The following is a 72,089-nucleotide window of genomic DNA, read 5'->3' on the forward strand; positions in this document are numbered from 1 at the left end:
TTTTTTTTTTTTTTTTTAACATCTTTATTGGGGTATAATTGCTTTACAATGGTGTGTTAGTTTCTGCTTTATAACAAAGTGAATCAGTCATACATAAACATATGTTCCCATATGTCTTCCCTCTTGCGTCTCCCTCCCTCCCACCCTCCCTATCCCACCCCTCCAGGCTGTCACAAAGCACCGAGCCAATATCCCTGTGCCATGCGGCTGCTTCCCACTAGCTATCTACCTTACTACGTTTGTTAGGGTGTATATGCCCATGACTCTCTCTCACCCTGTCACAGCTCACCCTTCCCCCTCCCCATAACCTCAAGTCCGTTCTCTAGGAGGTCTGCGTCTTTATTCCTGCTTTACCCCTAGGTTCTTCATGACATTTTTTTTCTTAAATTCCATATATATGTGTTAGCATACGGTATTTGTCTTTTTCTTTCTGACTTACTTCACTCTGTATGACAGACTCTAGGTCTATCCACCTCATTACAAATAGCTCAATTTCGTTTCTTTTTATGGCTGAGTAATATTCCATTGTATATATGTGCCACATCTTCTTTATCCATTCATCCGATGATGGGCACTTAGGTTGTTTCCATCTCTGGGCTATTGTAAATAGAGCTGCAATGAACATTTTGGTACATGACTCTTTTTGAATTTTAGACCCTACCTCTTGATGCAAAGTGGCAAAGTCACATTGGAAAGGGGCAAGGATACAGGGAGAGGCAATGACTTGCAGTTATTTTGCACAATCTTCCACATCTACTGCACGGTGCCACTATGCATATTGAAGGACTAAATATTTGCAAAGCATTTAAGAGTAGTGTCTGCACAGAATAAATGCTCAAGAATGTGAGCTAGTATTACTGTTTCTAAAATAGATGCCATAATGCATGGACGGCCTCCTTAATGCCACTCTGCCCCTTACTCTTAGGAACTGATAACTGACAATTCTCACAAACCCATGGTTCACTCTGGCAGCACACACAGGAACTGGAGTGAGAGAAAATGCAATCAAACCACATAGTGCGTGTTAATATACCCCTAACCATCTTCCTTTCCTTAATGGAAGCACCCCATTTGATAAGTCTCCCCACCTCACCCCACCCCCAAAAAAAGTATACATTGTCTCTTCTCTTCAGACATTGACCAAAGGTTTCAATGGTAAAGATGACTCATACCTTAAAGAACGGGAAGAATTTCGTTTATTGCTTCTCAATCCATTGTCTCGCCCTCATGAAATTGCTGAATGACACCAGAGAATATAAAACCTGCCGAAGAAATAAGCACTGCATGACATGTGGCAGGGTTTCCAACTCATCAGGAAAAACCTCAGATCAACTTGTTTCTCTGGAGACAGCACACATCCGGGGCTGTCCCGGTACCCCAGGACTCATAAAGCTCCTATCTCCAGGGCACAGGTGAGGCCTTCACATTCTTTGAGAACAACAGCCTGTTCATTTCCTCCATGGCTATAAAGTGGCTTTATTGGACTTCAGTATCTAAAGGAAACAGAGCTCTGGGTCAGAGGGCGCTTTTAGCGAGTCACTGGCCCCATTTAGAGCCCAAACCTCAGGGATGTGGGGTTGGGAGGTGCTCTTGAACTCTTTGAAATGTAAGTCAATTTAAAGTTCAAAGGAAGCTTCCTGGCTTGATCATTGTTGTTGGGGGGAGATGCATTTATATAGTTAAAAATGCTTAGAAGATTTAGCCGTTATAGCATCAGCTATTACTAAGCAATGTTTCCCTGTGATTTGGCAACACAGACTGTACTACTCTAGAGGGAAAAGCAATTCAGATATTGAGGGAAACCCTTTGCCAACTACAGAGGGATTCACTATTTGGAAAGCCCAAGGATGGGTTGTCTTCAACATCCTTTCCCATTAAGCATTAACTTCTATACAGATTAGGTGGGGGAGTCTCAATTCAAAGAGAAAAGCATCTGTTTATATGATCGGAGAAGTATATCTTCTGCTCAAAGTTTGATTCAACCTACTGATTAAATTCTACATCTGTGTTTCCTAAAGTGTAGTCTGTGGCACACATGTCTTGAGGCAGGCTCCAAAAACAAGTAGCTCTCTGTGCAAATAGGTTGGAGAAACACTGCATACTGTGTTTCACTCTTGTGCATTCACAGTGCACTTTGGTCTGTTGAAGTTTTAGAGAAGTCAGGCAATATAGAAACATGTTTTATACCAACCCAACGTTTCCAGAAGATGTATAACCTTTGTTTTCTATTTTAATTACGTGAACTTAAACGTCTTGAGAGAGATCAAGTAGACTTTGAGTGATCACCACTACAGTATGAGTAAATCAGATGACCATAACATACTTTGGAGCAAGCTGTTGTAGGTATTTCACACAATTCAGCGTCTTTGGAAAATGCTAGGCACAACAGTTAGATGACTTTCATAGTTTCAGACTCTTAGTTGTAAGTTGTTTTATAATGTGGGCCTTCTGTTTGAATCGGAATAAGTCTAAACAATGCATTGGAAATAAGTTTAAGGAAGAAATGTCTGAAACAAATTACTAATAAGATTAAGGTACGTATACCTAGGGTATAGCATTGCTACAATTGAAGGCAGGTAAATTCTGATACTGGGGCCACCAGTGGTTCTAGAAATATCTATGAAAGGGGATTCTTCCCTATGATCTCCCTTGTTCCTTATTCAACTTGTCTTATTATCTCTCTTACTGGACCTTTGCTGTTCCAGACATCTACTTTGTCATTCTGCAGCATGGGCATATGCAGTCGACCTGGACGGATTCAAAGTTAGTACTCAAATGCCTTTGCCATTCTTCCTGGTATTCCTTTGCCTTGTACTCCTAAGGTCCTCAAGACGGATTCTGCTTCTTGCTAAAGTTTTCAATTAAACAAACAAGCAAGCAGAAAAACCTAAAGGGGATCACACGTTTGTCTGTGATGTGGTTGAGGAGATTTCACTCAGGTTTCTTTGCTTTGGGCTGAAATATGATCATGTCATCTCATTTTGATTATAAGCACTGACTGGGATTTATATGTGTTATTTTTAAAATAAGGAAAATAGAAAAATTAATAGGCAAAAGTTCTTTTTCAAAAACATGGGATCGATGTTGGTGATGGGGATTTGGCGATAACGGAGCAGTCTTCGGATGGTCAAAGGTTAGTAAACAACACTCCCCCACCTTTCTCTTTCACCTGATCCCCTCTATAGTATATTTTAACCCTCGGCTTCCCAATACAGTATATAAAGAACAATGTAGCCCTATATGTTGCCCGCTAAAGACTCTGTTGACCTAAATTTTATTTCACCTGACTCTGGCATTTATTTTCTAGAACAAAAGTCAGGCTCTGTATCTGGTTACTCTTACATGGTGCTGTCAACACTGAGACCAACTCAGCAATGGAAACAATGCCCTATTTATTTATTTTATACATCTTTATTGAAGTATAATTGCTTCACAATGCTGTTTTAGTTTATGCTGTACAACAAATGAATCAGCCATATGCATACATATATCCCCATATCCCCTCCCTCTTGAGCCTCCCTCCCACCCCTCTAGGTGGTCACAAAGCACCGAGCTGATCTCCCTGTGCTATGTGGCTGCTTCCCACTAGCTAGCTATTTTACATTTGGTAGTGTATATATGCCCATGCCACTCTCTCATTTCGTCCCAGCTTCCCCTCAGCCCCCTGTGTCCTCAAGTACATTCTCTATGTCTGCGTCTTTATTCTTGCCCTGCCACTAGGTTCATCAGTACCATTTTATTTTTTTTAGATTCCATATGTATGCGTTACCATACAATATTTCTTTTTCGCTTTCTGACTTACTTCATTCTGTATGATAGATTCTAGGTCCATCCACCTCACTACAAAAAACTCAATTTCATTTATTTTTATGGCTGAGTAATATTCCATTGTGTATATATATATATATATATATATATATGCCACATCTTCTTTTTCCATTCATCTGTCGATGGGCATTTAGGTTGCTTCCATGTCCTGGCTATTGTAAATAGTCCTGCAATGAACATTATGGTACATGTCTCTTTTTGAATTCCAGTTTCTCAGGGTATATACCCAGTAGTGGGATTGCTGGGTCATATGGTAGTTCTATTTTTAGTTTTTTAAGGAACCTCCATAGTGGCTGTATCAATCTACATTCCCACCAACGGTGCAGGAGGGTTCCCTTTTCACCACGCTCTCTCCAGCATTTACTGTTTCTAGATTTTTTGTTAATGGCCATTCAGACCTGTATAAGGTGATACCTCACTGTAGTGTTGATTTCCATTTCTCTAATAATTAGTGATGTTGAGCATCTTTTCATGTGCCTCTTGGCCATCTGTATGTCTTCTTTGGTGAAATGTCTATTTAGGTCTTTGGCCCATTTTTGGATTGGGTTTTTTGTTTTTCTGATATTGAGCTCCATGAGCTGTTTGTATATTTTAGAGATTAATCCTTTGTCCATTGTTTCATTTGCAAATAATTTCTCCCATTCTGAGACTTGTCTTTTCGTCTTGTTTATGGTTTCCTTTGCTGAGCAAAAGCTTTTAGGTTTAATTAGGTCCCATTTGTTTAGTTATGTTTTTATTTTCATTAATCTAGGTGGGTCAAAAAAGATCTTGCAGTGGTTTATATCAAAGAGTGTTTTTCCTGTAAGAGTTTTAAAGTGTCTGCTCTTACATTTAGGTCTTTAATCCATTTGGAGTTTATTTTTGTGTATGGTGTTAGGCAGTGTTCTAATTTTATTCTTTTACATGTAGTTGTCCAGTTTTCCCAGCAACACTTATTGAAGAGGCTGTCTTTTCTCCATTGTATGTTCTTGCCTCCTTTGTCATAAATTAGGTGACCATATGTGTGGGTTTATCTCTGGGCATTCTATCCTGTACCATTGATCTATATTTCTGTTTTTGTGCCAGTACCATACTGTCTTGATTACTGTAGCTTTGTAGTATAGTTTGAAGTTGGGGAGCCTGATTCCTCCAGCTCCATTTTTCTTTCTCAAGATTGCTTTGGCTATTCGGGGTCTTCTGTGTTTCCATACAATTTGTAAAATGTTTTGTTCTAATTCTGTGATGAATGCCATTGGTGGTTTGATAAGGATTGCGTTGAATCTGTAGATTGCTTTGGGTAGTATAGTCATTTTTACCATATTGATTCTTCCAATCCAAGTACATGGTATATTTCTCCATCTGTTTATGTCATCTTTGATTTCTTTCATCAGTGTTTTATAGTTGTCTGAGTACAAATCTTTCGCCTCCTTAGGTAGGTTTATTCCTAGGTACTTTATTCTTTTTGTTGTGATGCTAAATGGGATTGTTTCCTTAATTTCTCTTTCTGATTTTTCGTTGTTAGTATATAGGAATGCTAGAGACTTCTGTGCACTAATTTTGTATCCTGCAACCTTACCAAATTCATTGATTAGTTCTAGTAGTTTTATGGGGGCATATTTAGGATTTTCTATGTATCATGACATCTGCAAACAGTGACAATTTTATGTCTTCTTTTACAATTTGGGTTCCTTTTATTTCTTTTTATTCTCTGATTGCTGTGGCTAGGACTTCCAAAACTATGTTGAATACGAATGGTGAGAGTGGACATCCTTGTCTTTTTCCTGATCTTAGTGGAAATGCTTTCAATTTTTCACCATTGAGTATGATGTTTGCTGTGGGTTTCTCATATATGGCCTTTATTATGTTGAGGTAGGTTCCCTCTATCCCCATTTTCTGGAGAGTTTTTATCATAAATTGCTGTTAAATTTTGTTGAAGTCTTTTTCTGCATCTATTGAGGTGATCACATGGTTTTTATTCCTTAATTTGTTAATATGGTGTATCACATTGATTGATTTGTGTATATTGAAGAATCCTTTCATTCCTGGGATAAATCCCACTTGATCATGGTGTGTGATCCTTTTAATATGTTGTTGGATTCTGTTTACTAGTATTTTGTTCAAGATTTTTGCATCTGTGTTCATCAGTGATATTGATCTATAGTTTTCTTATTTTGTGATATCTTTTTCTGGTTTTGGTATCAGGGTGATGATGGCTTTGTAGAAAGAATTTGGGAGTGTTCCTTCCTCAGCAATTTTTTGGAAGAGTTTGAGAAGGATCGGTGTTAGCTCGTCTCTAAATCTTTGATAGAATTCACCTATGAAGCCATCTGGTCCTGGACTTTGGTTTGTTGGAATATTTTAAATCACAGTTTCAACTTCATTACTTGTGATTGGCCTGTTCATATTTTCTTTCTTCCTGCTTCAGTCTTGGAAGGTTATACCTTTGTAAGGATTTGTCCATTTCTTCCAGGTTGTTCATTTTATTGGCATCGAGTTGCTTGTAGTAGTCTCTTAGGATGCCTTGTATTTCTGCAGTGTCTGCTGTAACTTCTCTTTTTTCATTTATAATTTTATTGATTTGAGTTCTCTCTCTCTTTGTCTTGATGAGTCTGGCTAATGGTTTATTAATTTTGTTTATCTTCTCAAAGAACCGACTTTTAATTTTATTGATCTTTGGTGTTGTTTTCTTTGTTTCTATTTCCTTTATTTCTGCTCTGATCTTTATGATTTATTTCCTTCTGCTAACTTTGGGTTTTGTTTGTTCTTCTTTCTCTAGTTCCTTTAGGTGTAAGGTTAGATTGTTTATTTGAGATTTTTCCTTTTTCTTGAGGTAGGCTTGTATAGCTATAAACTTCCCTCTTAGGACTGCTTTTGCTTTCTTCCATAGATTTTGGATTGTCATGTTTTCATTGTCATTTGTCTCTAGGTATTTTTTGATTTCCTCTTTGATTTCTTCAGTGATCTCTTGGTTATTTAGTAATGTATTTTTTAGCCTCCATGTGTTTGTTATGTTTTTTTTTCCCTGTAAATCATTTCTAATCTCGTAGTGTTGTGGTCAGAAAAGATGCTTGATATGATTTCAATTTTCTTAAATTTACTGAGGCTTGATTTGTGACCCAAGATGTGATCTATCCTGGAGAACGTTCTGTGCGCACTTCAGAAGAAAGTGTAATCTGCAGTTTTTGGATGGAATGTCCTATAAATATCAATTAAATCTATCTGGTCTATTGTGTCATTTAAAGCTTTTGTTTCCTTATTTATTTTCTGTTTGGATGATCTGTCCATTGGTGTAAGTGAGGTGTTAAGGTCCCCCACTATTATTGTGTTACTGTTGATTTCCTCTTTAATAGCTGTTAGCAGTTGCCTTATGTATTGAGGTGCTCCTATATTGGGTACATATATATTTATAATTGTTATATCTTCTTCTTGGATTGATCCCTTGATCATTATGTAGTGTCCTTCCTTGTCTCATGTAACATTCTTTATTTTTTGTATTATTTTATTTTTTTTTTTGCTGTAGGCAGGCCTCTCACTGTTGTGGCCTCTCCCGTTGTGGAGCACAGGCTCCGGACGTGCAGGCTCAGTGGCCATGGCTCATGGGCCCAGCCGCTCCGTGGCATGTGAGATCCTCCCAGACCGGGTCACAAACCCTGTCCCCTGCATCGGCAGGTGGACTCTCAACCACTGCGCCACCAGGGAAGCCCAACATTCTTTATTTTGAAGTCTATTTTATCTGATATGAATATTGCTACTCCAGCTTTGTTTTGATTTCCATTTGCATGCAATATCTTTTTCCATCACCTTACTTTCAGTCTCTGTGTGTTCCTAGGTCTGAAGTGGGTCTCTTGTAGACAGCATAAAGATGGGTCTTGTTTTTGTATCCATTCAGCAAGCCTGTGTCTTTTGGTTGGAGCATTTAATCCATTCACGTTTAAGGTAATTATCAATATGTATGTTCCTATGACCATTTTCTTCATTGTTTTGTGTTTGATTTTGTAGGTCCTTTTCTTCTCTTGTGTTTCCCACTTAGAGAAGTTCCTTTAGCATTTGTTGTAGAGCTTGTTTGGTGGTGCTGAATTCTCTTAGCTTTTGCTTGTCTGTAAAGCTTCTGATTTCTCCTCCATTGAATCTGAATGAGATCCTTGCCGGGTAGAGCAATCTTGGTTGTAGGTTCTTCCCTTTCATCACTTTAAGTATATCATGCCACTCCCTTCTGGCTTGTAGAGTTTCTGCTGAGAAATCAGCTGTTAACCTTATGGGAGTTCCCTTGTATGTTATTTGTCGTTTTTCCCTTGCTGCTTTCAGTAATTTTTCTTTGTCTTTAATTTTTACCATTTTGATTACTGTGTGTCTCAGCGTGTTTCTCCTTAGGTTTATCCTGTATGGGACTCGTTGCACTTCCTGGACTGGGGTGGCTATTTCCTTTCCCATGTGAGGGAAGTTTTCGAGTATAATCTCTTCATATGTTTTCTCTGGTCCTTTCTCTCTCTTTTCTCCTTTTGGGACCCCTATAATGCGAATGTTGTTGTGTTTAACGTTGTCCCAGAGGTCTCTTAGGCTGTCTTCATTTCTTTTCATTCTTTTTTCTTTAGTCTGTTCCACAGCAGTGAATTCCACCATTCTGTCTTCCAGGTCACTTATCCGTTCTTCTGCCTCAGTTATTCTGCTATTGATTCCTTCTAGTGTAGTTTTCATTTCAGTTAGTGTATTGTTCATCTCTCTTTGTGTGTTCTTTAATTGGTGGGGCTGGGTTCCCTCCCTGGGACTGCTGATTGGTGGGGCTGGGTTCCCTCCCTGTTGTTTGTTTGGCCTGAGGCAACCCAACACTGGAGCCTACCTGAGCTCTTTGTTGGGGCTAATGGCAGACTCTGGGAGGGCTCACGCCAAGGAGTACTTCCCAGAACTTTTGCTGCCAGTGTCCTTGTCCACACAGTGAGCCACAGCCACCCCCTGCCTCTGCAGGAGACCCTCCAACACTAGCAGGTAGGTCTGATTCAGGCTCCCCTGGGGTCACTGCTCCTTTCCCTGGTTCCTGATGCACACAGTACTTTGTGTGTGTCCTCCAAGAGTGGAGTCTCTGTTTCCCCCAGTCCTGTCAAAGTCGTGCAATCAAATCCCAGTAGCCTTCAAAGTCTGATTCTCTAGGAATTCCTCCTCCTGTTGCCGGACCCCTAGATTGGGAAGCCTGATATGGGGCTCAGAACCTTCACTCCAGTGGGTGGACTTCTGTGGTGTATGTGTTCTCCAGTCTGTGAGTCACCTACCCAGCAGTTGTGGGATTTGAAATTACTGTGATTGCACCCCTCCTACTGTCTCATTGTGGCTTCTCCTTTGTCTTTGGATGTGGGGTACCTTTTTTGGTGAGTTCCAGTGTCTTTCTTTCAATGCTTGTCCAGCAGCTAATTGTGATTCTGGTGTTCTCACAAGAGGGAGTGACAGCACGTACTTCTACTCCGCCATCTTGGTTCAGGGCCAGCTTTGCCTCTGTGTCTTTTTTTTGTATCCTTTCAGCCAGTCTGTGTCTTTTGGTTGGGGCATTTAATCCATTTACATTCAAGGTTATTATTGTTATGTATGTTCCTATTACCATTTTCTTAATTGTTTTGGGTTTGTTTTTGTGCATCTTTTTCTTCTCTGTGTTTCCCACCTAGAGAATTTTCTTTAGCATTTGTCGTAAAGCTGTTTTGGTGGTGCTGAATTCTCTTAGCTTTGGCTTGTCTGAAAAGATTTTGATTTCTCCATCAAATCCGAATGAGATCCTTGCTGGGTTGAGTAATCTTGGTTGTCGTTTTTTTTTCCTTTCAGCTCTTTAAGTGTATCCTGACAGTCCCTTCTGGCCTGCAGAGTTTCTCCTAAAAAATCAGCTGATAACCTTATGGGGATTTTTTTGTATGTTATTTTTTGCTTTTCCCTTGCTGCTTTTAATATTTTTCTTTGAATTTAATTTTTGATAGTTTAATTAATATGTGTCTTGGTATGTTTCTCCTAGGGTTTACCCTGTGTGGGACTCTCTGTGCCTCCTGGACTTGGGTGACTATTTCCTTTCCCATGTTAGGGAAGTTTTCCACTATAATCTCTTCAAATATTTTCTCAGACCCTTTCTTTTTCTCTTCTTCTTCTGGGACCCCTATAATTCAAATGTTGGTGCATTTAGTGTTGTCCCAGTGGTCTCTGAGATTGTCTTCTATTCTTTTCATTCTTTTTTCTTTATTCTGCTCCTCGGCAATTATTTCTACCGTTCTGTCTTCCAGTTACTTATTCATTCTTCTTCCTCAGTTATTTTGTTATTGACTCCTTCTAGTGTATTTTTCATTTCAGTTATTGTGTTGTTCATCTCTGTTTGTTCTTTAGTTCTTCTAGATCTTTGTTAAACATTTCTTGCGTTTTCTCAATCCATGCCTCCATTCTATTTCCAAGATTCTGGATCAACTTTACTATCATTACTTTGAATTCTTTTTCAGGTAGATCGCCTATTTCCTCTTCATTTATATGGTCTTGTAGGTTTTTACCTTGCTCCTTCACCTGTGACATATTTTTTTTGCCATCTCTCTTTTTTTTTTTTTTTTTGATGGGTGGGATTGTGTTCCTGTCTTACTGACTGTTTGGCCTGAGGCTTCTAGCACTGGAGTTTGTAGGCTGTTGGATAGAGCTGGGTCTTGGTGCCGTGATGAGGACCTCCCAGAGACCTCATTCCAATAAATATTCCTTGGAATCTGCAGTTCTCTGTTAGTCCTGCTGTTCGGACTTGGAGCTCCCACTGCAGGAGCTTTGGCCCAACCCCTGGCTCATGAACCAAGATCCCATAAGCCATGCAGTGTGGCAAAAAAAAAAGAAGAAAAGGAGAAGACCAATAACAAAGAGTAAAAAATAAAATTAGACGAGGAAACTAACAGATATGTTAGAAAGAATATAAATATTAAAATATAGATGAGATAACAACTGGAAGGTAAAACAGAACCACAATAGTAAAAAAGAGGAGAGAAAAAAAAAGGCGGAAAATGCCTTGGCTGTGTGGGGGGGGGCTTAGGCATGGGCGGGGTTTAGGTGGTGGGCAGGGCCTATGCTTAGGATCCACAGGGCTGGAAAAGGCCCTGGGGGTGTTGGTGGTGGGGCTTAGGCTCAATACAACAGAAAGGGCCCAGGCATACCTTTCGTCTCTGAGAGCTGGGGACCTGGCCTAGGAGCCCAGGAAGCCTGCAAATGCCCTCCGTTCCTCTCCTGCTCCTCTGGTCCTGGAGGGCCCCTCCCGCCTACCTCTCCTGTTCTCCCCTGGCCTCCATCCTATGCCCCCAGGACCAACATGGCCTGGAGGGGCCTTGGAGGGCAGGGGACCTGGCTTGGGAGCCCAGCAGGCTTCCTGGCCCAAGTGGTCAGGGCAAATGCCCTCTTCTCCTCTGTTCCTGGAGGGCCCCTCCCACCTACCTCTCCTGTTCTACCCCAGCCTCCCTGCTACATCCCCAGGACCAATATGGCCTGGAGGGGGCCTCTAAGGGCATAGGACCCGGGCCAAGAGCTGGGTAGCCTTCCTTGGCCCATAGGGCAGGGGAAATGCTAGGCGTACTCCCCCCTGATCTGAGCCCCCAAGGGTCCCTCCAGGTGTGGGAACCCCTCCCAGCCAGCCCTCATGGGCTCCTGTCTTGTCTGGCCTCCACTTCTCCTCCCTCCTCAGTCCCCCCCACATCCTACCAGGTCACTTGGGGGTTAATCCCATCTCCTTGGGCATCGAGGTCCCCCACCAGCATCTGGCAGGCACCCTAGTTGTGGGGAGACGGATACTCCATGTCTTCCAGTGCTGCCATCTTGACTCCGCCCAATGCTGTTTTTAAATAGCTGGCATTTCTAACTTTTTTTTACATTTAAAAAAATGTTTAATAGAAATATTCCTCAAATTTAGGACTGGACCGTAACTGGTTTCTCCCCTACACATCAAGGTGAATAAGCAAAGAGCCTATCATTAATTGCATACATGTATCTGATTTTCTGTTGGGTTAGTTAAATTGAGGCATTTAATTGTGCTGTAGAAATTGGCGAGACTTGTGTATGAAAAGTTTTCTTTTAAGTGAAAAAAAAAGAGTAGTAGTTGGAGGAGTGGTCTCATTCAGATTTTTTGAATTTTGTCTCCAGCAAGTTATAAACCCAGAATCATCTCTGCTCTGTATTGTGGGAAATCTCAACTTTCACCACAAATTTCTTTTTTTTTTTTAACTTTTTATCTTATATTGGAGCATAGCTGATTAACAATGTTGTGACAGTTTCAGGTGCACAGCAAAGAGACCCAGCCATACATATACGTGTATCCATTCTCCGCCAAACTCCCCTCCCATCCAGGCTGCCACATAACATTGAGCAGAGCAATTTCTTTTTTAAAGTGTTCTTCATAAATTGGTTTTTGTTGTTATTTTGTGTTCCTTCACTGCTCCATAAGTCCTTCCAATACAGGTGGACTCTGTAGAATGCTTTTTCCCTTTTAAATAATCCATTCTAAATGGCTCAGCGGTAAACACTTCAATCCAGTGTCGTCTCTGGCTCAATGAGAATCGCTTTCAATCCACTGCTGGATCCACTTACTGAGAAGATTAGCTTTAGAACTTGGGATAGAGGAGGGTCTGCATCTGCTCATCCAAATTGAGGGTGTTAAGATAAGGCCCAAGCTGACTCAACTCTTGGTGCGTGCGTGTGTGTGTGTGTGTGTGTGTGTGTGTGTGTGTGTGTGTGTGAGAGAGAGAGAGAGAGAGACAGAGACAGAGACAGAGACAGAGACAGAGAGAGACAGAGAGAGAGAAAGTGTTTTAATTTGCTTGATTTGCTTTTTAGCTGAAGCTGTTTAATTATGAAGGAACAAATTTAAAACTCAACTAATCAACTGGTTTAACATAGTTCTCTTGAGGCTAAACTTTAGGTCAGACTGAATTCTGCAGTATGTCCTCTGCCACAGACCTGTGGTCCTCAAAACTTGCTGATAATCACAAAACATGCGATTTGCCCGAGGAACTTTTCCAGGAAGCTGGGATGGGGGAGAAGGAGAACTTTTTAAATTACAGAAAATCAGGACTTCCCTGGCAATCCAGTAGTTAAAACTCTGAGCTTCCACTGCGGGGGGCGTGGGTTCCATCCCTGGTTGGGGAAGTAAGATCCTGCATGCCACGTGGTGCAGCCAAAAAAATAAATGAAGTGAAATAAAATCCTTGAGAATAATGTAAAGTAACTGAGTTTCCACCACCAGATTGATAATTCATTAAGCTACTCAAATGGTTAAGCAAACATTTACTGAGAAGCTGCTATGTGACAGACTCAATTGTAGGCAGCAGTAAAAGAAGCAAAATTCCAGCCATCCAGGACCTGATATACTGGTGGAGGAGATGGAAGAATATAGACAGCTGATGGACTTTATATATATGTATACACACACACACACATACACACACACACACACATATGACAAAGCAAGTTTAGGAGAGAAGAGAGATGGAGAAAAGGACTGTCCTATGTTAGAAAAAATGTTGAAGAAAACCATATCTGATAAGATCACATTTCAGGTGATGATTATTTGATGATTATTTTGTTATAGTCTCTTTTGAAGGTATTTTTAAAACTTAAATACATTAGTGTAGATATAGTGGAAACATTTTTACATATATACATATATATGTGAAGAATACATAATTTTTGTGTATATATTTTAAAATTTTATCTACATACACTCTATTGCTCATTGTACTGCATCTTGCTTTTTTCATTCCACTTTAGCTTTTCTATATCAGTGTGATCTACATTGCTGAATACTTCATTCATATTAACTGATGTATAGTATTCTATAGAATGATTGAATCATAATTCATTTCTCTCTTTCCCCATTGGTGGACCTCTGGGTGTTTTTACTTCTCACTGTCACAAGCAGTGCCTTAACAAGCTTCCTTGAGCCTGTCTCCTTGTGTACATGTGGAACATTTTCTCTGGGTATATATGTAGAGGTAGAATTACTAGGTTACAGGGAAGGGGAATTTTTTTTTTAATGCAGACTGCCAAATCCCATCCCAGATGTCCTGAATCACAATATCTGGCAGCAGGTCTTGGGCATCTGTATTTCTTAAAAAGCTCTTCGGGAAATTCAGATACAATCTTCCAAGGGACCCATGTTTTGGAACCCATTACTCTAGCCCACATGAATCCATCTCACACATGGATTAGTAAAGAATGAGAGATGAATACGCTCTTCCTGGCAATGAGAATAATCTTTGTGTGTCCCTCCATTGGGCCCCAGGAGAGGCTGCTGTTGGTGTCCTCCCAGATACGCTTTCCGGGCTTGTGTACCCATCGGCCAGCTGCTGGGAGTGTTGGCTTCTGAGGGCTCCCAGCTGCCCATCTCCAAAGAACTGCCTTCAGCAGGAATCATCAGCCTGAAGGTTGTGACCTCTTTGCCCCTCCTCCCTCCAGTAAGCTCAGCTTAAGACTGACTGAAACTGGAGTATAAAGAGCTGGTCCACCTGCCTCAATTCTGTGGTTCAATTCATGCTGCAGTGCTCCCCAGGGAATCAGGCTGAGGCTGGACTCAATCTCAGCCCAATCCCCCCGCCTTCCTGCTTCCCTCACTTCCCTTCTCCTGGGAGTCTGGCATCAAAATATCAACTGCACCTGATGCCCTGCTTTAAGCCATGCCTCTAGGGAACTTAAACCAAGTCCACTCTTTGCTCATTTTATCACTATTTTATCTTTTTCTCTACTTTCTGTTCTGTTACTTCTGTTTGCCCTTTTTCTTTTCTGCTGCTCATTACCTTATACTTACCTGTTGCACTTCATCTTTGAAGAAAACATAGAAAATAAAGCAGCAATTTCTGTTTTCATTTTTAACAAATGCACCAAGTTAGCTCATTCTGGGGATCAGACCTGCAGACATATCACCTTCGACTTCCACCCTGCTATCTGACCGCCTGGTGGACCGATGAAAGCCAGAGCCCTTGGTGCCATTAAGGGTAATATTGACCCCTTTCCCCAGCTCCTTGCGGCTTCCCCTGAACCCTCTGAATTGCAAGTTTGTCCTACATTCTCAGAATGTGTCGACATGGTAAACGTGCTGCCAGCAACCCTTTCCTACTAAACAAATGCACCACCTACCAGAAATGAGGAAATGTTGCTGCCCCTCAGGTGCCGTGGAAGCACTTCCTCAGTGGGATTGAATCCACCCCAATTGGGCTTGGGGCCCTGGGGCAAAGCCCACCCCACACCCTCACCTCCTGTGCAGGCATAACCTCCTGTTACATCCTCAGGCCAGTGAGTTTGCTGTCACAGGATGTTTAGAAACACGTGGCTGACTTGCCCTTATTTTATAACAATAAAATAAGACATGTAGGCTTTGGAGCTCTACATCAAGCATTCATCTATGCTTTGAAGTCACAGCCAGGAAAATCCTCAGGCCCTTTCAAACCAGCCGTGTTTCAAAGGGAGTGGCAGAAGGACTTGAAAGACGAGCCTCTTCCTCTCCAGCAGACTATGCTGTGGGGCACACTCACAACCGAGATCTTCCCCCCACAGTAAAAGCTGGTAATGTTCAAGGACATAGACTCCTGGGAGACCAAAGGTTTGGTTCCACCCTGGAGAGCTTTGCGTCCAATAGGAAATGTGACTTCTGGGCCTCAAGCTGTTCAAGAGGGAATTATCTGGTCTGCCTGGAAACTCAGAACTAATCCTACCGAGGCTGGATCCCCACAGTTGCAGCCTGGGCAACCTTCCCAAACTGACAGGCGCAGATGTGCTTTCACAGGTAGAAAGGGATTATCTCAGTCCCACTGTCTTTGTTCATATCTTCACTCAAAATTTTCCATCATGCAGGGTTTGACAGAAAGTTTGTTGCAATCCTGCCTCTAAATTCGTGCCTCTAGTTGGGGGAGGATTTATCTCAAACCCCCATTGTCTTTCCCACTACCATTAACTCCTGGGGCTCCGTGCGGGACAAAAATTTTGCAAAAATGGTTCATCTTCCACTAGAATCCAATTTGTGGTTACAAGTAAGTGCAGATCTTCTGAACCTCTGATCTTCTGGAATCTGGATTCTTAACTACTGAGCCAATTGAAAATAGGTCTATTTTTACTGGCCAAATTTTACCTCCCTGAATTTAATATTTACTTTCATGGTCCTTCAGGATTTGCTGGAAAATTCTGCATAATCAGATTCCTAGTTATAAACCTTCTGGGTCAAATTTGCTTTATAGCCACAAAACTGAATATAACATATTTGGAATGTGTCTTCTTTGCTCTGTTAAACCTTGAAATGGAAACATATTAGTACCTCTAAGAGAAGGTTTGGTGTCAAATTCTGGTTTTACTAAAGCATGACATTCTTGGGTAAATTAGCCACAAGTTTCCCATCAGCCTAAGTCCTCACCTTCCCACACAGGTGACCCTCCAGGCCCCTGGTGTCCTGTTCTTTCCCCACCCACCACCAATGCTCCCTCTCAAGAAGCAGTAGCCATCAGTCCTTCCCGACTTCTAGTGGACTTAAGTCTTTGCATGAACTCACCCAGAGGCAATACTTTTTGAAGCCCAGTGCTTACTGGGGAATGAAGGACATTGCTGGGGATTTCTATCAGGCATCAAGAAAAAGGTACAGAATACTTGTGAGAGTGGAGTGTTTCAAGAGCCTTTCTGAGCCCCTGATTTATATCTAGGATTTGCCTGGATGTAAATCAGACTGACTCTGAAAATAGAACTAAATGAGAAATCACCAAAACAGGTAAGATTAGAAGCACCAACACACCCTTGTCCCGTCGTTACTCATGTAGGTCGCTTCTAAACGTTAATGATGAGGTGTATCATTACCTCATATTATGGGAAACCATCATTTTTCAAACAACAATAAAAACAAAAGAATAATAATACTGTGATCATACAATTGAATATCTTCTTGGCTTTCCATGCACTTTTGATATTAATCTTCATGCCAACACTTTGTGCTACAGACATACATTATTTAAGATTTTCACCTTTTATATCTTAACATTGATGTTCAGAAACTCAGGGTAGCACATTTCGAGGAGCACAGCTGAGACAGACCCCTCCGTTCCCCAGAGTTATAGTTCAGGGCCCTCTCTGCTTTATCAGGCTGATTCTATTTAAACTAATCATTTATATCAAATTTTATTTGGAAGAGGATTATAAAATGTTCCCCTTCCTAAGAAACCTGTAATATACCAGAAAAAGGATTGATAGTAAGAAAAGCAGAATCTATGCCTGTCCTATGACTTGACTTATTTCTTTTCCTGCTAAATTTGCTCAGGGCCACCTGCCTAGCATGGCCACGGGGGCCAGTCTTCAGTCATACACTCCTTCCCACGGCCACTCCTCAAACTGACAAATGAAGTCAGAATGGACAAGGACAAATTATCTGATTTCTTATAGTCCAGCATCAGGATTCTGGAGAGAGACTGGAAGGTTTATATAAATTTATACTAATTTTAGAGATGGTAGGTTCATCCAATATAATTTCATTTGTCTGAGTTCCTGATTCTCTCCATGACTATCTCTGTCTTAAGATTCAGACAAATCCAGATATGGGGAAAGCTGTATTAACCAGTCAGTGCCTGTGGGGGTGAACCTCAATTTTTCCCCATCAGGTCTAGTTCTGCTTCTTAGGAACGTAACTACTGTCAAGGTCATCGCCACACCAGTAGCGATGCCATGTGTGCTGCTTTCATAGCTTGAATCCTGCCATGACTCTAATGTGTTCTGAAGTATAGACCAGAGTCAGTTGAAGAAGATGGAAAACATGTTTTTTTTTATTCAAACAACATGGAATATGGAATGTAAACATTTTTGAGCCAACATTAGCCCAAGTTAGGTAAAATCAGGTGAATGAGCAAGGCAATTCTCCAACCCCCTCCCCCTGTAATTTTTCATCATTAAAGTCACATCTTCAGTGCTGAGAGGTTGTTTTCCCCTGCTCTTCTGAGTCCAAACCCTCAGTCTTCTTGTCACACTTGAACTCTGCTCTTAAAAGCTTTTGCCGCTTGTACCTGTCCACACAGAGGAATAGATAAGTGTAAGTCATTTATAAATATATAAATGAATATAGTGACTTATTGGACACTGTAATACAAGGTCTTCTTTCTAGTAGACTATTTCAGTAGTTTAGATAGTTGAGCTCCAACTCATCATCCTGATAAAATGCTCAAATGTTTCTTTAGATTCTTCCAGAGCCCTAATTCTCTCTCTCTCTCTCTTTTTCTTTTTTTTTTTTGACCATGCCCTGAACAAGTAGAGTTTGCCTCTCCTGGGTCTGTGTGCCTTTGCATTCCCCAAAATTCATTTTATCATTTTCCTTTTCTTCTGTGAAAATTTTACAAGGAAAGTGGTATTTCTTTGTTCTTGAAATGCTGACCAGTGGTGAAATAAGCTGTATATTTTTTTTTAAATATGGATACCGTGTGAGAAGCCAGGGACAAACTAAAGGAACAAGGCAAATATTTCAGCTATTAGGTGGGCACTGGCTCCAGAGAAGCAAGCTGGGAAGCTGGCACAGCATGGCATATACCAGGGCAAAGGGTTTGAAAATGAGATTATTTGACTAAAGAAGCAGTAGGAGAAACACTTGCCAAAAAGGAATTTCAGAAGCTCTGCTTGAACATTAGTTTGAGGAAGTGAAAATACTTGAGATGAGATTTCTGTTACCATAGCTGACAATGAGCTGGCTAGCTCCCTGCTGGCAGATGGTGCCAGGGTGTTTCGATGGAAGAGATACACTGGGAAAGCTGTGAACCATTCACAAAGCTCCATTGTTGCCAAAAAGAAGATGGCAAGTATGAAAGCAGGAAGTAGGAGTTCCTCTTAGATCAAGAGGACACTTAGACCAAGCCAATCCTAGTGACATTGTGTGGTCACACTGATGACTTCGGTGGAGATTTAGTTGTCTGTTGCTGCATAACAAATTACCCCCAAATTAGCATCCTAAAAATGTGTATTATCTCACAGTTTCTATGGGTCAGAAATCCAGTTGCAACTTAGCTGGGTGCCTCTGGCTCGGAGTCCATCACAGGCTACAGTGAAGGTGTTCTCTGAGGCTGCCTTCAACACCAGACTCAACTTGGGGAGAATCTGCCTCTGGGATCACTCACATAGCTTTTGGCAGGGAAGAGGTCCTTGCTAGCTGTTGCTGGAGTTATCAGCTCCTTGACGCATCGCCTTTTCCATCGGGTCACTCACAAAATGACAGCCTGCTTCTCCAAGAAAAGGGCTTCAAGATGGAAAGAGGGAGAGAGAGGAGAGAGAGAGAGAGAGAGAGAGAGAGAGAGAGAGAGAAAGGGACATGAGGGGGCAGAAGCCACAGCCCTTTTGTAACCTCATTTTGGAACTGACATACCATCACTCTACTGTGTTCTGTCCATTAGAAGACAAGGAGTTGAGCCCACACACAAGGGGAGTGGATTACCTGAGAGTATGCATACCAGGAGGCAAGAATCATTGGTGGCTATCTTAAAGGTTGCCTGCCAGTTAGTGACCGTATTTTTCACTTATGGATGCCAAGATTTTTTACCTCCCTTCAATACTATGAAGACTGTTGCCATGATATGAAATACTTGTTTTGAAAAGAAACTCTGGATGACCATGTGGATCATAGTCTTCACTCAATACATCGTCTTGTGTTGGTGATAATGAGCTGGCTAGCATGGAGGTGATGGGAGGTTATGGTACTATTTAGAGAGCTGTGTCAACTAGAATCCTTAGCTCTCATGGGAGACTGGGTACAAGTTTCTCATTTTATTCACCTGCAGAATGGGCTTGGCTATGAGACATTCCTTTGGTAAACTTTGCCTAAATGAGAAGAGTCAGGATAAAGTGGAGTCACCTCTAGAAAGAGCTATATTACTTATGTCACACCGATGCTACATGCTCTTCACACTGTAGTGAAAGATTTACTATCTGTGTGGGTGTACTGTATTGACTCTCAATACAAACAAATAGTTTCATGAGTCATTTTATAATCATGGTTAATAGGGACTTATTTTGGAAAAATGGCAAGAGCTTAGATCAAAAGGCATATTGTTTTCCTAACATATTGGCTTCCTGACAACATTTTACCAGACGATTAATTCCAAAAAGGGCTTTGACCTTGTTGAATTTAGATTAAAGAGCATCATAGAACGTTAGGGTTCAGAAGGACCTTTGTGATCAGTTGCCTTAACGCCTTCATTTTATGGATAAGGAGACAGGCCAGAGCTGAGAATAAACCAAAACTGCTAATTCACTGCTTGACCTACACTAGACTGCCGCCTCCACCAGGGGTACAGGAATTCGGAAGTCAGCGAGAGAAAAAACGGCCTTACTTTCTTTGTCATAATATGAAAAAGAAATCAGTAGAGGTTGGAAAACCTTTTTCAAATAATACTTTTTAGCTAACTCCTGTATTTCCAGGAACTAGCCCAACACAAGAGGTGTTTAGTAAACAGGTGCTGATCTTAATGGCCTCTAACTACAGGTGAATCAGACACAGCAGGTGCTAAGTAAATAGAGGATGATCATGTAATGTCATCCAGATATGGGTGAATTTCGTATTCAGTTATTTTGTCATCCCTATTTGTAAACGCGTCGCAGGGACTAGTTGACTTCTGTAGTTCCTATTTGGTGGTCTCATTAGTGGGATGGCAGTTTTGGGGATGATTAGGATGTAAAAGTTGGAGGCAATATTCAAGAGCTCTATGGAGAAATTGAATTAGAAGCAAAGAGGCCTGAGTTCTGGATTCAGTTCTGTTTCAGAAGTCCAGTATAGGAATTAAAAAAAAAAAAAACCCAGGTTCTAGCTCTGTACCTTTCATAAGTAATGATTTAATCTTGGGCAAATTACTAACTTTGGGTCATTTTTTTAAAAATCTGTAAAATTAGAGAATTGTATTATATGGGGTTGGCCAAAAAGTTTGTCCATAATATGTTATGGAAAAACCCGGACAAACACTTTGGCCAACCCCATGTTAATGATTCTTAATCAGCATTGGTAGCATACCATTTTGGAGAGAGGGTGTATATCAGAATTTTTGATATGGGTTAGAAAAAACATGTAGCTATAAAGAAAAAATTTCCTGAATTCCACTAGTGGTCAGAAGAATCAACCTTCCTAAAGGGAGGTGGGGCATCCTGGCAGAATTTCCAGGTCAAAAAATGGAACACCATGTGTATTTATTAAAGGGGGGCTCAAGTGGGAATACACTGGGGAACTTTGGCTAGATGATCTCCATTCCTTACAGTCCTGAAGTTCAGAGAGTCAGGGAATAGAGAAGGACAAAGTGATTCAAGGAAGCAATGTTAGAACAGAGAAAATACTGCGAAAGGAAAGAGCTGGCCCCCAGCTAAGAGAGTGGCTGAAATGGTGTCAAGATTGGGCACTGGCAGGCAGAAACAAAGTCTTCAGACAAAGAACACTGAGACTGGAGGCTTCCATCTACCCAAGTTGAAAGGAAAACAAGATCCCAGCTCTGACTACCTTCTGTGGCAGATCTCCTCTCGTCTGCCGATGTATTTCCAGGACTAAATGTCACTTATTAAGTTCCAAAGTTCATAGCCCAGAGGAGCTTAGTCTTAGGTAAATGATCCAAGAATGTATTGGTCTCCAATGTAAAACCAAACTGAATTGTTATTGGCCTCAATATTGAATGGAAAAAAAAATCACTGTAGTTATTAAATCTGTTATTTCAATTAGTGATATTAGTACACCATGCCTTTTGAAGTGAGGCAAATTGAACATTTTTAAGTGCCTTCCATTTTATTTGGATTGATGCCACTCTTATAAACCCAGTAATATTTTACAAAAGCCTAAAATAATTTTATTTATATGTTGATTTATTTATAGTTCATCTATTCTGTTCTAACACTTAAATTCTAGGTAAATCTCTGCAGCACTTTGGAACTTTGGCTTAAGAATAAAAGGAGACTTGAACTAATTGTCCTGCCATTAAAATGTATGAGATACTCATCTATGACCAGAAGGTGAGTTTAAAGCAATTACTTTTTCTACATAGAGCACAAAGAGGAAGACAAAGTTTGATAAAGGAATAAGCTGTTTATGATAGAAAGGGGAGGAGCAGAGTATGGAAGGGAAAACTGGCCTTGAAGTGAGAGGCCTTGGATTCTAAGATGTCTTTTCTGAAACCTGTGGCCAAGTCATTCACTTGATGTAGGCCACATCCCTAAGGTTATCAAGCTGTTAATTAGATTATTCTTTAGAGTTTTCTGTAGGTTTACAATATTATTAGAAATTAAAGCAAATAAATGTAATGTATATTCATCTTAAAAAGTTGTAAAATATAAGAAAAGTACAAAGAGAAAAGAAAACAAAAACTATCACTAATACAGCTATTCAGACAACGCATGTAAAAATTGGAAATACAGTCTTCTACCTTCTACTCTTTGGCTCTCTGTGTACTTGAGTGTGTGTGTGTGAAACTTCCCAGAAGCAAAATTAGGAGAAAGCAGTTTCGTAGTATAACTTGTTCGATAAATACACATCATGGATAATTTTCATGTTTATACATTATTAGAAAACTTGATTTAACTTTTTATTAAATATGAGTTTATGAGCCTATATTTATGAGTTTATAAATATGAGTTTATTGTAATCTATGTGTGTGTGTGTATAGGTATGGATGGTTAACTCTGTGTGTGTGTGTATATATATATATATATATTTTTTCATTCTCCTCAGGTTGTTTCTAATTCTCCACAAAATTAATAACACTCCAGTGACTGTCTTTGCAACTAAATTTCTGTGCAGTATCCAACAATAAGCAGGAGAAACGGGGAGAAGATGTGTGGGGATGTGGGTACGTATGTCATGTACATATGCATTTTTTCACAATTGAATCTTTAAGAGTTGGAAATCACATCTTACTGGACTCAGAGTACAGTTGGGCCAATTACTGCAGGAACAGTTAGTAATAGGAACAATTTGATTAGGTTTAGGTAGTAGAATTAGGAGGGCTTTCCCTGAATAGAGCCATGCTCCCAGGCTGGGGTGGAAAGACCACATTCCTCTGGAGAAAAAAAGGACATTATGGAACAGGAGGAAAGATCCAGAAACCTCCTGTTGTAAGAGCCCTCTAGCTCGAAAGACCTTACAACTCACTCTGGTAAAGGAATTAGGAAAGAATGTATGAGTTAGGAGCTCTTCAGGCAGGTTAGAGAGTCAGAGAAAACTCCAAAAATAATGACTACATTTCCCGTTGTACCAAGAAACAAGGTGTCATCATCTCTCTGGCTTTATCTGCTGTCACTCCTTGCCCTGAATTTTATGGTCTGGTTTAAATTACGTGCTTATAATTATCCCCCTCCCCAGTCCCATGCCATGCCTTTCTCATGTTGCCTGGCCTGCTCCTTTTCCTTTGTTCTTCTGGAATCAATTCTGTGTAACCTTTAACAATTAACTCAAGCTCCAGTTTTTAAGGAAGCCATGTGTAACTTCCCTTACTAAAGTATGTTACACCCTTCTGGTCTCCCATAACACTCTGTGCCTGCTTCTGTTAATCTGCTTACCATATAATAATGACATTTAGTCTTCACACATCTTTCTCTTTGAATTGAACTTCTTGAAGGAGGGATTTAGCCTAAGTCATCTTCGTAATTCTAATGTCTACGATAATATTTAGAATACTCATTTGTTTAATGGAAAGACTGCTTCCACAGTAAAGCTGGACACATGAGGAATAGATAAGAACAAAACTGTGTAATAACTGAGTCAATTTCAGTTATTCAGATAAATCAACTACCGTAACAGTAGATGAGCGAGGATTGCCAGGTTAGGTGTATTTGATGGTTGTTTGCTTCTGTTTTTTACATTCCATAGAGTAAGTTTGCTCGTTTAGTTAAATTGACACTGCATTAATTGAATATCAAGAATAATGTGTAGCTGATCTAGCTGGCCCAGGACCCTGGAGAATGAAATTCAGTGCTAAAATGAGGCTTCGTGTCATGGCTGAAGTACAAGTCCAGTATGGAAAGATCACATTTCCAAAAAAGAGCAATTTTTGAATCCCCTGAAGCAGAACTCAAGATGTTCTATTTCATTTCTCCCTGTACTACTGATGATTTTTAATGGTCAGTGAGTCCTTCAGTTACTTTCTCATTTGAAAAATGAGTTGATATCTACCAAAATGAATGAAGGAAATAAAGAGAGCTAAGTAGGTATCCAGAGAGATCAGATTAATGGACAGGTTGCCATTGGTGGTTTTCCTGAATGACATTTCAAACAGAATTTGAGTGTCAGTAGTCGAAAAGTCTTATGAAAATTGCTATGAGAATTACTATGCAGTAGTTATGAGCTCAATAATATAATAAAATTCCTATAGTTTATACTCTCTTACTGCATGTGAATTAATTATTTTATAGAAATGAGGAAAATATCTATGGCCATGGTGACAGTTGCACTGCACTGGGTGGGAAATGTCCAAGGAAATCTAACTCTTGAAAATTTGAACCATTAGATACTTCAATTTAGACAGCTGGGGCCCCATGTGACTTATGGACCTGCCTTCTACACATTGTGTTTTAATTACTATTATTAAGATCTTGGCCATCATCAATTTGTGACTATTTTAAGTTATATAAACAGTAAGAAGAGATACATCAAATAAAAGAGATAAAAATCTCTAGAAAAGTCCAAATATGCAACAATTTTTACTATTTTACCAACACACTTTACTAATAAAAATAAAGCACTTAAGTGCATGAACATGATCTAAATACCATATCATTATAAATTACTTCCTGTGTTCGCAGGCTTAAAGATTATTCAAGATCCTGCTAAGAAATTAAAGCCACATGACATTCTGAACATACAGATGTTTGGAGTATATTCACCAAAGCATTCAAAAATATTGCCAAACCAAACCAACTTTTACTTAAACTATTTCTCTACATACATCTGAGATATCCCTTCTATTAATTTTTGCCTAAGGAGAGAAAAGTAAACTTTTATGTGTTGTACTGTGCTGTTTTTTTAATGCTCCCAGACAAAACCTCACCTGGTTAACAAATCCTGGAGAAGAGGTACTCCCCTTCTGTTTCATAGAACTTTTTGGTAGTTATCATGCCAGAACTCCAAAGGCAGAGATTTTGGATCCAAATGACATTTTTCTTTTCAGCCCATTCCCTCCAGGGCATGGCTGGTCAAAGATGGCCCTGCCAGTCCACACTGCCAGGTTTGCTCTCTGGCCTCACAGCTGAGCTTTTACCTTCGGCCCTGAGGTTGGAATGTTCTCACCTCCTCATTGTCCACTTTGCACAGTCTCTATGGACTCGCTGCTCTTATGTGGCAATATGGAACTCCTGAAAAGTGCTTCTTGGTTTTTCTTGCAGCACTGATTTCTGCCTAACCCTCTGCCCTTGAAGTCTGGTGTCTGCTATGCTCTCAAGTCTGCCGTAGTGTTTTGCAAAGTCTGAGAAGATCATTGCTGTATCTTTTTGCCTGGATTCAACAAAGCCCTTATGTATAATATGACAAGGCATATACCCCTTGATTACCTCAAGGAGTGGACCCAGCTCTTTCTCAAAAGGTTGCTTCTATAAAATAGACAGAAAATACTATACTCAAAATTACAGATAACCCATATGATTGGAGGACACTGCAGTTAAGTTGGTGGTAAGAATAGTTGAAGGCTAACGAAGAACTCAAGATGAAATAATGTGTTCAGGTCTTTTGGCTCTTAAGAAGAGTTAGTCTATCCTAGAAGAATTCGTAGGGAATTCCTTGACATTGGCCTTGGCAATAATTTTTTAGATTTGACAGCAAAAGCAAAGGCAACAAAAGCAAACATAAACATATGGCACTACATCAAACTACAAAACTTCTGCTCAGCAAAAGAAACCATGAACAAAATGAAAAGGCAATCTATGGAATGCGAGAAAATATTTGCAAACCATATATCTATTAAGGGGTTAATCGGATAAAATATACAAGGAACTCATACAACTCAATAACAGAAAACCCAAAAAACCCTTGGAGCTTCTAGTGAGGATTAATATAGAAATTTAATTTCAAATTTTATAGCAGTCTTCAGAAACTAAAGTTAATAATCATGGTCAACATGTATCAATCTTTGCAATTATTCTTTTGTTTCTTTCCATATTCCCTGAGGATGTTTCAAGCATTAAGCTCCATTTAACTATGGAGGTTTATCACCTTTGTTCTATGTGACCAAGTCAACTAAACACTAACTTGGGATAAAGTTTATTTTTTTCTTTTGTTACCTGACAGAGCTCAGGAAACAAAAGAAACTTTAAATCTCAGCATTTTCAATATTAATACCAAGCCCCACGTGACTACAGTGGGGCCCGTTGTGATCCCAAACTGGAAATGTTTTGGAACTCATCTAACCCACTTCTTTCATTTAAAAAAAATAAAATCCAAACAGTTTGAAGGTGGTCCTAGGCTATCCCTCAGAGACTGTTCTTGTTTCAAAAATGGGTACAACTGGAGAGCTTTACTAAGTTCAGTGTTGATTTCACCTTGGTTTATTCCTAAAGCATGAATAACTAAAGGAGGTATGCTGCGAGGATGCAGGCAGGTGGGCGGAGTGCCCCAGGTCTCCCCTGGAGAAGCACTCCAAAACTTGGCTACCATGGTAATATTTGCAGTCTCTTACATGCTACAGTGAATATGGTGCTTTACTTTGAAAGTGATCTAAAGTTTGCTTGTGGGTGGGGATGTCGGAATGGTTGCAGCTTATTAGTTATTGTGAAGAGTGGAAGGAGAGTTCTTTGAAACCAGAAAGTTGTAACCCTCGATGTGGATGGGTGTGTCTTACAGCACATGTGGTGAACTGAGGGAGTGGGTAGATATTTGAGGTATATGCTTGTGTGCATTTTGTGTATTCCTACACAGTTTGGTTTAGTTGGGTGCAGTTTTCTGTGTTCACATAGTGTTTCTCAAGGATGAAATCCTGCATTTGAAATATATTATGCTCAAATGCTTACATAATATGTTCATTGCATTGACACAAATTCATGTTTTCAAAACAAGCCTTAGAGCAAAACTGACTGTATACCTACTCGTGGCTATTTATGGAAAGGCCAAGTCGTGAACCCCTCACTATATTTATTCCAAGTCACCCAGCTGGCTATTGGCAAAGTGAAGGTTGTAACCTAGCTCTCTAGACCAGTAGTTGAATTATCTTACCAGGTCACCAAAATATCATCTCTTTGTGAATTCAAGTAGTAAAGTGCAGAACCTGAGCATGCTTTGAAAGGTACAAAGTGCTCAGTGTAATATGTAACTAGAAATGCTGTGAGTCCTTTATTTTGTTTTCAATGTCAAGAGAGCAATGTCTCTGCCCTATTCCTCTTTGAAAATAACTGGGCTTAATCTTCTAGGAATCAAGTGGGCAGAAACAAATCAACTAAACTTTAGTGCAATAGGGAAATGGGGAGAACTAGCAAAAGAAGATAATAATTTCTAGGCTTGGAAGCACCTAGCCAACTGAAAGGGTATAGAAAAGAGAAAATGGAAAAGACTGACAAAATGTGTCCAATCTCTTGCAAATTAACCATATCTTTGCCAAGAAAGCATACCTGGGTTAAAGAGTTCTTGCCTTCAGGGTACATCAAAATCCCTTAAGGAAGTTTTGTAAAACAGGTGTCTGGGGTCTACTCTAGTTCTACTGACTTAGAATTTCTGGTAGTGGGACCCAAGTATGTATACTTTTGTGGCCAAGTAATTTTGAGGAACCATTTTAATAAGAATCGTGAGAAATAGAGGTTGTGTCACCTGAGGCACCACTTAGCAGCTCACAACTTTGGTTTCTGAGTCCATAATGTACCTTGCTATTCACACAGCATTTGTTATGGGATTAGATGAGTTAAAAAATATGAATATAATTTACAGTCTGTGAAACACTGTATAATGGTTAAAAAACAGAAAAAATCTGGACCCAATTTATAAATATTTTATGGGCAACATGATCTTACAGTCTAACACCCCTAAATAAACTAATTTGTTATTGATTTCCATGAATAAAATGAAAAATCAACGGAAAAATAGTCTCTTTTAGAACAAGGACTATGTCTTTTGTTGGTCTAAAATCAGAATTGATAAACAAGCTGTGAATCATGATTGCAACCATGTCTTTAGTGGTCAGAGTGTATATATAGCAATGATTTTTTAAATGTAGTTCCTTCTGTCTGTGCCATACCCCCTTCCATCACACTTTGGGGACAAAGACAACTCTTTTAGTATGCTTAGTGAGTTTATTTTTCAATTTGAATGTGTTACTGCTTGAGTGTATGCATTTTAAATTTTTATATGTGGGGTTACTATATTTCTTACTCTTCTTCCAATCTTTTTCACTAAATATTATGTTGTTAAGATTCATTCATACTGCTTTATATTCAGTTAATCCATTGCTTCTACTAATGATTTCAATAGCATGTATATATGGTAAATTGCATTAGTTGGTCCGAATCTTTATCCTTCCTTGTATTTTTTTTAAAATAAATTTATTTATTTATTTTTGGCTGCAATGGGTCTTTGTTGCTGCGCACAGGCTTTCTCTAGTTGTGGCGAGCTGGGGCTACTCTTCCTTACGGTGAGTGGCCTTCTCATTGCAGTGGCGCCTCTTGTTGCGGAGCACTGGCTCTGGGTGTGCAGGCTTCAGTAGTTGTGGCACATGGGCTCAGTAGTTGTAGCTCTTGGGGTCTAGAGTGGAGCCTCAGTAGTTGTGGTGCACGGGCTTAGTTGCTCCGTGGCATGTGGGATCCTCCTGGAGCAGGCCTCGAATCAGTGTCCCCTGCATTGGCAGGCGGACTCCCAACCACTGCGCCACCAGGGAAGTCCCTATCCTTCCTTGTATTTATGCTCTTTGCTATGCAAATTTGCAGTGTCCTCTCACATAGACAGGGTGACCTGCCCTACCCCTTGACATTAGTCTCAGCCATGTGATTTGCTTTGGGATACTTGCTGACTTGATAGAAACAGAAGTTTGAAAAAACATGCATGTGTTTCCACTTGCTCTTGAGCCCCTGCCATTACAATAAAAAGACATGCTCAGGTTAACCTGCTGGTCCCAAGAAGAGGATGAGAGACACATGAAACAGAGCCAACCTGAAAGTATCTGATTAAGCCAGTTGGCCTGTGGGTGGATGGGCAAGCCCAGCTTATATCAAATGAGCCCCACAGAAGTAGAAACAAATGTATGCGGCTGACATTTTGTGGTTGTTATGTAGCACTACTGTGGCAATAGCTAACTGATACAGTGTACTATGAAAATCTATACTCTCTTGCTGATTTTGAGTTCAGGCTCTCAAGTATGGGGAGGCTAACCAATGGATTCCAAGGTAAAGCAACATATAATATTCATATTTGTTTTTCCAATGTGATTTAATGTGTAATAGATATATATAACCTGTCGTAGTTTACAAAGTGTTTACAGTCTTATTATCTTATTTAATCCCCTCAACTCAAAGTAGCAGCCAGGGTAGTTTTGAAGCCCTCTCCTCCCTCCCCAAAGATTAGTAACTTATGTCTTTGGTTTTTCAACTATTTTATCCTGACTCCTTAAGATACATTTATTCCCTCTATATTATGACCTAATTCCACCAGCCTTAGCAAGAATATTCAAAGCAGCTTTATATCATCACACTGGTACGAGACATCAAGTATTCACCTAACACAGAGAGAAATCTTACAAATGTGCATATTTTAGGTGGTCCATCTTTTCACACTTCTGTACCAGTCAACCCAAAATCTGGATGAACACACACACACACACACACACACACACACACACAGAGGAATGCTGACATGGATTAATAACTCCTATTGCTCCATAATGTGTATCATTTCAGCATAGTACATTCACAGTCCCTTGTACCAACATAAAAATGGCCACTATGTACAAATAAATAGCAAAAATTCTTGGTAGTTTGATGAGATAAATATGGGCATAAGAAAATTACATTGATTATAGAGCCACAATATAAAACTTGGGGGAATTATCGAGCTGGAGAAATTAAAGGGAACAAAACCTTAGCTTTGGCTTTGAACCTGCATAAGGGACAAATACGACACCCAAGAGAATGTACCTATTTCAAATGCAATAGAGGCAGGACCATCAGCTACTGACCAGCAGGAAGGCTGGCCCTGCCACAGCTAGCCCAACTAAGAGGCTGTGGCGGCCACAGAACTCATGGAGAAAATATGATTCAAAGGGGATTTTCTAAGAGGCAGTATGAAACAGAAGAGAGAGAACTGGATAGAAAGTTTCAGAGACCAAGTTTCTAGCTCTGGCTCCATCCCAAGTGCTGTGTGATGCTGGGTGATTCAACTTCCCTGTATATCTTTTTTTCTTGACTTCAAAATGAGAACATTGACTAGGAGCTGGAATGATAAATAGTAGGCTTTTCCTTGGGTGCTGACTTCTGCTTCAGCGAAGCCAGAACGTGATGGTGTGGGTGTCTTGCCTTTGCCGTGCCTTATAGAGCTGATTTTTGAGGCATATTTCTAGTTTTGTGATGAACTAGCCTCTTTGTACTGTAGCCTCTTCATAGTTTTTAATATTACAATTACACAGGCACACTTTAAAGGCCATAATTTCTCCCAGCATTCCACTGAGAAGATCAAAGCCAGGGAGGATAGCGCAAAGAAAGTATTTTCCTGTGCTGATGGATTATACAGTGAAAAGAAAGTCAAAGTAATCCATCTCCATCAGCTTCTCTCTTTCCTCTGCTCTCACACCATTTATTTAGAAACTATGCTGACCTACCACGAAGAACTGCTGTAAGAATCAGGAACTACCGACCACCTGAGCTCCCTGGAGGCAAGGCCAGCAACTCAGATTTGCTCCTATGCATTTCCAGCTCAAGCAGATTGTGTGTGTTTTAAAAATGACGAGTTGTGATGGGGCTGCTGCTTTGATATGGTCCTCTGTGGCCCTTGTGTCAATCGGTAGCCTTGAACCCCACTCTGGGGAGGAAAAGGAGCAGAGAGGTCAGTGCTCGGTGGTGTCCAGGGTAATGTGTCAGCTCATAAGTCTTCAGAACCTCCTGCCACGCAAACCAGCTGCAGCTTGCAAATGTCTGAACCCTGAGCTTTTCCTGCCTCCTTGTTTTATCCTTGTGTGAAAAATTGTAACTGGATCTATTCCTGTTTGGCCTTAATGGTGACCCATTTGACAAGTCGGCCCTGGGCCTGCCAGATATTTGAGAAGAAATGCAGAGCATCACCACCCCGTGGTATTTCATCTTCCAGGAGCTCAGGCTGGCCTGTTTCCAGCCTCCCTTGCCCTGCCTCTGGCATCGGGCGTGCCACCGCCCTGTGCCCATTAGCCTGTCATTAGTGCCGTTCATGAAAATCCGGTTTTACACACTGAAAAGTGATCTGAGGCAGTCTCGAGGAAACCCTATAAAGGCTGCCCCTGCTGTTAGCAGGAGCCTTCGCACACCTGCAGTTTTGACAGGGCTCTTAAAAAGTCCTCTCCCCCTGGTTGGAATGAGGGGCAGCAAGTATAATAAACAGTATAAACAGCTTCATTCTGGGGCTGGGAAATCCCTCCTCTGCCTCACGTGCTCCATGATGAAGAAGTGAAACGTTAAGTTTTTGTCAGTTGAGGAAACTGGTCATTAACCCCTCGGGAACAGGGATTGTTCGCCAAACCCAGCAGGCTTCAACAGTCCTCTGTGGCATTTGCCTCATGCAGAAGTAAAGAAGTACCAGTCATTCATTTAAAATAATCATCTGTTCAGTAATAAACTCAAGTATTAGAGAATCTGTTTTATACCATGCAATACTGCGGGAAAAAGGCAGAGCCAGTTGTCTTAATTCAAAGACTCAGTATAGAATTGCTCAGTGGAATTAGAAAGTCGAAAAGGAAAAAGGTGATTTAATTGAGAGAGATACATATTCCTACATTGAAATACAGAAAGAAGGGGGCAATGGTCCCTGAACATTCATATACATGTAAGAACAATGCAAAGCTGGGCAACTTCTCGAACAACGACTCAGCAAAGGCACTTAAAACTGTGGCCCTGAGGATGGAGAGGAAATAAGTCATATGAGTGAGACACAGAAAAGACAACCAAGCTGGTATGTGATTGTTATCCTTTCGTACTGTTGCTGCTTGTGGGGTTATGAGTTAGCTCCAAGTCTGAGACCAGAAGACAAGGAAGGAAAATGACAAGTCTCTGAATCGCGAATTCACAAACTAAGTGAAGCAAGCATGCAAGGAAGACACAAGGATTGCTGACCCTGCCGAACTTTCAGCATCTCCATCTGGATTTGAAGCCTTAACGTTTTCCTTCCTGTGATTCTATGTATCCATTCCTGTTCCTGTGTCTGTGCCGAGATGCCTACCAGTCTTGGCTTCCTAGGCAAATTGTTTAACCTCCCTGAGACACCGTTGTTTCATCCCTGGTGGGAATAATAAACTTTACACATCTGACAGGATTGCTGTGATGACTAAATGAGGTGTCCTACCTCAACAGCTAGACGCATGTGACGTTTTATTTGTCACAGTAAATACCAAGAACTTTCTAATGACAACTTTGCCAGATTGGTGGGGAAAATGGCAATTTGTTAAAAAACTTGAAAGTGTATAAATCTAGGGCAAAAATATTAGGACTTGTTAGATACTATATTGTGGTGGTGAAGAAACCTAGTTCAAAAATCACATGGGCTTGGTTTTGAATCAAATTCTGAACCTTACCATCCGTGTAACTTTGAACAAGGTGATAAGCTTATCTAAGCCTCAGTTTCCTTCTTGGTAAAATGGGATAAGGATGGTATCTAATAGAAATAAAGAAGATGTTACCTACACAGTTGAAATTTCGGCCCAGTGACTTGCTGGATTGCTCAATAACTTTTTATTTTATATCTATATAGATGTATATAGCTACATCTATATGTGTGTGTGTATATATATATATATATATATATATATATATATACATATATTTACTTTTGAAAGACGTTTGAGTATGGATGTAAAGCACAGCTTCAGAGCTGTACTGAGTGTCGAAAGGGTGTTTCAAATTAAGCAAAACTATAGAAAATACCTCACAGTAATAGAGCCATAAGTTATCCCTTGAAGAAGGAAAACCAAATAAATCACAAAGGAAAGTTGGTTTTTCGATTCTTCATCAAGTGGTATTTTCAACTCCCTATTTAAAGACCTCTTCCTAGTAGACATTTATCCAGTCATTGCCCGGCTGTATATTTCCACTGACATGGAACTCATTACATCTCAAATCATCACATTCTATTTTTCAGTAACTCTTATTTTAAAATAGGTTGATCTTATATTCTCTCCAAATAAGCCTACCTCTCACTTCTACCCTTCTAACCCAGCTTCATACCTGTTAACAATACTGAATAAATCTAAGCTTTTTTCCACTGACAACCCTTCCCATATTTGAAGTGATAGGAGAAACATTTTCCTCCCTCTGTAGGAAGTCATAGCAGCTCATAAAGCAGTGGGATGAGCAGTGATACTCTCTCCCAGCTCCCTGTCCATGTGTAAACACTTCTAGAGGTTAGTGGGGAGGCCCGCCTCTCTCTGTTCCTGGTATTGGGGCTTGATGGGTATGAGGGAGGGATCCCATCTGAGCTGATGAGCAAAGGTAAGCTCTGCATATTCCGTTTCGAGGGGGTCATTCCGAGGTCTATATTTAAAGAGAAATGCTAGGAGCTTGGGCTATGACTACTGGAAGGACCAGCTCTATAATCTACAGGGCTCCCTTTTAAAAAATGATTAATAATTTGAAAGTGTTGACGGCACAGCAGCAAGACATTGTGCAGTTCCCATGTCCAAGAAGCTGGCTCTGGCTGCTCGTTAAAGTGATTCTTTTTAACTTAATTTTAGAAGTTGTAAAGTTAATATTTCGTTTTTCATCTATCTTATATCCATGTATGTTTCTTAATTGGCTGTAGACTCAAATCAGGTTTAGTAGGGAGAGATGTGGTTTGTAAAATCACTTATAATAGAAGGCAGGGATTATCTCTCCAGAATCTACTTTTATGCAGGTTAAGAATGTTTTGACAACTAAATGGAATATAATAAGCTTTTAAATGGTTACTAATGCTCTGTGACGTGTAAAAGATTTATAACATGTAATGAGCTGAAAACAAAATACAACATTAAATATAAAGTCATTTAAATTGGTTAGAAATTTCACAGACACTGCCTATAAGAGATGCTCAAACAGTAGTGCTAACAGCTGATATATCTAGGTGACAGAATTATGGAGTATTCCATTTATAAATGTCTTTGAATGTTATAAAATTAATAATTAAGCCTGAAGCCACAAGAACATTCAACATATAATCTGAAATTCTCAAAGCAATGAAAGAAAATGTCTCACGATTAAATAAGCCATTACTCATCAGGATGAAAGGGTCTACTGAGCAGGATGAATTGTAAAAGATGTATCTGTTAATGTATTGTGGTGAAATCTCAGAACAATGAAGAGAGAAAAAAAGATGATGGCTTCTAGTGTTTGGAAATTTGGAACAGATTTGTGCAGGGAGGAACTGGAGAAGTAAATAGATTGCTATATCTCACAGTGCTATTATTCAAATGGGAAAGTAAAGAAATACACTTTCAGACATGTGTCGATTCACAAATCTTATCACACCTAGGCGTTCTCTGTAATATGCAGTACTGGTAGAGTCATTGAAGACATTGGTGCTAGAATGAGACTTCCAGGAACAAAACTCAGTCTGGGTTGAAGTTGGGCACATTACTTAACCTCTCCATACCTCAATTTTCTCATCTGTAAAATAGGGATAGGATTTTTTCCCATACTTTTCCATGAGAATTAAATATATTAATGTATTATAGATTAGGTAGCTAGAAGAATACCTAACAGAGTGTGAGCAATAAAAAATTAGTTATTATCATACAGGTGCTAGTATGGATAGAAGGATGGAGAGTTGAAAGAAGGTTTTTAACTTATTCATGGGGAGAGCATGGAAATGGATTAACTCTAGGCATTTAAAAGAAATATCAGTTATATTTGACTAGGATATTATATCATGATGACATTGGATTTATTCCAGAAATGCAAATTTGGCCTAACATTTAAAATTCAACCAAGGCTATTCACCACAATAACAGAAAAAAAGAATAATTATCTCATTGCATAAAAAGCATTAAATAAAATTTAATATCTATTCATGATGAAAAAGAAACCATTAAAAACTAGGAATAGAAAGCTACTTTTCCCTCCAGTGTTTTGGAGATATAATTGACATATAACATAGTGTAAGTTTAAAGTGTACAACATGATGGTTTGGTACACACATATATTGTGAAATGATTACCACAATAAGATTAGCTAACACATTATCTCACAATTGTGTGTGTGTGAGATAGTTACAATTTGTCTGTGTGTGTGTGTGTGTGTGTGTGTGTGGTGAGAACATTTAAGGGCTACTCTCTTAGCAACATTCAAGTATACAGTACAGTATTGTTAACTATAGTTACCATGTTGTACATTACATTCCCATAACTTATTCATTTTATAGCTTAAAAGAGTGAAAAGGCAATGTGAAGACTGAGAAAAATTATTTTTAAGACATATTTCTAACAAGGAACTCATGTCCAAGGAATAACATCTCCAAATTAATAAGAAACTGGTAGATAAACAATACACAAATGGGAAAAAGATTCAAACAGTTCCTTCTCTACAAAGACAGTCAAATGATCAGTAAACACATGGAGAAGTGCTAAACTTCATTAGTCATTGGGAACATTCAATTAAAACCAAAATTAGAGAAAAATGCCAAATGTCGTTGAGAATGTTGATCAATCAGAACTCTCATGTACAGCTTGTGAATGTAAATTGATAAAACCACTTTGGAAAACTGACAATTTCTAGCAATGATAAATATGTGTAGTGGTACAGCAATTCACCTATTATGTATATAACTGAAAGAATTGTGTATGCACACACAAAAATATATGTACATGATGTTTACAGCTGCATTCTTTGTAATAGTAAAAAACTGGAAACTACCCAACTTCCCATAAAAGAGTAGGAAGAATATATAAATGATGGTAAATTCACAGAATTGAATATTATATAGCAATGCAACCCCATGAATTCAACTATATACAACAATTTGGTAGAATCTCAAAAACATAATGTTTAGAGAAAGAAGCCAGAAATAAAAAATATATATACAGTATGGTTCCATTAATTTAAAAAGTATATAAACATTAAAAAATACTTTGGTGTTAAAAGTCAAGAAACATAGGTCCGCAAAAAAGCCTGAGATTTAATTGGAAAATTGTAGAGTGCCCCCCAGCCCTCACACCTCAGTACCACAACAGCAGGGCTCCAAGTGTAACAGTGGATTACAACTGAAAAAGCTTCAAGACACAGATCCTCTGAGAGGATTAATTAGAAGAGAAGAGAAAAAAGTCAATAGAAGAGAAAAAAAACAAGGAAACCAGAGGAATTTGAAGACTATGACACCTATAGATACAAGAAGCAATACCCAAAGGCATACTTCTAGCCAGATTAACATAACATCCTCTCACTAATGGCCTCTTTACTTCAGCCCCTATTACCCAACACAAAATGTCCAGCTTTCATCAAAAAACTAGAAGGCATGAAAAAAAGCAAGAGAAAACACACTCTGAAGAGACAAAGCAGTCATGACAAGCAGATTCTGATATAATAGAGATCTTAAGTTTATCAGATTTGGAATTTAAAATAGCTATACTAATAGCTAAGCATTCTAAGGGAAAAAGGGAACAATATGTGAGAAGAGATGACCAATGTAAACAGAGAGATGAAAACTCTAAAAAAGTAATCTAAAGGAAATGTTGGAAATTAGGAATGCTGTAACAGAAATGAAGAATGCCTTTGATGTACTCATCAATAGACTCAACATGTCTGAGGATAGAATCAGTGAGCTTGAAGATAGTGCAACAGAAACTACCCAAACTAAAATACAAAGAAAGAAGAATGAAAAACAACAGAAACAACAACAACAAAAAAACTGAACAAACATGCAAGAATTGGGGTACAATTTCAAATGGTGTAACATTCACATAATTGGAAAACCAAAAGGAAAAGAAAGAGAGAATGTAGCAGAAAAAATATTTGAATTAATAGTGGTCAAGAACTTTCCAAAATTAATAACAGACACCAAACCATGTAGCAAGGAAACTCAGAGAACACCAAGTAGAAAAATACCACACACACACACACACACACACACAGCCCAAACCTAAGGATATCGTATATAAACTGCAGAAAATCAAAGACAAAGAGAAAATCTTGAAGTCAGAAGGAGGAAAAAAAATCACCTTAACTATAGAAGAAAAAGGATAAGGATAACATCAGACTTGTCATCAGAGATCACACAAGCAAGAAGAGAGGGGAGTGAATTAATTGAAGAAAAAACAAACTCGGCTTTATAATTCTATACCAGTGAAATTATGCTTAGAAAAAGAAATTAAGGACAAATAAAGCTTTCTCAAACAAACCAAAACTGAGAGAATTAATCACCAGCAGACCTTCCCTGAAAGGAATATTAAAAGAAGTTCTTTAGTCAGAAGGAAAACTATAATGCAGGCCAGAAATTGTGGTCTATATAAAAAAAGGAAGAACTTTGGAGAATAAATAAATAACACCAAAATGAAATATTTCATTTTTCTTATTCTTTTGTGTGTGTGTGTGGTACGCGGGCCTCTCACTGTTGCGGCCTCTCCAGTTGCGGAGCACAGGCTCTGGACGCGCAGGCTCAGCGGCCATGGCTCACAGGCCCACCCGCTCCACGGCATGTGGGATATTCCTGGACTGGGGCACGAACCCATGTCCCCTGCATCGGCAGGCGGACTCTCAACCACTGCGCCACCAGGGAAGCCCCTTTCTTATTCTTAATTGATGTAAAAGATAACTGTTCAAAGCAATAATAGTGATAGTATATGGGTGATTCTAGCATAGCTATAAGGAACATAAGTGACAGCAATGTCACAAAGGATGGGAGGGAAGAATTGGAAGTACTCTGATGTAAGGCACTTGCACTACTTATCAAGTGATGTGAAATTATTTGAAGCTGGACTTATATTAGATAAAAATATGTATTGCAACACTAGGTCAACTATAAAAAATTTTTAAAGAAAATACAATTGCTATGCTAAGAGAGAAAATAAAATGAAATTATATTAAATGCTCAGTTAAAACCAGAGAGGACAGAAAAATAGGATTTTTTAAAAGAGAATAACTGCAATAGGGCACCTGCCGGGTGCTGGTAGAGGACTCTAACCCCCAAGGAGATGGGAGGAACCCCACAGTGAACCAGTATGACATAGGGGGACCAAGGGGGGAGGAGAAGTAGAGGCCAGACAAGATCTGCACCCCTGAGGCCTGGGAGATCAGGAGAGGCAGGTGGGAGGGACTCTCTGGGAAGAGCTAGAGAGGAGCAGAGGGTGATCACCTGGCCCACTGGGGCTGGGGAGCCTGCTGAGCTGCCAAGCTAGTTCCCTCACATCCTCCAAAACCCCATCCAGGCACATGGGTCCTGAGGGCATAGGAGGGAGGCTGGGAGGATCAGGAGAGGCAGGTGGGAGGGCCCCTCTAGGAGGAGAGGTTGAGGAGCGGAGGGCGATTGCCCCACCCACTCTGGCACAGGGAGCCTGCTGAGCTCCCAGGCCAATGTGCTGCCCTCCAAGCCCCTTCCAGGCTGTGTGGGTCCTTGGGGACATAGGAAGGAGGCCAACCAGAGAACAGGAGAGGCTGGTGGGAGGGGCCCTCTGGGAGGAGCCAGAGAGAAGCAGAGGGTGATTGCCCTGCCCACTTGGACACGGGGAGCCTGCTGAGTCCCAGGCTGGTCCCCTGCCTCCAAGGGCCCCCCTTTGCCCCCGCATTGGTCCTGGGGGCATAGGAGGGAGGCCGGGGAGAATAGGAGGGGTAGGCGGGAGGGGCCTTCCCAGACTGAAGACTGGAGGAGCAGGAGAGGAGATGAGGGTGTTTGCCCCACCCACTCGAGCCCAGGAAGCCTGCTGGGCTCCCAGGTGAGGTCCCCTGCCCTCTGAGACCAGGGGTGGGGGGCACACCTGGGCCCCTTCTGTTCCTTGAGCCTAAGCCCCACCCCCCCACAACCCTCAGGGCCTTTTCCAGCCCTGTGGGTCCTGAGCATTGGCCCCACCTACTACCCAAACCTTGCCCTTGCTTAGGCCCTGCTCTCCAGAGCCAAGGCCTTTCCCCACCTCCTTTTTTTTTTCTTTCTTTTTTTTCCTTTCCCTCCTACTCCTTTTTACTATTGTGGTACTGATGTACCTTCTGGTTGTTGATTCATCTATATTTTAATTTTTACATTATTTCTAACATATCTGGTAGTTTCCTAGTCTAATTTTATTTTTTACTTTGTTATTGTTCTCTCTCTCTGCTTTTCTTTTTTTGCCACCCCACTCAGCTTATGGGATCTTGACTTGTGAGCACAGGGTCAGGTGGAAGCTCCTGCTCTGGGAACTCTGAGTCCAAACCACTGGGCTAACAGAGAACCTCAGGCCCCAGGGAATATTCATCAGAGTGAGGTCTCACAGAGTTCCACATCTCAGCACCAAGACCCAGCTCTACCCAATAGCCTACAAACTCCAGTGTTGGAAGCCTCAGGCCAAATGACCAGTAAAACAGGAACAGAGTCCCACTCATAAAAAAAAAAAAAAAGTGAGACAGCAAAACAATATGTCACAGATGAAGGAGCAAGGTAAAAACCTACAAGACCAAATAAATGAAAAGGAAATAGACAATCTATCTGAAAAATAATTCAGAGTAATGATAATAAAGATGATCCAGAATCTCAGAAATAGAATGGAAGCATGGACTGAGAAGATACTATAAATGTTTAACAAAGATCTAGAAGAACTGAAGAACAAACAGAGATGAACAACACAATAACTGAAATGAAAAATACACTAGAAGGAATTAACAACAGAAAAATGGAGGCAGAAGAACAAATAAGTGAGCTGGAAGACAAAATGGTAGAATTCACTGCCGAGGAGCAGAATAAAGAAAAAAGAATGAAAAGAAGACAATCTCAGAGACCTCTCGGACAACACTAAATGCACCAACATTCGAATTATAGGGGTCCCAGAAGAAGAAGAGAAAAAGAAAGGGTCTGAGAACATATTTGAAGAGATTATAGTGGAAAACTTCCCTAACATGGGAAAGGAAATAGTCACCCAAGTCCAGGAAGCACAGAGAGTCCCACACAGGATAAACCCTAGGAAAAACACACCAAGACACATATTAATCAAACTAACAAAATTAAATACAAAGAAAAAATACGAAAAACAGCAAGGGAAAAACAAAAAATAACATACAAAGAATTCCCCATAAGGTTATCAGCCGATTTTTTGGCGGAAACTCTGCAGTCCAGAAGGGAGAGGCAGGATATACTTAAAGTGATGAAAGAGGAAAACCTACAACCAAGATTACACTACCCAGCAAGGATCTCATTCAGATTCGATGGAGAAATCAAAAGCTTTTCAGACAAGCAAAAGTTAAGAGAATTCAGCACCAGCAAACCAGCTTTACAACAAATAGTAAAGAAACTTCTCTAAGCGGGACTCACAGGAGAAGAAAAAGACCCACAAAAACAAACCCAAACCAATGAAGAAAATGGTAATAGGAACATACATATCGATAATTACCTTGAATGTAAATGGATTAAATACCCCAATGAAAAGACACAGACTGGTTGAATGGATACAAAAACAAGACCCATATATATGCTGTATACAACAGACCCACTTCAGACCTAGGGAAGCATACAGGCAGAAAGTGAGGGGATGGAAAAAGATATTCCATGCAAATGGAAATCAAAATACAGCTGAAGTAGCAATACTCATATCAGATAAAATAGACTTTAAAATAAAGACTGTTACAGGAGATAAGGAGGGACACTACATAATGAACAAAGGATCAATCCAAGAAAAAGATATAACAATTATAAATGTTTATGCATCCAACATAGGAGCACCTCAATACATAAGGCAAATGCTAACAACCATGAAAGGGGAAATCAACAGTAACACAGTAATAGTAGGGGACATTAATACCGCACTTACACCAATGGACAGATCATCCAAACAGAAAATACATAAGGAAACACAAGCTTTATATGACGCAATAGACCAGATAGATCTAATTGATACTTATAGAACATTCCACCTGAAAGTGGCAGAATACACTTTCTTCTCAAGTGCACATGGAACATTCTCCAGGATCACATCTTGGATCACAAATAAAGCCTCGGAAAATTTAAGAAAATTGAAATCATATCAACCATATTTTCTGACCACAAGGCTATGAGATTGGAAATCAATTACAGGAAAAAAACTGTAAAAAACAAAAATACATGGAGGCTAAACAGTGCACTACTAAATAACCAAGAGATCACTGAAGAAATCAAAGAAGAAATTAAAAAATACATAGTAAAAAATGAAAATGGAAACACGACAACTCAAAACCTACGGGACTCAGCAAAAGCAGTTCTAAGAGGGAGGTTTATAGCAATTCAATCTCACCTCAAGAAACAATAAAATTCTCTAATAAACAATCTAACCCTACACTTAAAACAACTAGAGAAATAAGAACAAAGAAAACCCAAAGTCAGTAGAAGGAAAGAAATCATAAAGTTCAGAGCAGAAATAAATGAAATAGAAATGAAGAAAACAGTAGCAAAGATCAATGAAACTAAAAGCTTGTTCTCTGAGAAGATAAACAAAATTGTAAACCCTTAGCCAGACTCATCAAGAAAAAAAGGGAGAGGATTCAAATCAATAAAATTATAAATGGAAAAGGAGAAATCACAACTGACACTGCAGAAATACAAAGGATTATAAGAGACTACTACAAACAACTATATGCCAATAAAATGGACAACCATGAAGAAATGGACAAATTCTTGGAAATGTACAATTTTCCAAGACTAAATCAGGAAGAATTATAAAATTTAAGCAGATCTATCACAAGTAATGAAACCCTAATTAAAAATCTTCCAACAAACAAAAGTCCAGGACCACATGGCTTCACAGGCACATTCTATCAAACATTTAGAGAAGAGCTAACACCGGTCCTTCTCAAACTCTTCCAAAAAAATTGCAGAGGGAGAAACACTTCAAAATACATTCTAAAAAGCCACCATCACCCTGATACCAAAACCAGAAAAAGATACCAAAAGAAAAGAAAATTATAGACCAGTATCACTGATGAACATAGGTGCAAAAATCCTGAACAAAATTCTAGCAAACAGAATCCAACAACACATTAAAAGGATATTGATCAAGTGGGATTTATCCCAGGGATGCAATGATTCTTCAATATATGCAAATCAATCAATGTGATACACCATATTAACAAATTGAGGAATAGAAACCATATGATCATCTCAATAGATGCAGAAAAAGCTTTTGACAAAATTCAACACCCATTTATGATAAAAACTCTCCAGAAAATGGAGATAGAGGGAAACTACCTCAACATAATAAAGGTCATATATGACAAACCCACAGCAAACATCATACTCAATGGTGAAAAACTGAAAGCATTTCCACTAGGATCAGGAAGAAGACAAGGATGTCCACTCTCGCCACTCTTATTCAACATAGTTTTGGAAGCCCTAGCCACAGCAGTCAGAGAAGAAAAAGAAACAAAAGGAATCCAAATTGGAAAAGAAGAAGTAAAACAGTCACTGTTTGCCAATGGCATGATACTATACATAGAAAATCCTAAAAATGCCACCAGAAAACTACTAGAACTAATCAATGAATTTCATAAGGTTGCAGGATGCAAAATTAGTGCACAGAAATCTTTGGTATTCCTATACACCAACAATGAAAACTCAGAAAGAGAAATTAAGGAAACACTCCCATTTACCATTGCAACAAAAAGAATAAAATACCTAGGAATAATCCTACCTAAGGAGGTGAAAGACTTATACTCAGGAAACTATAAAACACTGATGAAAAAAATCAAAGATGACATAAACAGATGGAGAAATATACCATGTTCTTGGGTTGGAAGAATCAATATTGTGAAAATGGCTATACTACCCAAAGCAGTCTATGGATTCAGTGCAATTCCTATCAAACTACCAGTGGCATTCTTCACAGAATTAGAAAAAAAGTCTTACAATTCATATGGAAACACAAAAGACCCTGAAAGCCAAAGCAATCTTGAGAAAGAAAAACGGAGTTGGAGGAATCAGGCTCCCCAGCTTCAAACTATACCACAAAGCTACAATAATTAAGACAGTATGGTACTGGCACAAAAACAGAAATATAGATCAGCAGTACAGGATAGAGTGCCCGGAGATAAACCCATGCACATGTGGTCACCTAATTTATGACAAAGGAGGCAAGAACATACAGTGGAGAAAAGACAGCCTCTTCAATAAGTGGTGCTGGGAAAACTGTACAACTACATGTAAAAAATGAAATTGGAACACTACCTAACACTGTACACAAAAATAAACTCCAAATGGATTAAAGACTTAAATGTAGGACCAGACAGTATAAAACTTTTAGGCGAAAGCATAGGAAAAACACTCTTTGACATAAACCACAGGAAGATCTTTTTTGATCCATCTCCTAGAGTAACAGAAATAAAAACAAAAATAAACAAATGGGACTTAATTAAACTTAAAAGCTTTTGCTCAGTAAAAGAAACCATAAACAAGACAAAAAGACAACCATCAGAATGGGAGAAAATATTTGCAAATGAAACAACAGACAAAGGATTAATCTCCAAAATATACAAATAGCTCATGGAGCTCAATATCAAAAAAACAAATAATCCAGTTAAAAAATGGGCAGATGACCTAAATAGACATTTCACCAAGGAATACATACAGATGGCCAAGAGGCACATGAAAAGATGCTCAACATTACTATTAGAGAAATGCAAATCAAAACTACAGTGAAGTTTCACCTCATGCGGTCAGAATGGCCATTATCAAAAAAGCTAGAAACAATAAATTCTGGGAAGGGTATGGTGAAAAAGGAACCCTCCTACACTGTTGTTGGGAATATAAATTGATAAAACCACTATGGAAAACAGTATGGAGTTTCCCTCAAAAACAAAAAATAGAACTACCATATGACCCAGCAATCCCGCTACTGGGCATATACCTTGAGAAAACCGTAATTCAAAAAGAGACATGCACAATAGTGTTCATTGTAGCAGTACTTACAATAGCGAGGACATGGAACCAACCTAAGTGTCCATAGACAGATGAATGGATAAAGAAGATGTGGCACACATATACAATGGAATATTACTCAGCCATAAAAAGAAACGAAACTGAGTTATTTGTCGTGAGGTGAATGGACCTAGAGTCTGTCATACAGAGTGAAATAAGTAAAAAAAACAAATACTGTATGCTAACGCATATATATGGAATCTAAAAAAAACCCATGGTACTGTTGAACCTAGTTTCAGGGCAGGAATAAAGAGGCAGACATAGAGAATGGACTTGATGACATGGAGTGGGAGGGCAAAGCTGGGGCAAAGTGAGAGTAGCGTCGACATATATACACTACAGAATGTAAAATAGTTGGCTGGTGGGAAGCAGCAGCATAGCACAGGAAGATCGGCTCAGTGCTTTGTGATGACCTAGAGGTGTGGGATAAGGAGGATGGAAGGGGGGCTCAAGAGGGAGGGAATATGGGGACATGTGTATGCATATGGCTGATTTGCTTTGTTGTGCAACAGAAACTAACATGGTATTGTGAAGCAATTATACTCCAATAAGGATCTATTTAAAAAAATACAAAGAATTCTACAAAGTATGATTCCAGACCACAGTGGAGTTAAACAAGAAATCAATAATGGAAAGATAGCTGGAAAATCTAAATTATTTGGAAATTGACCTAAATAATACATGGCCAAAATAGTAATCTCAAGAGAAATAAAAATATTTTGAACTAAATGAAAATAAAAATACAGCTTATTCAGAATCTTTGGGATGCAACAAAAATAGTGCTAAGAGGGAAACATTAAAATAATTGTATATAAGTACTGTACTCTAGTTCATAAATGTGTATTCAGTGGAGGTATGGTTTAATAGTTCAGATATAACCATTTATGTATACTGGAATTGGAAAAGTAAGTAAATGTATGGCAGGTAGTGAGAGCCAGGGTTTTCACTGTTGGGCTGGGAGGTTACTCATAAGCAAGAGGAGAAACCTAGAAGGATCCATGTGAAACTGGGCTAGAGTTGGAGACATTGGTATAAACTCATGTGCTTAATATAAATATGGATGGTTACACATGGAAATATTTATAGTTATTTATATGAACACAGGTTAGTATGCACACATAGTTTCATGTTCTGTCAGCTGAGTAGACCCTAGTACCCAAAACACACAGTACATTTTGTATTTTGTAGTGCCATAAAGTAAGGAAATGCTAAAAAATAAAAATAAAAAAAAATTTAAAAACCATGATGAGACTATGTCAGTGGGACACAGGAGCTAGCTGAAAGAGCTCCCAGTGACCGAAGTTTTAACAAATTGAGCAATATAATACATAAACTATAGTTGTATTATAATCCAAAATATAAAGTAAATATCCATGAGTCTATTCTGATATAAATTAACGGTTTAAGAAATAAATAAATTGAGAAGAATGGATAGATTTGTGTAAACAATTGCAATTTATTTATATAGATACTTTAAAGAGGAGGAATATAACTCCCTAGTCCTTAAATGTGGGTAGTGCATAGAGACTTCCTTCCAGAGAGTATAGTTTGGTGATGGGGAATAAAGAGTAAGTTTTCACGGGAGATAGCTGACAAATACCACCTCAGGCAGTTTGTCAGGATTAACATCAGCAGTGATGTCATATTGATAATATATACTTTGGATATGATGAGATGAGAATGACACTTTACCTCTGTGGTCTTCCTTCCCAAAACCGATAACCTCAGTCTAATCCTGAGAAGAACATCACACAACTTCTAACAAGAGTACTACTCCTGAATGCCTCAGCAATATACCTCCAAATTGTCAAGATCATCAAAAACAAGGACAGTCTGAGAAACTGTCACAGTCAAAAGGAGCTTAAAGAGACATGATGACATGTAATTTGGTATAGTAGATGTGATTCTGGTACAGAAAAAGGACATTAGGTAGAAATTAAAGTGATCTGAATGAAGTATGGACTTTAAAAATATTGTAAAATATTGGTTCGTTACTTGGGACAAATGTCCCATTCTAATATAAGATGTTCACAGTAGGGAAAATCAGATGTGAAGTATATGAGAAGTCTCTGTACTAGCTTTGCAACATTTTTGTAAATCCAACACTGTTCTAAAATAAAAACTTTATTTAAACAATGAAAGTGGTAAAGATGGATTTAGGTGAGAAAAGAATACTGGGGTGAAAAACCAACAAGCATTTATTATATATCATATCTCTCTGTTTCAGGTAGGAGACTGTTCTGGTTTTGCCTAGTCTCACTCATACTAATATAAGATGTCAATAAGGGGGGGATTGGATATATGGGAACTCTATAAATGTTTCCAGCTTCACAATTTTTCTGAAAATGTAAAACTATTTTTTTTTTTTTGCCACGCATCATGCATGGATCTTAGTTCCCCAACCAGGGATCAAACCTGTGCCCCCTGCAGTGGAAGTGTGGAGTCCTAACCACTGGACTGCCAGGGAATTCCTTGTAAACTTATTTTAAAATAGTTCATTAAAAATAATTAATTTGGGAACAAACATATTTTTTAAAAGGAGCACATATGTACACTGGCAGGTCTGGGGTGGTTCTGCTTTGGGCTTGGGTTTATGGCTCAGCTGGGGCAGTTTTGATTCACCTGCTTTAGTCTGTTTGAAACCCTGGCTGGGAGGCACCATTTACCCAGGTTATGCTCTTCTCGTTATATCAGGACTGCAAGAAGCCAACTAAACAAGCATGTCTGAAGCCTTTGTTCGTCTCATATCTGCCAATGTCCTATCAATAAAATCAAGCCGTATACCCAAGCCCAAAGTCAGTGAAAATATACCTTGCCAACCATGAGGCCATGGCAAGGGTGTGGATGTATAATCCTACCACCAGGGAGAGAAAGAGAACCACGAGCAATGCAGTCGACTGCAAAATACATTAGAACAGAAATACCAATGGCAATCTTCAACGAGAAGAACCAAGCTGAAGGATTTACATCATTAGATATCAAGACATATTATAAAACATACATATTAAAACAGTGTCATGTTGGCATGAGGACAAACAAATATCCCACTTGAATAGAAGAAAGAGTCCAGAAACAGACTTATTTGTTACAGCAAAGAAGATATCAGAGGGCCTTGGTGGGAAGAAGTACCCCATAATATTCACAATTACAGGTGGATTATAGATCTAAATATAAACAGTACATTAATAAGGCTTCCAGTAGTTACTGTATTCAAACATTTGAACAGTTTTTGCTAAGTGATTTATTAAATAGGACACCAGAAGCACAAAACATGAAGGTTGAGTGTGGTGAGAATGTGGTATCGTGGAGTCACATTTTGCACTTACTACTTGTGTAGTTAAAATTAAATATGATGACAAGTTTTTAAAGTCATAATTTAAATTGTATTGACTTTATTCACTCCAATTTTCCGTTTAGTCTATAATATTTAAAATTGTGAATCTTATTATCTGAGGTTCAGAATATAAATATATGCTATATGGCCATGAGTGTGGCATGTTAACTTGGCATAATTTTAAGTCAATTTCAAGAAAGGTTTAGTTCAGTCTTCAGGAATAAATTAATAAACTAAAACTTAGGGGAAATTTTAGGTACGTGATGTGTATTTAGTGAATGGTGGATAACTTTTAGTTGTTCAAGAAATAGCCTTTGGTGCTACCATGTAACAGAATTCTCAGTTAGAAAGCCTATTGCTTTGAACCTATTTTGACATTTCCCATGTTCTCAGAAAAGCTGATGTTAACAAATTTCTGTAATTTCTTCATTTCTTTAGATAATGCCAATTTCTTATTTTTTAAGAAACAACTCCCTATCTCACTTGAGAAACCACAATGGAATGTTTTATGAGCGTCATGAGGTCTCCATAGCAAAAGACTCACATTGCTAATACATCTTTGTTCAGAAGGAATCAGACTGCCAAATTTCTGGGACCAAAGAATTACAGTATTTGATTTCTAGATTAGCTAGGAATGAAATTGTTCTTTTATTTTCCTCCCTATTTGAGCAACTCCAGCTTAGGAAGTTAAGTTTTGCTGTTATTATAGTTGATTTTATATTCATTCCCCATCTCGCAAGAAGAACATGAATGTTAAAAAGCAGTGGAAGTTTATCTAATCATATTCCTCATCACCATTGGCAGCACTGTCTTCAAACCCACTAAACATCTGACCCATCTCCTAACATACTTTCCTAAACCGGAAAGATCTGATGAATTGTAAACTGATACCCACCACCACAGCCATGAAGGAGTGAAGACAGCATGACTAGCTAATGAGTCATAGTCCTTCTCTCATCTGATTTTCATTTGAAAACAGAGATTTTTTATTTTTACAGCAGTCCAGACAAAACGCCTCTAGTGTGCCCTATGATTGAGAGGCTTGGTCATAGTACAAGTTCTCAGTGAAGGTTACAGTCATTCACATAATAAAATCATAATATTTACTATGTGTTCACATGAGGTGCTAAGGCAGGGTATTAATTATTTATTACTGCATAACAAATGACCATGAACTTAGTGGCGTCAGCCAGCATACATTTATTATCTCACAGTTTCTAAGGGTCAGGAGTCTGGATACTACCTGAGGCCTCTGCTTCAAAGATGAGTTAAACAAACACCTACATCCCTTCACCTTTGCCATACACTTAGCTGGAAGCAAGTCACAGTCATCCTACACTCCAAGGGAGAGGCTCACACAAGGGTGTGAAACAGGAGGCAGGGATCATGGAACCACCCTAGACACTGTCCACCACACTGAGTGATGTTTCAGCCCTCTCTTCTCTTTCCCTGGCAACCCAACCCTGCAAGATGGCTGACAAGATGGCAGAAACAAAGGTGGACACATATGGGATCCTGAATTACCACTTGGAATAAAATTGTCCTGAGGAGTCACCTCATCCACAGTGGATTTTGACTAAGCAAGAAATTTGAGAACTTTTATAGTCTGACTTTAAAAAGATAAAGAAGAAAATCTTGACCTGATCCATGAAGGAAAAGGAAAAGAAGAAAGATATGGGCAATTAAGTTAATTAAAGAGAAAAAAAAAAGGTGAAAAGTGTGAAGTTGGACAAACAGTGGGTCAAAAGCATTGGATGTTCATGGAGAATTCTGATGGAGGGAAAAATGAGGCTGATTGAATGTAGTGAGAAAGAATGAATATCAATGCCCAAAAGAAAAAAATCTAATAAAATTCCATATTATTAATAGTAAACAATATAAATAATTAGAAAAAGAATCTATCAAATAGTTTAAAAGGAGTAACATTAATAATATGAAAAAAGTAGTATCCACAATGAATTTTATACTTTAATGGTATGTCAAAGTCAAGGTCAAATCTTTGTTTCTTCCACTCAAAAGCCATTGTATAACATCCAGACCAAATATATTCTGTAGGAAAAAAAAATAAACCAAAAATCTAATATCCAGAATACAATAGAATAAGAATAAATTTTGATTGAAAAATATGACTTTGATATGTCAAAGTCACTACTTCATTCCAACTATGATATAGAAACATCAAACTCCTTTTATTCTTAATGGTGAAAAGCCTTGAAAAACTGGCCCCTAAATCAATGGTTCACAAACTTTCACTTATCATCACCTGATATCACCTGAAAAACTAGGAAATAGGCAGATTCCTGGGCTCCACCACTAGGGATTCTGATTCAGCAGGTCTGAATCAGGGTCTGATATTCTGCATTTCTCACAAGCTCCCTGGTAAAACTTATTAATGGTCCATGGCCCACCCATTGTAGGTGGTGGGCCTACAAATACTCACATGGTGCATATGTCAGATGGTTAGTAACTAAATTTTTTCTATAGCTATTTCTGAAGCTATACTAGTTGGAATTTATACCAAAATATCTAGTATGATTTAAGGGGCATAGAAAAAAAATTAATGAATCGTGGCTGGCTCCCTAGACATATGCCTTCAAAAATACAGATTTTCAAGCTAAAGGAATCTAGCAGGGCTTCCCTGGTGGCGCAGTGGTTAAGAGTCCGCCTGCCGATGCAGGGGACAAGGGTTCATGCCCCGGTCCGGGAAGATCCCACATGCCGTGGAGCGACTGGGCCCGTGAGCCATGGCCGCTGAGCCTGCGCGTCTGGAGCCTGTGCTCTGCAACGGGAGAGGCCACAACAGAGAGAGGCCCGCGTACCGCAAAAAAAAAAAAAAAAAGGAATCCAGCAATTTTACTTGTGATTATGAGATAAAATTGTAAGCTCCAGAAAGGTAGATCAAGTGTCTAGAATAGTTAAGACATTTAAATATTTGTTAATATATGAATGAGTGAAAACAGAAAATCGTGGTTTGAAATAGAAGCATATCAAGAATTGTCATAAAGATGAGATGATCTGATCTATTGTGAGATAATCTTATCTTAAGACATAGTATGGTAGTACAGTAGCAAAAATGTCCTCAGTGCTTCATGCCCTTTGCAACGTGACTTTGAAACCCTTCCATCAGGAAACAATTTATTGTTTGAAACCTTGTCTCCCTCCCTACACCATGACCCAAGTCGTGTCTTGGCTGTTCTTGTGACTTGCCTTGGCCAATAGAATGTGGAGGAAGTGATGTTTTATTTTGAGTCTAGACCTCGGAAAGCTTGTGTACTTCCACGCTCTCTCATAATCTTTCCACCACCGCATGAACAAGCCCAGACCAGCACCACAGGACAATGAAGAATCCAGCCAAAATCACCCTCCCCAACTCACAGACAACCACAGACACATGAATGGGACCAGACAAGACCAGACGCACCTCCTACCTGAAACAAAGAGATATGATCTATAATTAACGCGTGTTGGTTTTTCATCCCAGTTTTCTTTTTGCACCTAAATCCATCTTTACCACTTTGCATTGTTTATGGGGACAGAGGAAGGAGTTGGCCTTCATCATGAAGTTTAATTTGAGTTTTGAGCTTAACTGACCGCTAACTGCAAGAGTCAGGGGAATCCCAATCAACATGCTTCAAGTGTAAAATGTAGAGAAGAAGGCTACCTGGTCAGCAGTGGAATAGGTAAATTAACTGTGGTATATTCACATGATAGAGTATTATGTACACTGAGAACAGACAAACTACAACTGCACACAGTAGTATGAATAGCTTCCACAATACAGTGTTGAGTGAAAGAAACCAGACACAAAAGAGCACAAACTATATGATTCCATGTATTACAAGTCCTAAATCAGACAGTACTAATCATTGGTGATAACATTCAAGATAGGATTTACTTCTGGGAACAGGTAATGTCTGACAGCTGAGTTCACAGGGGTGTTCAGAATGTGAGCATTCATTAAGTTTTATGCATATAGTGTATACTCTTTTCATTATTTACTCTTCAGTTTAAAGCTTAAAAAGAAAATACAGAGGAAAAGTGACTTCCTCAGTGATGAGGTTAATACTTCAAACTCCTGCCTCTTTTTTTCTGCCTCAATTCCATTACTTTTCAATGTTCAGGAGATAAGGGAAGTTAAGGCAACTTGGAGGAATAAAATAAATGCAGGGAGAAGTGTTCCTTTGAAAGAAACGGCAGAATTATCACCTTCAAGGCAAATAGTCAACACACACATTTAAATTCAATTAAATATACTTATTGAGCATTTACTAAGTGCCACGCATTGTTCTAGGTACTTAGTATAGATCAGGGAACAAAAATGACAAAGATCCTGCTCACATAGTGTTTATATGATAATGGGGAAGGGGTGGAGGGTGGAAAAATTATAAACAACGTAATGTGTAAATTATGTTGTAGTTAGAAGATAATCAGTACTTTGGCAAAAAAATGGCATAGGTAATGGTGATCAAGAATGCTGAAGGAGAACTGGTTGTAAGTTTTAAGAGGCAGTGAAAATATGTTTAAACAGTTTTGAGGACAATATTAAATGCTTTATATTCCTTCTGTCATTTGATTATCATGAAAACAAAATTATTTTCTGACCCTTTGGAATGCTTATTGTCCCTCATCCAGACCCTGCATGGTCAATGCACACAGTTGAGTCGGTCTTAAAATATTGCCCAAGTATATGTGAGCCAAATACCTGGAGTCCTGAGCAATGCTAATAAAATCAGTTGAGATATAGATCCTTGTCATTGTATCTACTTTGTTATAGTTTGTTTCCCATTGCTTGCTTTTATCATTAACTGCATCCTCTAAAGTATTTTCTGAGATATGGCCAAACAGAGAACTTGATTGTGAGTGTTTCTTGGTATAACTTCTGTTATTTATTAACAAGTTGCTTGATATTGTTGGGTTTTTTAAAAAATATTTTAAATAGACTCTTTTTTAGAATGGTTTTAGGTTCACAGCAAAATTGAATGCGAAGTATAGAGAGTTTCTATATACACGTTTTCCCTCCACCCTCACTATCCACAACCATATCAGAGTGGTACATTTGTTATAGTCAGTGAATCTGCATCATTATCACCCCAAGCCCATAAATTACATTAGGGGTCACTCTTGGTGTTGTACATTCTGTGGGTTCTGACAAATATGGCATGACACGTATCCACTGTATAGTATCATTAGAATAGTTTCATTGCCCTAAAAATCCTTTGTGTTTTGCCTATTCATCTCCCTCCCTCCTAACACTTATAAATTACTAATATTTTTACTGTTTCCATGGTTTTGCCTTTTCCAGAATGTATATACAAGTTGACCCCTGAACAACAAGAATTTGAACTGCACAGGTCCATTTATACATAAGATATTTTTCAATAGCAAATACTACAGTACTACCCTGTCTGCAGTTGGTTGAATCTGCACATGCAGAAGAACCTGGATATGGAGGGCTGACTCTAAGTTATATGTGGATTAACCTCTGAGTTGTTCAAGGGTCAACTTGAATCATTCAGTATGTAGCCTTTTCAGATTGGCTTCTTTTACTGAATAGTATATATTTAAGGCTCCTCTGTGTCTTTTCATGGCTTGATAGTTCATTTCTTTTTGGGCTGAATAATATCCCATTGTCTGGATATACCATGGTTTATTCATTCACCTACTGAAGGACATCTTGGCTGCTTCTAAGTTATTGCAATTATGAATAAAGCTGCTATAAACATCTGTGTGCACATTTTTGTGTGGACATAAGTTTTCAACTCATTTGAGTAAATACCAAGGAGTGTGATTGCTTGTAAGAGTAGGTATAGTTTTGTAAGAAATTTCCAAACTGTCTACCAAAGTGGTTTTACTATCTTGCATCCCCACCAGCAATGAATGAGAGCTCCTCTTGTTCTACATCCTTGTCAGCAATGGTGGTGACATTCTAATAGGTGCAGAGTGGTATCTCCTTATTTCAATTTGCATTTCTCTGATGATATATGGTGAGGAGCATCTTTTCATATGCTTATTTACCATCTGTATATCTTCTTTGGTAATGTATCTGTTTAGGTCTTTTGCCCATTTTTAAAATAAGGTTGTTAGTTTTCTTATTGCTGAGTTTTACAGAGTTTTTTGTATATTTTGGATGCTAGTCCTTTATTAGATGTGGTTTTTTTGCAAATATTTTCTACCTGTCTGTGGCTTGTCTTCTCATTCTCTTGACAGTGTCTTTTGCTGAGCAGAAGTTTTTAACTTTAAAGAAGACAAGATTATCAATTATTTCTTTCATGGATCATGCCTTTGGTGTTTTATCTAAAAAGTCATCACCATACCCAAGGTCATGTAGGTTTTCTGTTATGTTAGCTTCTAGGAATTTTATAGTTTTGCCTTTCACATTTAGGTCTATGATCCATTTTGAGTTAATTTTTGTGAAATGTGTAAGGTCTGTGTCTAGATTCTTATTTATTTATTTTTGCATGTGCACCTTCAATTGTTCCAGCACCATTTGGTAAAGAGATTATCTTTTCTCCATTGCATTCCCTTTACTCCTTTGTCAAAGATCAATTGACTATGTTTATGTAGATCCATATCCAAGCTCTCTGTACAGTTCCATTCATTTATCTGTCTATTCTTTTGCCAATACCACACTTGGCTTGATTACTGTAACTGTATAGAAAGTCTTCAAGTCAAACAGTTTCAGCCCTCTAACTTTGTTCTTTTCCTTCAATATTGTGTTAGCTATTCTGAGTCTTTTGCCTCTCCAAATAAACTTTAGAATCAGTTTGTCAATATCCTCAAAATAACTTGCTGAGATGTTGATTGGGATTGCATTGAATTTATAAATCAAGTTGGGATGAACTGACATCTTGACAATATTTAGTCTTCCTATTCATGAACATGGGATATCTCTTATTTAATTCTTTAAAAAATTTCTTTTATCAGAGTTTTGTAGTTTTCCTATATAGATCTTGTACATATTTTGTTAGACTAAGTATTTTTTAAGGGGGGGGGTGCTAATGTAAATAATATTGCTTTTAATTTCAAATTTACTTGTTTATTGCTGGTACATAGGAAAGTGATTGACTTTTGTTATGTTAACCTTGTATCCTGCAACTTTGTGATATCACTAATTCGTTCCAAGAAGTTTTCTTTTTTTGTCAATTCTTTCAGATTTTCTGTAAAGACAATCATGTCATCTGTGAACAAAGACAGTTTTGTTTCTTCCTTCCCATGAACAAAGACAGTTTTACTTCTTCCTTCCCAAACTGTACACTTGCTTGTTTTTATGTAGTCATTCATATAGTAAATAACAGAAAAGGATAATCAATTTTTTATACTTTCTAAGGTTTCAAAGATTATCTCAATCTTAATGTATTAATCAGCTTCCTATAAAAATTTGCTGATAGACTGAATTTACCACTAATCTTACAACTCATTCCTTTAAAATTCATCCAACTTTTCTTTGCTTAGAAAAGGAAAATGTGTATTCTTCATACTGTAACAAGATGTTAAATTGGAAGTTTCATCTGATGTAGCAATATATGGCAGATATCAGATTCCAATGGAGGTGCCATACTATAGGCAAAAAATTTAAAAGAAATGACTGAGAACCATTTCAATGACTTTGAATGTGTCACAAAAATAAAGGATAAAGAGTCAGGTGTTTGGATTTGGTGATAGAGTTTCTTTAGTGAGAGTTGTTGTGCTGTAAGGACCAGGCCCTATTGAGGAAGGAAGAGTATGCATTTTCCTGCTCCTCAAGTCAAATGGGAGTGGCTTCATCATGACCACTTGAAGAACATGGTAAGTGTTGGTCCTCATGGTAAGAAAAGTACAGTGACTGGAGTCTGACCTCCGTTTGAGTATTCCAAGGTCAAGAGTCTGTGGCTTTCAGATCAAGAAGGCAGAGTAAGAAGGAGTGAGAGTTGAGGGCCAAGTTTAGGAAATTACCATACTTCCAATGGAAGAAGGAAAAAGTGGGACAAAGGATGCCCATGTCTTTGATGACCTGTATTTGCATCAAACTGAAGGATATGAGCCTAAAACTACTTTGATTCTCGTCTAAGGTGACTACTTTGTCAGCTGTTGGGAATCCAAGAGTGTCTGTGTTGAATGAGTGTCCAGAAAACTAGTGGCTGAGGGAAGAGTGGCAGCTTGATGAATAGAATGTGTCATCCGCATCATGGGAGGTGAGTTAGTGAAGTCCAGTAGGGTAACCAACAAAAACCTATGAAAGTGTCCATACTTTAAATCTACACCAGGCCCAAAGAAAGTGAATTTGTGATAGTTATCAGTCAAATAATAATTGTCTGCTCCCATTGTTCTTCTTCTTGCCTCTCCTTGCTTATTCCAGAAGATGTCAGTGGCATAGCTAGTGAGTAAGAGAAGGAAAAGGGAAAATGAGGAAGACCATATCTTCTCTCCAAAAGCAGGTGGCCCATCTATAGCCAACCCCAGCCAAGGAGGAAACATATGTTAATATTCAATCTAGTTCAACATCTGTTAATATTCTATCTAGCTCAGAGTTTGTATTACTGTACCTATAAAATCATGATGGTCACCTGGATTTTCACCTGAAGGCAGAGGAAGTATTCACCACTCCCCATCCCCAAGCATGTTTCAAGGGACAGTGGAAAAGAAAAATAAAGCTCCTTTTATGATCACATCCTCTGAGTCATGCATGTTTAACATGTTGATCCATGAGTAAGACTTTCTGGGCCCACACATGTTGACCAATATGTGGTAGGTATGGTAACAAAAATAAAAGTCTATAGTGAGTTGTTTCTAGCTCTAGTCCACATTTGAGTATTGGAGCCAATAACCCAACTCACAACATTTTACCCTGTGATGTTGGTCCAGCTCCTTGGAGTGGCCTGAGCAAATGTTCACTAAACCAGTTCTAGATCTAAGATTCTCAAACTGTAGTTGTTGTCATAAGAGTCAGTAGTTGATCTTGTTAAACATGAAGATTTCCAGCCCCCTCCCCCAACCAGAGATTCTGATTGGTAAGGTTTGGAGTAGACCATTGTTAATTAGCACTCCAAGTTGTTATGTTGTAGGTGGTCTGGAAGATCTCTTTGGGAAACACTGTTTTAGGGCAGTGCTTCTCAAACTTTAATAGGCATATGAATTACCTTAGGATTGTCTTAAAATGTATTCTGATTCATAGACCTGGAATGCGTGAGATTGTGTTTCCCTCCTCAGTGATGCTTTTTCTGGTGGTCCAAGTACCACACTTGCAGTAACGATGGTTAGGACATTGTTTCCCAAACCTGCCTTGTCTTAAGAATCTGCCCATTCTGTTCAAAACACAGATTTCAGATTCCCACCTTTATCCTCTTGATTCATAATCTTCAGGTGAGGAATATAGGAAAAGAGGAGTGTCCTCAAATATTAGCTGGAGTCTGGAGCAATGCCAACCCCCAACGGCTATGTCTAGCAGGATTCTTCAGGGACAGCCTAAAACAGCATGAACAAAGAAACTGTTCCTCCGTTCTTCCTGATGACTAGATCCCAACAGAGAGAAAGAAGAAAAATTCAAAGCTACTAATTCTGTTCCATAGTCCATAGTCCTGAACCATGGAAGAAAATTTTAAATGTCTCCCTGGATGGCTTGGCCATCAAGCTTGGACTCACACAAAGACTGTCACCTCTACCAGTGGTTTTCAATTTTGACTGCATACCAGATCCATCTGGGGGCTTGAAAAAAATAACAATATCTAGTTGCCACCCTCTAGAAATCCTGATTTAATAGGACTGAGTATCGGGATTATAATCTAACTGGCCCATGTACTGGGATTCTTGGAAGCTCCCCAGATAATTCTAGTGGGCAGGGAAAATTGAGAACCGGAGGCTTTGAAGATATGGTCTGAAAGAGTCCTGTGTAAAGAAATCGTACTCATTATTTTATAACTATGGCTAAAATCCTGTACTTGCAGTGGTTTGAGGTCAATTTATTGCTTCCAAAGGTTTCCTGTCAAAACTATATGGCCTGGAATATATCACATGGACAATTTAGTGCCCATTAAAATGCTGGCAAACGTTTAGTCAATCAAACAAGCCAAAAGCCAGTGGCAGAAAGCTTGACGCTATTTTTGTGCATTATAACAACTACTACTATGAATTCTGTTGCATCTTGCATTCCTTTACTACATATTTTCTATTCTTACAATGGTCTGTAAGTAATATTTTATTATTCCTACAAGAAGATGAAGACGCTGTAGCCCAGATTGCTTAACTGATCTCTCTTTCAAGTTCAAGTCCTACAGAGCTAACTGACTAGTTAAAACCAAGGATGTTAAAGGCACTTAAAACTCAACATGACCATAAGTAAATCAAGATCTTCCTCACCTGGATGGCCTCTTCCAGTGACATGTGTCCATTAATAGCAGGGCTCTTCCTCCAGTTTTGTAACCCAGAACCTTAGACTTACTCTTGAAACTACCATCTCCTCTCCATCATCTCCCACATCCAATCCTTCACCAAATCCACTTGATTTTACTTCCTGACATCTCCAGAATACACTAATTTTCTTTGTATTCTCCACCGTCACCACCACTTGAGTCTAATGTATGATCATCTTTCCTTTTTCCATTTCAGTGTCTATAAGTAAATTTTAAAAATATGCCAACACACCTATGTGTTTACGTATTGTCAATGACTGCTTTCTGCTACAAAGGCAGAGTTGAGTCATTGTGACAGAGACTATATAGCCCACAAAGCTGAAAGTATTTACTATTTGGCCCTTCACAGAAAAAAAAAATTGCTGGAGTCTGTGCTAGATTATCTTAAAACAGTGCTTTCAAATGTTGAGAAGAATATGAATCACCTAGGAATCTTTTTAACTAGCAGATCCTGATTCATTCTTTCTGGGATGGAATTTGAGATACTGTGATTCTAACAAACTACCAGATGATGTGGGTGCTGCTGATCTGTGGTCCACACTTTGAGTAGTAAAGGAGGTAAAGGACCCTTCTACTTTTTAAAGAAAGAAAAGAACACAGCTGATAAACACTACCTCAGCCAGATGATGAAGATCAATGTCAACAGTGAATAAATCATGTGGCTAGCATGTACCCTTGTTATGACATTATTAGAACAGCGTTGTACCTCTGTGTTGTACCTTGTGGTCTTCCTCCCCCAAACCCATAACCCTGGTCTAATCATGAAAAAAACATCACACAACTTCCCCTGAGAAACATTCTACAAAATGCCTAAGCAGTACTCCTCAAACTGACAAGGTCACAAGGAAAGTCTGAGAAATTGTCACAGCCAAAGGAGTCATGATGACTAAATATGGTATCCTGGATGGAAGAGAAAAAGGGCATTAGGTAAAAGCTAAGATAATCTGAATAAACTATGGACCTTAATTAACAATAAAGTATTAATATCAGTTCATTAGTTGCAACAAATATGCCTTACTATTATAAGATGTTAATAATAATAGGGGAAGCTGGGTATGAAGCTTATGGCAACTCTATACTATATTTTCAACTTAAAAAAACTTTTTAAAGATAAAGTTTATTTATAAAACAAAAATAAACAACAAAAATGTAACAAGTTTTACTAAATACTAAAGGACAAATTCTACTACAAATTTCATAAACTGATAACTTCAGTCCTACAAGAATGACTTCAGAATATAGACAAAGAGGAAACATCCTCCAACTCATTTTTTGGGCATAACATACTCTTGATACCAAAACCAATTAAGGATGTTATAAAATAGAAAATTTATAGTCCAATACCATTCATGAACAGTAATATAAAAATATTAATATTTTATCAAACTGAATTCCACAATTAAAAAGTAAACTATTTTGATCAAATTGGATTTACCCCAAGAATACAAATTTGATTTAACATTAGAAAATAAGATTACATTGCTCACATTATTAACATATAAAAGGAGAAAAACTATATAGGATTATCTAAATAGATACAGAAAAGAGTATTGGATAAAATTCAATATCCATTTGTGGTTGAAAAAAGGAACTTCAAAAACTAATAATAGGAAAAAAGAGTTTCCTTAGCCAGATAAATGATATCTTTAAAAAAAACTTTAAAAACAGCTTGTAGTAAATATTATAACTAATGTGAAAAGTTATTGATCCACTAACTGGATCAATTTCTGGAAAAATATGGACATTTTTCATCTTTGGTGAACTACATCTGTTCACTATTGGTGTAGTTATACCAGAAAAAGAAAGAAAAGGAATTAGGACTTGGAATGAAACAAAACAGTGTCATTGAAGATGACATAAATGCCTACTGAGAAAATTCAGCAGCTTAAGGATGCATTTTTAGAATAAATAGGAGGGTTTGCCATGTTGTTGGCTACCAAAAGAATGGCAGGAACCAAATGCACTTTTATAGCCAGGAGCAATCAGTTAAAATGTAATTGTAAAAGTTATACCATATCAAACAGTCCTAAATCTATAGGGGTGTGGTTTATATGAATATTTCCATTTGTCAAAAATCAATAAATTCTACACTTCTGTAAACACACAGGTCCTATAGGGCCTTCCTAGGACAGACACCTGCCCGCATGTCTTCCACCTGCCTCTTGTCTATAGAAAAACTTTGATCTCCTAGGCCTTCCCCGAGTTCCAAAGAATAAATTTAATCAAGAAGTGAGAAAATGCAGAAAGGAAAACAGTCAAGCAAAACAAATAATAATAGTTAAGCCACTAAACAAAGTTAAGGGCCTTTAGTTCCTCCTCAAGGGCTATAGGTAATATTCTGAGCCATGTCCATTGTGCTGTTTTGCAGATACTGAACACCCACCAGGTGGAAAAAGTTAACTGTATGATGACCACAGGCACATAGACCTCAGACCAGCTGGAACCAGAACTGATGATTTTGATTCCTGATTACCTCACCACCCACCAATCAGATCACTGTCCCGAGCTGATCACACACCTCACAATCCCCTCCCTCACCCTGTCTTTAAAAACCTTTCCCTGAAAGCCTTTGAGGATTTGGGGTCTTTTAAGCACTAGCTGCCTGGACTCCTTGCTTGGTGCCCTACAATAAACACTGTGATTTTCTTCACCACAACCCAGTGTCAGTAAATTGGCTTTACTGCACATGGGCGAGCAGACCCAAGTTTGGTTCTGCAACAATTCTATTTTTGCATTTTGCTGTACGTATATTGTACCTCAAAATGAACTTTAAAACATATTTAAAACGTAAAGGTGTTTAAAAAGAGAGCATGACTTGTCTTTAAACATTTGGGACACTTGTATTTATAAACAAGTGTTAGTTTGGGGATGCTGAACATCACATTTGTGTGTGAGTATATGTGGTATTTTATTTGATATTGTTGTTTTTTGAGATTGTGAGCCCTCTTGCTTTATAATGTCAGGAGTTCCAATCCCACTGGAATTGTCTGACACCTTACCCCAACTCAGCCTGATCCATTGAACAGCTGACATGGAGAAACTGCTCACCTGGGCAAGGAGGGGGAAGGGGCATTGCTTGAATCGGGTTAAACCTCAGACAGGACTGATTACTACAGGAGATAACATGTTCATCCACAACGATCACCTCTGAAAACCCAGGCATTATTTGCTCACTTCAGTCTTAACTCCCAAATAGAATAGAATGGCTGCCAGCAAGCCTATTAGACACCCTGGTATCTCCAGAATAATGGATGGGCTTTAAAATGAAGGTATTTTAAAGGAGATGCTTTTAATCTGAGGATGAAGGCTTAGTTTCATCTCATGCAATATGTCGAAGTTGATTCTTTTCCAACTGTGCTTCTAGCTGTTAAGAAAACATTATTTAAGCATATCCTTATTATAGTATTCTACAGTACATTTTTATCAAGTTTAAGATACAATTAAATACAACAAACTGTACTCATTCAAATGATACTATTGTTATGTTTTGACAAATGTGTAAACCCTGTAACCACCCCCACAATCAAGATTCAGAACGCTCCCATTATATCCAAAAGTTTCCTTTGTCCTTTGCAATCCCTCCCTACCTTTACTCTTGGCCCCATGAGACCACTGATCTCTCTGTCACCATATATTAGTTTGTGTTTTCTAGAATGTCACATAGGTAGAATCAAACAGCATTATTATTGTGTGTCTAACTTCTTTCCACAGTACCTATGAAAATCACAGCTGCCACTCATACCAATTAAACATGTACTGATCAAAACAAGCTAATGAAGATCAATAAAAAGAAAAATGGAAGCCAATTTTAATCAGCAAATGCAGACCTTTTTAAAATTTATTTGGCTGTGCCTAGTCTTAGTTGCAGCACGAGGGATCCTCGTTGCGACACACGGCATCTTCGTTGCAGCGTGTGGGATCTTTAGGTGCAGGCATGCGGGATCTAGTTCCCTGACCATGGATCAAACCTGGGCCCCCTACATTGGGAACGTGGAGTCTAAACTTCTGGACCACCAGGGAAGTCCAGACGTTTAAAAATATGGGGACATTTTATCCATAAAATGAGGCTGGTATTAAGCAAACTTACAGATTATGTCTAACCAAAATCTCATGATAGTCAATGTTAGCAACCATATAAACAGTTAGACTTTTCCTTCAGAGGACATAATGTTCTCTCAGAGAATTTTGAAGTATTGATTGATTTTTGCAGAGGTGTTACAGTAAAATCTGTTAGAAAAAGTAACAGACTAAAGAAAATGAAACCAGCCACAAGTAAAAATGCAAAATTTGCAAGGGAGAGGAAGAACATAAAGCAGAGAAAGGATGAAACTGCACTATTTTATGTAATTCAAGAAAAGATCAGTCAGAGTCGAAAAGTTACAGAATATTTTTAAGGAAATTATGCTGTATTTTTTTCAGATGCCCATCATTATTTCTGCTGGCAGACACAGAAAGGAGAGGTACCCTCTTATTACTTGGGGTTCATTTTTAAATAATAGAAATGAACAGTTTATTTCTAAATAAACAATGGACATTTTCACTGTTTAATATTCACCGTTTAGCACCTGCAATAAGCACAAGAAGAGATTTCCTGTTTCAGAGAGAAACGCACTTTCTCCATACTCAGTTTGCTTTGTGCTTTGCATATTCTTTTTGTATTTTGATGAGGAAATAACACCCCCTATAATAGGATGTGTTGTGGTCTTTGGTTAGAGAAAGTTAAATTCTCAATAAAATATAGACTCTTAATATGTTACCGTGCAAACACTGACCCTTTTCTGAAAAATGTTACCAATGCCTCTTTCACATAATCTTTTTATAAAATCTGCTACTTTCAAAAGCTCCCCCCAGCTCCATTATTATGAGGTCTGTGCTCCGTCTTACCCCGCTGACCACACACCAGGGCTTGGAGAGGGCTTTGGTTGCAGTTGGGTACAAAAGAATGTAATTTTGGTGTTTGAAAGGATGGGGTTTGTGTGCGATCATCAGCCCCTGAGTGCTGCTGACCGCCTACCCCGCTTCATTCATCCTGTGGTGCACGTCTCATAATGACAAAGCCTTACTTTTAAAGTCTGTGGTCTATTTTTTCTCCCACAACATTTAGATTCCAGGGTAGCCTGGCTGAATTCTTGAAAACTGGAATTGGTGGTTTCCTAAATGTCATTTTTCATTTAGACTAATGCACACATTTTTTTCATATTTTACTATAACTGAAATTGGACTGCATCAGTTTTAATTGATGGTTTCTATTTACCTATCTATTTATTTATTTGCCAGCCAACGGGTACATATGGTACCTGCCTGCAAATGTTTAAACTAGGTCCTGTTGTCTTTACATTGCTCAAGTTCTTTGCATTGTTGGATTACAAATGTTGACTTTAACTGCTCTTTAAAATATCTTTAGAAAAGATTAAGCTAGGATTCATCATTTTAAAAAAGTTATTAAATACCCCCAAAGGCATGGAGATAGAAGAGCAGGATGTAAATTTGATAATAAATATTCATTATTGGAGGAATTACCAGTTCCTTATGTATTTACAAAGCAATAGCTAAGTTTATCATTGAACATGACAGAAAGTTTTATTACTGCAATTACCTATTACATACCAAGATCAAAGATAAGAAATCATTGTGTTATAGCTTAATTAGAAGTAGTTTCTCCTGGGCTTCCCTGGTGGTGCAGTGGTTGAGAGTCCGCCTGCTGATGCAGGGGACACGGGTTCGTGCCCCGGTCTGGGAAGATCCCACATGCCGTGGAGCGGCTGGGCCCATGAGCCATGGCCGCTGAGCCTGCGCGTCCAGAGCCTATGCTCCGCAACGGGAGAGGCCACTGACTTTAAAAAATTTTTTTAATTGAAGTATAGTTGAGGTACAGTATTATATGTTACAGGTGTACAATATAGTAATTCACAATTTTTAAAGGATGTATTCCATTTATAGTTATTATAAATTATTGGCTACCTTCTCTGTGTATATATGATATATCTTTGTAGCTTATTTTATACGTAATAGTTTGCACTTCTTAATCCTTTTTTGTTATATTCACTAGTTTGTTGTACTTTTTAGATTCCACATATAAGTGATATAATATAGTATTTGTCTTTCTCTGACTTATTTCACTTGGCAAAATTTTATTCTTTTTTATGGCTGAGTAGTACTCCATCATATATATATATATATATATACCACATCTTCTTTACCCATTCATCTGTCGATGGACACTTAGGTTGCTTCCATATCCTGGCAGTTGTAAATAATGCTGCTATGAACATTGGGATGCATATGACTTTTATTATTAAAGGCATCTTAGCTATTATAAAATATGGTAATGAAATTACAGCAACTGCACCAGAAGTAAAATGCAACTTTGACGGAGCACTGAAAGGCATAGCTAACAGGTGGCATCTTTACTTTCTTCCAAAAGAAAGTGTTGTTACAGCTCTTAGCTCGAGTGATCATATAAGTTATTGTCTAAATTGGGACCCTTTTGAGAGTGAAAGGTGATGCTAGAACAACAGGCATAAACTAGGACTGTCCCAGGGAAATAAGGGCATATGATCACATTAATTTGGGCGAGAGACCCTCTCAAAGAAAACTGAATCTGAATTTGCCTCTAAGTCTTTGCAGAAACAAGGGCAAGTCTTAAAATATTATATAACAAATGGAACTGAAAACTATAGACATAGCATCTTTAGGCTACTGTACTAAATAAAGTTATAGACTCTGGTATTAGGGAAAAACATTTCTGGGAATTTAAACAGAGTAGGTCATAGAATATTTCAATCATGAACAAAGTTAAAATAAGTGTCATATGAGCTTTTGTTGTATAGATCACCCATATCAAGAGCTGAAATCTTCGTACGTGAAAGTCTCACCTTTAGGTCTAGGAAAACAACCCCAACAATTTACTTTCTTCTTACAGTATTTGTGTGTGTGTGTTGCTGTGTGTAATTGCTCCAAGTTATCAATGGTTAATGTCAGATTTTACTGCCTTACAACTCTCAGCTGGTGCCTCTCAACATTTAGCTGGTATAAGCATCACACGGGGAGGGGACCTTCAAGATGGCAGAGGAGTAAAACGTGGAGATCACCTTCCTCCCCACAAATACATCAGAAATACATCTACATGTGGAACAACTCCTACAGAACACTTACTGAACGCTGGCAGAAGACTTCAGACTTCCCAAAAGGCAAGAAAATCCCCACATACCTGGGTATGGCAAAAGAAAAAAGAAAAAACAGAGACAAAAGAATAGGGATGGGACCTGCAACTCTGGGAGGGAGCTGTGAAGGAGGAAAAGTTTCCACACACTAGGAAGCCCCTTCGCAGGTGGAGATAGGGGTGGAGGGGGGAAGCTTTGGAGCCACAGAGGAGAGTGCAACAACAGGGGTGCAGAGGACATAGCAAAGAGATTCCCACACAGAGGATCGGTGCTGACAAGCACTCAGCAGCCTGAGAGGCTTGTCTGCTCACCCGCTGGGGTGTATAGGGGCTGGGAGCTGAGGCTTAGGCTTTGGAGGTCAGATCCCAGGGAGAGTACAGGGGTTGACTGCGTGAACACAGCCTGAGGGGGCCTAGTACACCACAGCTAGCTGGGAGGGAGTCTGGGGAAAGCGCTGGACCTGTTGGAGAGGCAAGAGACCGTTGTTTCGGGGTGCACGAGGAGAGGGGATTCCTTCCCTGTGTGCCCACAGAAGGCAGAGCACCACCTAAATGAGCTCCAGAGACTGACACAAGCCTCAGCTATCAGATTGGACAACAGAGATGGGCATGAAACGCTAACCCTGCTGCTGCAGTCACCAAGAATCCTGTGTGCAAGCACAGGTCACTATCCACACACCCCAACCCTGGGAGCCTGTGCAGCCCGCCACTGCGAGGGTCCTGTGATTCAGGGACAACTTCCCCAGGAGGACACACAGCACGCCTCAGGCTGTTGCAACATCACACTGGCCTCTGCCACCACAGGCTACCCTGCATTCCAATTATAACTACCATAACCCTCCCTCCGCCAGGCATGTGTGAGCCAGAGCCCGCAATCAGCTGCTGCTTTAACCCTATCCTCTCTGGGCGGGAACAGAGGCCTGAGGGTGACCTACATGCAGAGGTGGGGCCAAAACCAAAGCTGAACCCCAGGAACTGTGCGAACAAAAAAGAGAAAAGGAAATTTTTCCATGCAGCCTCAGGAGCAGCGGATTAAATCCCCACGATCAACTTGATGTACCCTGCATCTGTGGAATACCTGAATAGACAACGAATCATCCCAAAATTGAGGCAGTGGACTTTGGGAGCAACTGTAGACCTGGGGTTTGCTGTCTGTGACTGACTTGTTTCTGATTTTTGTTTATCTTAGTATACATTTTAGCACTTGTTATCATTGGTGGATTTGTTTATTGGTTTGGTTGCTCTCTTTTTTAATTATTATTACTTTAAAAAAATTTTTTATTTTAATAATTCTGTTAATTTTTTTATTTTAGTAATTAATTTTTTTTTTATTTATCATTATTTTTCTTTCCTTTTTTCTCCCATTTCTTCTGAGCCGTGTGGCTGACAGGGTCTTGGTGCTCCGGCCTGGTGTCAGGCCTGAGCCTCTGAGGTGAGAGAGCCGAGTTCAGGACATTGGGCTACCAGAGACCTCCTGACCCCACATGATATCAATTGGTGAGAACTCTCCCAGAGATCTCAACACTAAGACCTGGCTCCACCCAATGGCCAGTAATCTCCAGTGCTGAATGCCCCATGCCAAACAACTAGCAAGACAGGACCACAACCCCACCCATTAGCAGAGAGGCTACCTAAAATCTTAGTAAGTTCACAGACACCCCAAAACACACCACCAGATGTGGCCCTGCCCACCAGAAAGGTAAGATCCAACCCCACCCACCAGAACACAGGCATGAGTCCCCTCTACCAGGAAGCCTACACAACCCAGTGAACCAACCTTACCCACTGGGGGCAGACACCAAAAACAGTGGGAAGTACGAACATGCAGGCTGTGTAAAAGAGAACCCAAACACAGTAAATTAAACAAAACGAGAAGACAGAGAAATATGCAGCAGATGAAGGAGCAAGGTAAAAACCCACCAGACCAAACAAATGAAGAGGAAACAGGCAGTCTACCTGAAAAAGAATTCAGAGTAATGACAATAAAGATGTTACAAAATCTTGGAAATAGAATGCAGAAAATACAAGAAACATTTAACAAGGACCTAGAAGAAATAAGAGCAAACAAACAATAATTAACAACACAATAAATGAAATTAAAAATTTTCTAGAAGGAATCAATAACAGAATAACTGAGGCAGAAGAACAGATAAGTGACCTGGAAGGTAAAATAGTGGAAATAACTACCACAGAGCAGAATAAAGAAAAAAGAATGAAAAGAATTGAGGATGGTCTCAGAGACTTCTGGGACAACATTAAACACACCAACATTCGATGTATAGGGGTCTCAAAAGAAAAAGAGAAAAAAGGAATGGTCTGAGAAAATATTTGAAGAGATTATTGTTCAAAACTTCCCTAACTTGGGAAAGGAAATAGTCAATCAAGTCGAGACTCCCATGCAGGATAAATCCAAGGAAAAACATGCCAAAACACATATTAATCAAACTATCAAAAATTAAATACAAAGAAAAAATATTAAAAGCAGCAAGGGAAAAGAAACAAATAACATACAAGGGATCCCTCATAGGGTTAACAGCTGATCTTTCAGCAGAAACTCTGCAAGACAGAAGGGAGTGGCAGGACATATTTAAAGTGATGAAAGGGAAAAACCTACAACCAAGATTACTCTACCCAGCAAAGATCTCATTCAGATTTGATGGAGAAATTAAAACCTTTACAGACAAGCAAAAGGGAAGAGAATTCAGCACCACCAAACCAGCTTTACAACAAATGCCAAAGGAACTTCTCTAGGCAGGAAACACAAGAGAAGGAAAAGACCTACAAAACAAACCCAAAACAATTAAGAAAATGGTAATAGGAACATACATATTGATAATTACCTTAACTGTAAATGGATTCAGTGCTCCAACCAAATGACATAGACTGGCTGAATAGATACAAAAACAAGACCCGGTATATATGCTGTCTACAGGAGACCCACTTCAGACCTAGGGACACATACAGACTGAAAATGAAGGGATAGAAAAAGATATACCATGCAAATGGAAATTAAAAGAAGGCTGGAGTAGCAATTCTCATATCAGACAAAATAGACTTTAAAATAAAGACTATTAGAAGAGACAAAGAAGGACACTACATAATGATCAAGGAATCAATCCAAGAAGAAGATATAACAATTGTAAATATTTATGCATCCAACATAGCAGCACCTCAACACATAAGGCAAATCCTAACAGCCATAAAAGGGGAAATCGACAGTAACGCAATAATAGTAGGGGATTTTAACACCCCACTTTCACCTATGGGCATATCATCCAAAATGGAAATAAATAAGGAAACACAAGCTTTAAATGACACATTAAACAAGATGGACTTAATTGATATTTATAGGACATTCCATCCGAAAACAACAGACTACATTTTCTTCTCAAATACTCGTGGAACATTCTCCAGGATAGATCATATCTTGGAACACAAATCAAGCCTTGGAAAATTTAAGAAAATTGAAATTGTATCAAGTATCTTTTCCAACCACAGTGCTATGAGGCTAGATATTAATTACAGGGAAAAAACTGTAAAAAATACAACACATGGAGGCTAAACAATACATTACTAAATAACCAAGAGATCACTGAAGAAATCAAAGAGGAAATAAAAAAAAATACCGAGAAACAAATAACAATGATAGCACAATGACCCAAAACCTATGGGATGCAGCAAAAGCAGTTTTAAGAGGGAAGTTTACAGCAATATAATCCTACCTCAAGAAACAAGAAAAATCTCAAACAAACAACCTAAACTTATACCTAAAGCAATTAGAGAAAGAAGAACAAAGAAACCCCAAAGTTAGCAGAAAGAAAGACATCATAAAGATCAGATGAGAAATAAATGAAAAAGAAATGAAGGAAACAATATCAAAGATCAGTAAAAGTAAAAGCTGGTTCTTTGAGAAGATAAAATTGATAAAATATTAGTCAGCCTCATCAAGAAAAGATAGGAGAAGACTCAAATCAACAGAATTAGAAATGAAAAATGAGAAGTAACAACTGACACTGCAGAAATACAAAGGATCATGAGAGATTAATATAGGCAACTATATGCCAATAAAATGGACAACCTGGAAGAAATGGACAAATTCTTAGAAAAGCACAACCTTCTGAGACTGAAAGAGGAAGAAAGAGAAAATATAAACAGTCCAATAACAAGCACTGAAATTGACACTGTGATTAAAAATCTTCCAACAAACAAAAGCCCAGGACCAGATGGATTCACAGGAGAATTCTATCAAACATTTAGAGAAGAGCTAATACCCATCCTTCTCAAACTCTTCCACAATATAACAGAGTGAGGAACACTCCCAAACTCATTCTATGAGGCCACCATCACCCTGATACCAAAACCAGACAAAGATGTCACATAAAAAGAAAACTACAGGCCAATATCACTGATGAACATAGATGCAAAAATCCTCAACAAAATACTAGCAAACAGAATCCAACAGCACATTAAAAGGATCATACACCATGATCAAGTGGAGTTTATCCCAGGAATGCAAGGATTCTTCAATATATGCAAATCAATCAATGTGATACACCATATTAACAAATTGAAGGAGAAAAACCATATGATCATCTCAATAGATGCAGAAAAGCCTTTCTACAAAATTCAACACCCATTTATGATAAAAAAAACTCTCCAGAAAGTAGGCATAGAGGGAACCTACCTCAACATAATAAAGGCCATAAATGACAAACCTACAGCCAACATCGTTCTCAATGGTGAAAAACTGAAACCATTTCCTCTAAGATCAGGAAAAAGACAAGGTTGCCCACTCTCACCACTATTATTCAACATAGTTTTGGAAGTTTTAGCCACAGCAATCAGAGAAGAAAAAGAAATAAAAGGAATCCAGACTGGGAAAGAAGAAGTAAAACTGTCACTGTTTGCAGATGACATAATACTAAACATATAGAATCCTATAGATGCTACCAGAAGACTACTAGAGCTAATCAAGGAATTTGGTAGAGTAGCAGGATACAAAATTAATGCACAGAAATCTCTTGCATTCCTATGCACTAATGTCGAAAAATCTGAAAGAGAAATTCAGGAAGCACTCCTATTTACCATTGCCACAAAAAGAATAAAATACCTAGGAATAAACCTGCCTAAGGAGACAAAAGACCTGTATGCAGAAAACTATAAGACACTGATGAAAGAAATTAAAGATGATATAAACAGATGGAGAGATATACCATGTTCTTGGATTGGAAGAATCAACATTGTGAAAATGACTATACTACCCAAAGCAATCTACAGATTCGATGCAATCCCTATCAAACTACCAATGGCATTTTTCACAGAACTAGAACAATAAATTTTACAATTTGTATGGAAACACAAAAGACCCCAAACAGCCAAAGCAATCTTGAGAAAGAAAAACACAGCTGGAGGAATCAGGCTCCCTGACTTCAGACTATACTACAAAGCTATGGTAATCAAGACAATATGGTACTGGCACAAAAACAGAAACATAGATCAATGGTATGGGATAAAAAGCCCAGAGATAAACCCACGTACATATGGTCACCTTATCTTTGATAAAAGAGGGAACAATATACAATGGAGAAAAGACAGCCTCTTCAATAAGTGGTGCTGTGAAAACTGGACAGCTACATATAAAAGAATGAAATTAGAACACTCCCTAACACCATACACAAAAATAAACTCAAAATGGATTAAAGGCCTAAATGTAAGGCTAGACACTATAAAACTCTTAGAAGAAAACATAGGAAGAACACTCTTTGACATAAAACACAGCAAGATCCTTTTTGACCCACCTCTGAGAGAAATGGAAATAAAAAATAAACAAATGGGACCTAATTAAACTTAAAAGCTTTTGCGCAGCAAAGAAACCATAAACAAGACAAAAAGACAACCCTCAGAATGGGAGAAAATATTTGCAAATGAAGCAACTGACAAAGGATTAATCTCCAAATATACAAGCAGTTCATCCAGCTCAATATCCAAAAAAAAAAGCAACCCAATCTATAAATGGGCAGAAGACCTAAATAGACACTTCTCCAAAGAAGTCATACAGATGGCCAACAAACACATGAAAGGATGCTCAACATCCCTAATCATTAGAGAAATGCAAATCAAAACTACAATGAGGTATCACTTCACACCGGTCATAATGGGCATCATGAAAAAATCTACAAACAATAAATGCTGGCGAGAGTGTGGAGAAAAGGGAACCCTCTTACACCATTGGTGGGAATGTAAATTGATACAGCCACTATGGAGAACAGTATGGAGGTTCCTTAACAAACTAAAAATAGAACTACCATATGACCCAGCAGTCCTACTACTGGGCATATACCCTGAGAAAACCATAATTCAAAAAGAGACATGGGGCTTCCCTGGTGGTGCAGTGGTTGAGAGTCCGCCTGCTGATGCAGGGGACACGGGTTCGTGCCCTGGTCTGGGAAGATCCCCCATACCGTGGAGCGGCTGTGTCCGTGAGCCATGGCCACTGAGCCTGTGCGTCTGGAGCCTGTGTTCCACAACGGGAGAGGCCACAACACTGAGAGACCCGTGTACCGAAAAAAAAAAAAGAGAGACATGTACCATAATGTTCATTGCAGCACTATTTACAATAACCAGGGCATAGAAACAACCTAAGAGTCCATCAATGGATGAATGTATGAAGAAGATATGACACATATATACAATGGAATATTACTCAGCGATAAAAAAAAGAAATTGAGTTATTTGTAGTGAGGTGGATGGACCTCTGTCATACAGAGTGAAGTCAGAAAGAGAAAAACAAATACTGTATGCTAACATGTATATATGGAATCTAAAAAAAAAAGTTTCTGATGAACCTAGGGCAGGACAGGAATAAAGATGTAGACATAGAGAATGGACTTGAGGACACGGGGAGGCGGAAGGTTAAACTGGGATGAAGTGAAAGAGTAGCATTGACATATATACACTACCAAGTTTAAAATAGATAGCTACTGGGAAGCAGCTGCATCACACAGGGAGATCAGCTCGGTGTTTTTTGACCACCTAGAGGGTTTGGATAGAGAGGGTGGGAGGGAGACGCAAGAGGGAGGGGATATATGGCGATATATGTATACATATAGCTGATTCACTTTGTGGTAAAGCAGAAACTAACACAACATTGTAAAGCAATTATACTCCAATAAAGATGTGAGAAAAAAAAAGAGAATCACACAGAGGATTTGTTAGAAGACA

General features: G+C 38.8%; 1 long non-coding RNA gene across 1 annotated transcript; it reads left to right on the forward strand.

Moving 5' to 3' along the window:
- The first annotated feature begins 8,667 nt into the window (after nt 1-8,667).
- On the forward strand, nt 8,668-60,295 carry LOC137206412 (uncharacterized). The gene is made up of 3 exons (XR_010934643.1): nt 8,668-8,790; nt 21,671-21,774; nt 60,075-60,295. It is a non-coding gene; the product is annotated as an uncharacterized lncRNA (long non-coding RNA).
- Nucleotides 60,296-72,089: the final 11,794 nt, after the last annotated feature.

The sequence above is a fragment of the Pseudorca crassidens genome, chromosome 15 (genome assembly GCF_039906515.1).
Source record: "Pseudorca crassidens isolate mPseCra1 chromosome 15, mPseCra1.hap1, whole genome shotgun sequence".
NCBI lineage: Eukaryota > Metazoa > Chordata > Mammalia > Artiodactyla > Delphinidae > Pseudorca > Pseudorca crassidens.